Here is a 72,089-nt window from a genome sequence, read left to right as displayed (position 1 = left end):
CCGCAGTTAAAGATAAGACTTTTAACTACGGTTTTTATATACCACAGTTAAATGTAAGACTTTTAAAGGCGGTTTTATATACCGTAGTTAAATGTAAGACTTTTAAAGGCAGGTTTATATACCACAGTTAAAAACAAGGTATTAACTACGGTTTTAAATACCGTCGTAAAATTTCGCCGTTAAAAACACATTTTTTACTAGTGCGATCTGTTTGGTATTATAAAAGATTTTTTTTTTTTTTTCATTCCGCCTCTTTTCTTTTCTGTTTGTTTGGTAATTGGATTCCTCGCTCAATTATATTATTGGGTGTTATTTCATGATGATGTTAGTGTTATAGAGGGTGATCTAAATGATTAAAATTTGTGATAACACTAAATAAGTAAAGTATTTTTCCAATATATGACTAAAAATAAATACTTGGAAATTTTTAATGTAATAATGATAATAATGTGAACACTTATTAAACATAGAGTATGGATGAGATCTTCAATATCAACATATTTTTTAAGTCTATTTAAACATATATTTAAATAATGTGAATGATAAATTTATTAGATTTATATTTGTAAAAGATAAATAAGTAATCCTTTTTTACCAACAATTTTGTTGATGAAGATATGTGTCTCTGTTTTAAGAATTTATATTTAAATATTGAGCTACATTTTAAATAATTTTATTTTTTTAATTATAAGAAATTAATGAGTGAATAATTTTTATTTAAAAATTATATAATTTATTCTCCACATAGAGCTAATACAATTTGGTAGAAATTAAAATTTTCGCATTTAATTTATATGACACTGTTTTTTTTCCACTTAAACCACTCAAGTAATATAGATATTGATTTATTTGATTTAAATAAATTAAATCAAACAAGAAATAGGATTATATGTTGTACGGATTGATTACGTTTTGATAATATATATAATCCAAATTTGTAATAAATATCTTTTAATATATATATATATATATTTAACCTTTTCTAATTTATAATTAATATTTTTATTAGAGACTACTGGATAATAAAGTTTGACAGATTAAACTGATTATCTTACAATGCATATCCTTGCGCAATAATTAAGCAAAGTATAACACACATTATAATTAGGACTAGCGGGATCATCACAACATGCACAACTTTTTTTATTTGGATCATATTCGCATGGAAGCGTCACACGGCAACGGATGTGCAAATATTTACTTACTTCTATCTCCTTCTTTTCTTTGCCCATATCTGGTAAGAAAAATCTTTAGTTTTTGTTTAATTTTCATATTTTAGAATATAATTATTGAAATTTTGAATATTGATAATATGTACCTTTAACACTCGTCGTCTGATTATAAATTGTTGGTACTTCAATCGTAGTAGATGATATTACTGTGATATAATAACAATACTTAATTCAAAGATTTAATATAAATAATCAAATGCATGTTCATAATTTGATCATCTAAACATAATAATGAAAAAAAAAACTCACACATAACAAGGGAAAAAAGAGAGAGAAGAAAAATAATGCTCTTGGACTTCATTTTTTTTTTTTTGTTTGGTATTCACAATATACAAACTTGATTTTATAAACATTTAAATAGTTTGTTGGATAAGATTTCGATAATCACTGTGTCTTATGCCTTGTTTGATGTAGTGTTTTTTTAATTTATTTTTTTTAAATCAAAATCTCATTATTAATAAGTTTTTATCAAAATATTTTAAATCTGAGATTCACTAAATTATTTATATAATCTCATTTGAGATTCACTAAATTATTAAATAATAACTTTGGGTGATGTAATTTTTTTTCTAGATTTTTGTAATCACTTTGTCTTAAGAATATTGTTTATTTGAATTTAAATTTAAATTTAAATCAAATTAATTAATATCAAAGTTACTTGAATTAATGAAGTGAAAAGTTATGTCATAAAGATTAAACGTATTACTTTTTATTCTTACTAATAAAAATCATAATTGAATGTGAAATATTACTTTTCTCTAAAGTTGTGTTATATTAAACAAAAGTTATCATTTAAACCTACTAACAGCTAAATTTTTTTGTCAAAAAAATAGAAAATAAAATTATAATAGAACCTACTACTAAATTTAAAGTGCTCAAAGAATTAGACAAGACATAATTACATGTTAATGTTACTCGATCAATGGCTAGGAGATCAAAGTTGAAAAAACTTAAAAGGCTAATCGCAGTTATTAAACATGTTTTTCCAAAAGTTGAGTATGTTAACTGTTGCGAGAAATGTAAATGCATTGCAGTTTTGAACATGTGCAAAATCATCATATCAATAACAACTAGATTTTAATATTCTAAAGTTGTAGTATAATAACACTACTTAATTTAAGAATTTAATATTAATAATTATATTTATATTAATAATTCAATGTTTACCAAACAACCTTTATAAAATTGGAATTGACTTGATTTGTGGTTATTTATAAATAATTAAATTATTTAAATATAATAATAATAAAATATAAAAAAAAAACACAATACGATATTTTTTTGGGCAATGGGTTGGATAAATACGAACCGACAAGATCCAATACGAGATTTTTATGGAAAGACACAATACGATATTATCTCACTCGGGTCTTGTGTTGACATGATACAAGCACGAGACGACACGATCACGGCACGATTATGAGTTTATACGATCGTAACACGGTTAAGAGTCGACACAGACACAACACGAATATAGGCACGACACAAGTATAGACACGATACGAGCACAAGTATACACACGAAACGACATAAACACATTAACACTCTCTATACTTATTACATTTTTATTTAATTTCATAAATGTAATATATATATATATATATATATATATAATTAAAATTAAATTAATATAAATTAAAATAAATTATATGAATAGAAATATGATTCTATTAATAATTCTCTTGGATATTACTTTTATTAATTACTTATTAATTTTTTAATTATTTATAATTTTAATTATTGTTAATACAATAAATAATAATATATGATAATAATTTTAATTTTAATAAAATAATAATATATATTTATAATTTCTACTCACTTTTCTCACTTTCTTTCTCATTTTATTTCATGTTTTGTTACTCAAACTACCAACATTTACGTTAACATTATAAAATTACCAAGTCTCTCAAGATTCATAGTAATTGATCACATATTTAATTATTTATCATTAAATTATTTAAAAAAATCTTAAATCACTCAAAAAATTTTGAAGTTAATAAGAAACTTTATCTAAAAAAAATAATTTATAAAATAAAATATTAAATTACTTTTATTAATTAAATAAAAATATAAATTATAAAATTAATATTAATTAAAAAAATGCAGATAGTTATATAAATATACTTTAACCTAAAAAAATCTCAAACTACTATTAATTATATTAAATAAAAATATTAATAATATATCAATTCTTCTCATTTTTTCCTAAAATAAGTATCCAATACTTGAAGTAATAATTGATTAATATCTGTATTTCAATAAATCATTTAAAAAAACTCTTAAATTACTCAAAAATTTTAAAAAGTGAATACAACATTTTAAGAAAAAACTTTATTTTATTATAAAAAATCTCCACTACTTTTAATAAATATCATATACCTAGTTAAATAATTAAATAATTAGGTATAAATTCTTATTTAATATTTTAAAAATTATAAAATTTTACATTTATCATATTTAACTAACTTAATATATATATATATATATATATATATTAAATAAATTAATAACTTTATAACAACAAATTTAACTAATTTTATTTGAATAATGATTTATATGTTTTAAAATACATTTTAAATAATTGACATTTAAATTATTGTTTATGAAATTATATGTTATATAAAATTTATATTTACACATTTTACATATTAAATAAATTTAATAAATTTAATACATTTAATACATTTAACTTATTAAATTAATTTAAATTTTTTAAATTAATAATCATATTTTATAATTTTACTAATAATATAATTTAATATATATATATATATATATATAAATAAATAAATAAATAATTAATTAACATTGAGTGTGTCAAGCCATTATTGGGTTGACACGATGACAAAATCTAGTCGGAATAACACGAAACACGAATTTAAACAAGAGTTAGAACGACACGAATAAACTCGTAAACATGAATAACACGACATAAGTGAATCATAATATTTTGAGTGGGTCAAGACACGATACGACACAGATAAGATTGAGGCACGACACAACACGACACGATTAAGAGTCTAACACGACTTGCCCAAGTCGAATACGAACGTTTATGCACGATGTCTAGCTCTAGACTCAAAACTCTAAATTCGTTTAAATTTGATAGTTAAATTAATAACATTAATGTTTTATTTATTTATTTATTTATTTATAAATAACACGTAAATAATAAGTTAATCGTTTTTTAAATCGTTAAAATAAAACTTTTGTTTTGCAAATTATAAGCTTTAAATAAAATATTTAAAATCTCAACAAGTTGATAATTTGGCCGCACAATATTATTTGTACATTTTACTTTATATGCATCAAAGTATATAATAAAATGAAAGAAGTATAAAAATGTATATACATGTATTCAGTCACAATTCATTTCAATGCGTACATCCACAATATTAAAAAAAAAATCAAACATATTTAATTATTTATGTCACCCAAACTACATCTTTTTCTTAGGGGCCCTCTTTAAAAAAAAAAATTGTAATTATAACACTAAGAACAATCAACCAAATATAAATATTAAAGAAACTATAGCCACTCACTTTATATTATATTATATATAAATAAACTTTCTATTATATTATATATATATATATATTATCCTTTATTTGTCTTTATTCCTTCACCACCTTCTTTCTTCTTTATTTCAAATACTATATTAACTTTACTTATTAAATATTTATGTTACATACATTTATTTAATTTCAATTAAATTAAATTATAACACTAAGTATAAAAATAATTGGTAAAGTCTGATTTGTAAAATAAAACAGTTTGAATAACTTGCTTTAATGAACTTGTAATACGTTTGATTGGAGGGGTCATTTCTGATTTTTAATGAAGAATTTAAATATTGTAAGTAAAGTGTGCATTCAAATTGATCCAACTGTTTCAAATATTTTGTCAGAATATAAGGTTTTAATATAATAAAAACTAATATATTATGATATGATTAAAAATATATTCAAATAATCAAATTACTTCCATCTCTAATTAATATTTTAATATATATTTTTTTTTACAATTTGCTTTAACAGGTTCGAACATAAAAACTTACTGTTAGTATTCACCTCTTATTGCAGTCAGGCTAGAAGAAGATCAATATATCAACCTATACTTTTTGTTTATTAAATACTTATTTAAATTTGTTGTTTTATTTGTATTATTATAGTTAATTTTTCCTTAATAATAATAAATTTAATTAAATAAAATAGTTCAGGTGGCAAAAAGTAATTTTTAAAAGAATAAAAGTATATCAAAATTATCTAATAAAAAATCAAATATAAAATCTTAATAAAATATAACCCTAATATGACTAAATTTAATTTATAAAAAAAAAACTCATTAGAGTGATTCGGTGTAAATAGTTGACTTAAAAGACCAAATGTTACTGGTTAGTTTGATTTTCATCTAAAACGATGAAAGGTGGAATTTCAAATTAGTTTTTCAATTGAAAATAGAAATATTCAATAATTAGACCAATATATTAAAATAATTTTTATTATAAAATAATATTTTTAAATTAAAAATAATAATCACTTTTTTAAAATATCACATTTTCAAAAATGTTACCATTTTTATTTTTTTTATATAGAGAGGCTTCAAATAATAGATGGAAATGGTAAAAAATAATTTATAGAAAATAGGGAAGTAAAAAAAATAGAAAAGTGAAAGTTCATCAAGGCCTAGTTTGATTGCAAAAAAAACGCCATTGGAACAACCAAATGAAAGAAAACTAATCACTTTTTGATTGTTGTGGTTTTAATATTTTTTTTAATCATAATCAAACTAGACCTCCTTTAACTTTTTCTCCATTTCTTTTTCACTATAAACAACACTTCTAACTGCTTCATCTCTCCTTTTTCCCTTTCTCTCTCTTCATCTATCTTAGTAGCTAAGCAAGAACAATAAATATTCTATCGCCGGCGCCGGCAGAAATGGATCAGAAATCAGGTCAAATCGGAGATCCTCTGTTTCTCGGCGGAGAGATATTAAAACGCAGCGAATCGCAATTAGCTTTTGACGAGCTTTATCGTAAAGATGAGAAACAGAGAGCTAAAGTACTATTTCTCAGCCACGGTTTGGAAGATGATCCCGCCGCCGGCGTCTTTTCCGGCGATCTCGCTTTTCCCTTCGATAAATCGGTTTGTCTTTCTCTCTCACCCCGTTTATTCAATAATTGAACATTAAAGTCTTGTTTGTTTCTTTCTTTCTTTATTTGACTTCAAATTTATAAGATCCTCAACTAATTATTATTGTTTTTTCAATTCATGTATCAAACATTAAAATAAAAAAAATATTATGCCCAACCAATTATGTAGCTTTTATATGCTTGATAAGAGAGATCCTCGAATTTACTTTATTTTTTCTAAATTTTTCAATTTTTGTTCCATTCCTAAAAAAAAAATATGCTTTCTCTAATATGAAAATATTTGATAATAAGATCAACCCACTTTTTAATTTGATTTAATTAGTAAATTTGTTGGTAATAGATCACTGATTTATTTTAGAAAATATTTACAATAAATTTCTCTTTTTTTTCATTATTAAAGAAAGGATTTTACATCTAAATAAAACATTTTAATGTAAATGTGAAAATAAAAATACTATGCCCAACCAATAATTGAGCTTATATATTACTATTTTTTAAATAAATAAAAAAAGTATTTATATCTTCTCTAATATAAAAAAATATTTAATAATAAAACTAACCCACTTTTTAATTTGATAAAATTGATTTAATTAGTAAAGTTATTGGTAATAGATCACTGGTTTATTTTAGAAACATATACAATAATATCTTCTATTTTTTTTTACAATCATGTGATTAAAGAAATATTTTAATGTAAATTCACATTTATTTAATTGAAGGAGATGATAAATGGGTATATAAGGAGCAAAGATTTCACAGCTGCAGTTGATTCCCCCTTGTCTTCTGAATGTGGTATGATCAAGAAAAAACTCATTTGATAGTTTTGGATATAAAATTCATTAAAATTTATGTTTCTTAAAAGGAAATGGAAACAAAACAACAACAATAAAAGTTACTAGTGGTTCCTCAAGGGAACAATCAGAAGAAGACGAGGCTGAGCTCGACGGTTGGCAATACGATGAAACCGACCCAACTAACATGAGACGCCTCAAAAGGTGTTTTAATTCGATTCTATATAAGAAACCGTTAACAAAAAAAATTGTAACATTTTTTTCGTAAATTAAACTTATGTTTTCAGGAAGATGTCGAATCGAGAATCTGCAAGGCGCTCGAGGAGGAGAAAGCAAGCACAATTGTCCGAACTCGAACATCAGGTTTAATATCTTCTCTAAATTCCTAAATATGTGTTTTATTGATTAATTAATATATATTTGTTTTAGGTAGAAGAACTAAAAGAAGAAAACTCTACTCTTTATAAGCAACTTTCCAACGCTACTCAACAGTTTAAAGATGCAACCACGAATTACCGAATTCTTAAATCAGATGTAGAAGCCTTAAGAGCAAAGGTAAAATTGTACTTAAAATTAACCATATGTTGAATAGAAAATAACTATTTTTTCGTGAAGGTGGAGCTCGCGGACGCAGTTGCTAGAGGCTCGATGCCGACGTCTAACTTGAAAAATCTCCTTCAAAATCACTTGAGTTTACCTCCTTTTCACAATATTAACCATCAAAACTCATCGATTGGACTTGAGAATCTCCATGGGAATTCGAACAATAATATGATGATGAACAATAATCGTGTTAGCTCGGTATTAGAGAATTGCGTGTGGGAAATGCATCGCCCGACAAACTCGGATTAGCAGTCTGAAATTGGGGATTAATAATATGATGATGAACAATAATTGTGTTAGCTATATGTTGTTTGTTTAGTGTTGGTTTGCTACTATCAAGTATATCAATGTATAATAAGGTAATGTAAAATTGTACAAGTAGCTAATTGATGGTTGAACTAATAATATTATCATCACTTGCTATAATACGAAGAAATCAGTTAATCATTCTACTCCAATCGAATCAAGAACAATAGAAAGAGTCAATACCCCTCTTAGGCCAATCGATTCAAGAACAATGGGGGTCGTTTAAGTGTAATGAGTCGCAATTCCAACCATATAATAAGTGAGCCCTTTTAATTTTAGACTATAAAATATGTAATTGTATTTATTTTGTACTATCTAAAGCAACAACAAAATTGATTTTTATCACAACATCATAAGGTGGGAACCAACATTGGGTGGTTAAACTGGGGCCAAGAGAAATCACATTCATATGAGGAAATTCCATCACAATTTATAACAACCATGTGAGGGTTAAAAGTGTCCCTATTAAATTGACATTATCCCTTTCTTTTTAGATATGGTAACACATTTATGCAAACAAAGCAAGATTAAAGTCCAATGAAGGTAAAACAAAATTTACATTAATAAAGAAATTAATCAAAGATCAAATTCAGGAACATTATATATTGTGGAGATTGAGTTCAAACTAAATAATTCCCAAACTACACAACTACCAAGCTCGGACATCAATGCAACTTCATCGAGCAAATTAGATCGGGAGATAATAGCAAGCACTCAGTTGTAGTTAGGCGTGGCAAATATCCGGGTATTGAATAGCCGAACCGACCCAAACTCGATCCAAAAAACTGGTACCTCAAGCTACTCAAAATTTTCAATCTATAAAAAATGTCATTTCAAGAACAATTTTAAAAACAAGTAAAGGGAGATTTATACATGTCAACTTACACTTATGATGAGTATACTAACCGTCAAACCCGCTTAATCAGACTAACAGATCCTATTCTAAGCCTAAAAACGTTATTTGTCGGATATATAATTTTGGTATTTCTATGGGCTTTTTGGGTCTGGCTTTTGCTAAAGTTTATGTTTTTATGAGCTTATTTCAATGTGATTGAATGCTATTATTTGGTTTGATTGCATTGATATTGTGGATTTAAGTGTACTTTTGGGATAAAATTTAAATGACATTGCGTTGTAATTGGCATGATATTGGAACGGGGAATATGTTTATCATTCTCACACATTCTAAAGATTTTTTTATTACTATTATACCGTCCGTTTGTTTTCAGAAAATCTTCGCGGGCAACATTGTATCATATTTTATTTAAAAGTAAAAAAATGATAAAATTATAAACAAATTTTTTAATATTTTATATATTTTATATATTGTAATATATGAAAATTTATATTATTATATAAAAGTAAAATTAAAAATCTTATAAAATATAAGAAATAAACAAATATATATGAAATGTTATATATTTAATGTGTTTTTTTCGAGTGAAATCGGAACAGAATCAAACGAGAATACGGATATAATTTTTTAGCAGAGCACCTTTATGGAATTTGATTGTAAAATGATTTCATACTAATACTTTTTTTAATTCAATGGTCAAATGTAAGATCTGTTTGAATAACCGAAATAATTCAATCACAATTGAAATATATATTAATGATTCTAAAAGAAATAAATTTCTTAGATAAACCAATTTTGTGGAATGTGCAAATTTTGTTTTAATTAACTTTCCTATCATTTAACTTGTTTAATATATGTTAGAAGGTAAATGGCTAAATTATATGGTTAGATCGCGAAAACAATTGATTAAATTTACCGAGTATCTCATGCATTCAATTTGTCTGTATATGATATAATATTAACGAATTTAAATTTATTAAAAAAATCTATTAAAATCGATCTTACGATAATCATTAACCTACATATAACCACTCATTTCTAAAAACACATCAAACCATCGCCATACTTCATTCACTTTGTTTTCATTTAATCTTTTTTAAAACATTAATACATTATAAATGTGTCGTTTAAAACCAGCTAACTAAATATAAAAAAATGATAAATTTATAGAAAAATAACAAGAAAATAAGGAAGGGAAAGATGAGAATAAAGAATTCATTGAACACTTAAATTTTTGAATAGTTAAACCAGAGTTAGAACACAGACTTCCTATCTATATATTTTATTTTAGAAATAAGTTCTACAATACAATATAAATAATAGTTATTTAAATATTAGGATAAAAACACATTATTAACCTCATTTCTATAATCATATAATAAGGAAAACAAACAACTTAAACTAAATTTATTATAATACTTAATTTAGTTTATTATGTTATTATAAAAGATAATATATATAATAGTAATAAGGTTAATCATTGTTCTTTTTAAATAAATAAAAAAATTGATAAAATAAATTTAAAGGAAGAAGAATAGGGCGTGTCAATTCTCTCAATCCTCCAAATTGAGGAATAAAGTTTGAAATAACTTCCAAACTTGCCCTAGAGTTGTTGCAAATAATAAATTATCATCACATTGAATGAAGGTTCTTTATCAATAACATTTTCTAAATTGACTATAAAAAGAAAAAGAAATATGGTTGGTGAAAGATAATGGAAATCCCTCAAACAAGATAACATTTTTCTAATAAATTATTTTATCATATATATATATATATATATATATATATATATATATTACTCAATTTTTTTATTTTTTTTATAGTCCACAACATTAAATATCTATTTTTCTTTCAGTTTAGTTAATATTTATATATTTCAATTAAAATTTATTTTAAATTATATTCACCAAATCTTAACACCTCTATGTCATCATATTTAAATATGAAAATTGTGCATAATACACTTATGAGATTAATTAATGAACTATATTATAGTTTTATATTATAATAAATTATAATTTTGTCTTTTGATTATGGGAGGAGTCGTCATTTTTTTAATATACATTGCTGGGTTAATTAGTATGGTAATGTGATTACTTCATTTACACGTTATTTAAGTGGAGGAGGAACTTGTATTAATTATTTTTATTAGTTATATAGTGGATTTTTTTTTTTTTGTGTAAAATATGTCAAGAGTTTATATTCTCGAGAACTCTCCAACATTTGTTTTAGAAGACGTGAATATGTGAGTTACAATGTTAGAAAAATAAATAAATTTTTTCTTCTAATTTCACTTTAAATAGATTAATGTCACATATTGTAAATTAACAGTTTCCATATATGAATAATTACGTCATATTGAATTAATAAGAATTACCTAACTATTTGTTGTATTTTTTAGTAAAGTTAGAGATTTCTTAATTAGATAATTAATTGATAATCTACCAATAAAGTTAATTAAAATGTGGCTGAGAAACTCTTAAGCAAAAGCTTGGAAATGTAATGGTTGATGACATAATTCCAATTAATTGTAAGGAATTTATTGAACCATGTGATTTTTTTATTTATCTCTAATTCGGTTTGATCTATAATTTATCAAAATTTATATAAAGTTGTTTCGATTCATATAAGTGATAGTGGCACACATTTTTTTTTTCATTGATAAAAGAAAAAGAGTAGTTGATGTGAAGTTGAATTTTTGTGTTCACGGATAGTGGTGTTGTTTTGAATTTTGTTTTAGTAAAACTTTTTTATTAAATTTTAAATTTTGACATGATTATTGTTTTTCTTATACGATTTCACAATAAGGTTGAGATATTTGTGGTTAATGAATTAATTAAATAAGTTTGATTTTTTTTTCTTATCAAAATGGTTTGTATAAATCATTTTTTTCTGATAAATTAAATTATCTTGTAATTAAATACTTAAAGTTATGTACTTTTTCAAATGAAAAAAAATGTTATTTTAATAAAAATTTGAAAAAATATTATATGATATATTTGAACAAGTTCCAAAAACATTTAAGTTTTCAAAGTTTAGAAGGTCATTTGCCCCCACATTTAAGCCCAAGGGGCAGTTTAATATTTTTTTAGGAAAGAAAATTAACATTTCAAATTAAGAGGACTTTATTATTCAAAATTAGTCTTAATAGTCAGTCTCAATTAGTTTAATAATTATTTTTTTTTTACAAGAGGAGTTAGGACTCTGCACAGAAAAATCTACCTTAAAAAGAAATAATTTAATATATTAGGACAATCTTTAGGGGTGTTTAATATTTGGTCTGAACCGAATATTCGACCGAATTTGAATTCACCGAATTTAAATTTATTGAATTCAAATTACATTTTCGGTTTTCAAATCGAATTTTAAACCAATTCGAATTCAAATACGGTTTTCGGTTTGATTTTCGAGTTTAGGTTCCAACTCGAAAACAAAACCGAAAACCAAATTCATTTTTATTATATATTATATAACTTATTACATATTGTATATTAAATTATTCTGGCCCTCCTACTAGATCCCTAAATTAATCCATCATTCATTTTCCCCTTTCTCTAGCTGTTCACACCTCTCAATCGTCATATATTGTCGTCGTCGACACTGTTTTACTTTCGTCGTTCAATTGTCGAATATATATTGGTGTTAGTCACTAAGCTAAATTTGCGTGATTTATATTTTTTTTATAATTTAAGTAAATAAGATCTTTCTAACAACTTATTAATTTTTGTTAACTTTTTTTTTAAAAAAAATGATAGGTATGTGATGTTCTTTATTTGGTCTAAACCGAATATCCGACCGAATTCAAACCGAATTCGAATTCACCAAATTTGAATAAACCGAATTCGAATTTATTCAATTCGGTTCGGTTTTCGAATTTGCTTAAAAAAAATTAAAATTTTAAGAACCCGAACTGAAAACCAAACCGATGAACCCCTAACAATCTCATTTAAACTATTTTAAAAAACATTTATATTTTTTTTATTAATATATTTAAGAGTGGAAATGACAATTAAGAGATTCAAGATATCTTAAACTAGTTTAATATTAAAATAAATTCAATCATTTCTTAAAACATGTAAATTACCACTTACAGCTAGTTTGATGTTGATTTTTTGGAGATAAAAATTGGTTTAAAAAAAACTCAGCTTGATATGATTTGAAAAAAAAAGTTTTTTTTAAGTATATATTACTTAAATACCCTTATTTTATTTAATAATAAAATTATAAAATATAATTAAAAAATATATATTTTAATATTTTCAGGGTCTGAATGGCAGTAGAGGGCACCCGACTTACCTATAAACATATAAGACGGTCAGTTAATTATATATTATTTTTAATTAATTAATTTTTAATATTAATATATATATAAATTAATAAAAAAAATTCTTTACTTTTCACTTATTTTATTATTTATTTAAAGTAACTATTTACCTTCCATTTTATTTGTCTTCTTCATTTCTTCTTTTTTATCTAGATGTTTCTCATTCACCTCACTTGGTCATCAACATCTTTTTCTTTTTCAGGTCATTATTTCTTTTTCAGGTCATGTAACTAATAATATTAATATTTATTTATTAATTTTCTTATATTTTTGTTTTAATTTCAGCTTTTATTTATTTATATTATTTTATTTAATAATTAGTATTAAGTATTTTTTATCATAAATTATAGTTTTATTTTCCATTAACTATTATTATTATTATTATTTATAATTTAATGATTAATTAGATACATACTAAGAGGAAGAATAGACTTAAGACATCAATGTTGAATAATCTTAGTATATATCAAATTCAAAGTCAATCTTAGGAATAAGAATAGTAAAAGAGAAAGTGGAGATTTGTTTTTATGTTTTCAAGCTATTGAAGCTCAAGATTGACTTGTTGAGGATGGTGATAAAGATGAGGTCTTGTCAAGTTTTCAAGATCATGGCAGAAGTTCAGGGTAGATGAAGTACTAAAACTAAGGAGAGTGAAAAAAAAAACATCACCATTAAAGAACTTGACGAGAATTTAAATATATCATATGAGGAAATGTTAATTTTGAGTCCTATATTATGTAACTGATGGTGCATATATTTAGAAGATTAATTATGTTTATAGTTTTTTTTTTTTATTAAATGTTAACATGTTAGATAGATTATGAATATTATTGTAGAATTTTGATAAAATGGTAATTATAAAATATTTTTATTATATTTAAATTTATTTATATTTATATCGGGAAAATATTTTAAACGCTTAGACACCGCCTGGACACCTGAGGCAGTAGGCAGTCACTTACCGCCTCGCTACCGGAACATTGATATTTTGTTAAAGAAATATAGTGATTAGATTGATGAAAAGATAGAAGAGTTAATATATGATTGATATGAATTTTCGGGTAAAAAAAACAAAATGAGACAAGTTCTAGTTTACAAGGATACCTATGCGTCATGTCACTATACATAATTTGGGCACTTCCTTTAAATTCATATATATTCACCTAATTTTTAATAATTAGGCATAGTAATTTACACCAAAGTCTGAATCTGGTCACACTTTTACAGCTTAAGCTAAGTCTAGTTGCAATTTGTAGAATATGAAAATTTTGAAGTCATAATATATCTGTATAAGTTGGTGATAGAGATGTGATCAAATAAACTACAAAATGACATTTCCTTTATGATATTGCCAAAACATTTTAAAATTTAAGCTTTCCTTTTCTACTTACCAACCTAATTTGATAAATATTAGATTAACCATTCACACCCAATAAAGTGAAATTGTATAAAGGATAGTCAAGAAACATGTGACTCAAAAAGGTGCATTTCAACATCATATGTTGTTATCTATTTAAATGGATTTACTTAAAGAAATTATACGTTACAAATACATAACTTGTTAAAACAATTATACACCTTAGTCAAAAACGGCAAATAAGGATTCTTTCATAGTAGAAGTGATTGTTGTTGCCTCATCGTGCCTTTTTTTTCTTTCTTTTTTTCCTAAACCAAATTTTGGCTTCTCCCATTGAAATTATACCTTGGTTTCTTCATATTCACAATATTTTGAACAAACAGTTTAAATCCAACTAAATTAGATTCATCACATGTAATAATACATTTTAAATTGATCAAGAAGTTTCAAAGTACTTCCAATATAAGAGACTAAGGAGCTAGTACATCTTATTTAAGGTGAAAAGGATAGAACTCAGTTAGGGTTTTTTAAAGAATTTTACAAGTTTTTTTTTTTGCACAATTCATATGGTCGAGAAAATAATAATTAGATTTGGGTGTCACACCCTAGTCACAAGCAATCGAGGAGTCCTACAAATTGTGGACAAAGTGGCACCCTAGTCACAAGCAATCGAGGAGTCCCAAATTGTGGACAAAGTTTGACATAATCCATTAATGAGACAATAAATTAAGCAGGTTTCACTATAACTCTTACACATTAATTATTCTTTTATACACGATAAATTATGCTAACGATAATGATTATATTTCTCTTAAACATGTCGTCAACAAGGATGGCACAATGAATCGCGAGTTCACCTATTGAAATATTTTGGATGAAGTCTTACTGTTTCACTTTCTTTAAAATCGAGTTGGATATATAGTTAAAATACACCATCTTATAAAAATGGATTAGAATTACATTTCTTACAACACTCAATTTTAAGCCAAACATTAATCAAAATTAGGATTGCACATAGTTCATCACAATGTAAGAAATCATAATTATTCATAAATATGTTTGATTTGAAACCCTTATGTGTACAAAGTTACATATAGAAGGAAAATAGATTTTTACCAAAATTAAAACTCTAATACTAAATCATGATGGCCTTTCTCACAATCATCGTTATCTCCGACGACTTGCATATTCTTCTTCCCTTTTACGGCTTCGTTGGCTACATTTAAATCGAGGTTGTAGAGAACAGGTACCAACGTTAGAGAACACAATAACACGAGTACTGGCCCAAATATCCAAAGCAAAACAGGTAACGCCGTATAGAATATCCTATTCCCAACCGTGTTCAACGCAAACCCTCTCTCCAACAATTGTGACACGTACTCTGGACATATTATCGGGCTGTGACTATCAATGTCGGGTGGACAATTTATGAGGAAGTTGACCTGATTGATGAAGCGAATGGAGAGCGAATGACATAAGAATGAGAATAAGAATATGAGAAGTAGTGTTACATATTTCAATGCAACCATGAACTCTCCGTGAGCCCCATAAACAGAGTCATTTAGAGGCTTCTTTATACTATAAGTACTGCTAATGACGGCGGCTAAACCGGAACATAGTAGAATTGATGTCGTCGCCATTAATGTCGCTCCCATTATCGTGTTTCTTAAGGTTTGCACGGCTAATATGTTCTTCTTATCATTGTCCTACACTCAAAAAATGATAAATAAACCATTAACTTGTTAAATGACATCTACTAAGAATTCCACTTATAAGAAAATATATATAAAGATATTTTAAAGACAAAGATAAACAAAATATCAAATATAGCCACCCTAAACTGAAATTTGACAAATATATTTAGGAGATGCTTGATATTCTTTAAAAAAAATGCTATTTTTAGCCCAAACAAAAGCATCATCTTATCTTAGTGCCCCAATAACTGCCCTTTAGAGTGGGTAAAAGTATAAAATAAAATAAAACAGTTTTGTTTTTTATCTACTTTTTACTGTTACATAATGGTTGCCAATTGGTAGCAAACTAGAAATAATTGTCACATTTTTTTTCATGTGGTGCAAATGCATTATTTACATAATCTTTTAGTTTTCTTTTTCATGCTTTTGTGGTGGGTTGTTAGTACACCAATTATTATATGATGCTTTAACTGACACAAACCTTAATTTTAGTAACCCATTTAAATCAATAATAAAATTTCATGTATTAAGAAACAAATTTAATGTTTTAACTTATCAAAGCAACAAACCCTTAGCCATTCTAAGGTTTAGTGTCCTTTGTCTTTATTCAATTACGACGTAAATTTAACAAAAATATGAAATATTTAAAAAGTCGTTTCAAAACGATATGGTAGGGCTAAACTAGACCGTCATAGTTAAGAATCTCTTTGAAATTACATAAATTTAGAATGATAACAAGTTACGAAAAGAAGTTGAAAAGGAGATAAAATTGGATAAACGGATTAAATTAATTACCTTCATGATCGATGAAACCCACAAGCGACGACCGATAGCATTGGTTCCAATGATGGTGGAGAGCGGTTCGGTTCTAACCTTATACCATAACCAAAAATGATAAGAGAACATAACCAATAGCCCCAAAGGAACCAAAATGAGATCCAAATATCCTTTCTTCCATTCCATTTCTCTCTTTCTTTCTTTTTGTAGAGAGATTTCTTTCTTTTGGATTCTAAGTTCTAAAATGAGTTATAATAATGGTTATATTTATAGTGTGGTGGGAGAGAAAAAGAAAAAAATTAGGATGTTCTTGGACTTGTTTCAATGCAAAGTCCAAAGAGGGAAAAGGCAAAGGATAAAGTTGTAATTTCGTATAAATAATTAAGGACATCACATAAGCCTAATCATGTTCCCCAATTGGCTCTTTCTTGCTTCCCTTTGTTATATTATGCTTCTCCTTTTTTCTTTTATTTAATTAGAGTGACATCCCATCTTTGACCCTCATGGCAACACAATTTTACTTAAAAACTTACTTCTTAATTAATTAATCACAAATTTACTATATTTTTGTTGCAACAAAATATAAATAAATGTTGTTTTCATATAGACCTGGTTTAATTTGGTAACACCTGTATTCGAAACTGAAATTGATTTTTTTAAAGTTAATTTATTAAAATTATTTTTTAAAATATTTAATTTGATAGAATGTTAAATGCATATGAAATAATAATTTTAAATATACCTTAATTATATATATATATATATATAAATTTAATAACGTTTTTTTTTCACTACAATAATTTTAAGTGTTTTCAATTAAACTCACAATGCTATTATTATAAAAATAAGGCAGATCTATTCTGAAAAATATGTGGAGATGGTCGGTGAAATCATTGATCTTTTTGAAAATCTCTAAGCTCGTTTATGTTAGATTTTATATATATTATATTTGTTCGTTGGTAATATTTTTGGTTTATGTTTCATGGTTGGTCTAATTAGTTAATCTTGTGTTTTTATGTGTTTGATGAATAGGTAAATATTTTATTTTTGTGTATTGATTTTATGGTTATTTTTAAACGATTATCATTTATATCATATTACATTAACTTGTTCAAATTTAACTATATATTTAAGTTTATTAAAAATAAAATCAATATTTTTTACAAATAATTATTTAGTTTTAATTTAGTTAATAAATATAATCTTCTAGTAGAGGGGGTATTTGTGTAATTTCACATCCTAGTGGGCGCTTGCTGGAGCCTTTAAGTGGAGGCCGACGCGAACATCTGCACGCCATTTTCATTTTCCCATTCCTGACTCATGAATCACTTACCCCTCTTTCTCTCACACACATACTTTCTCTTTCACACACAAAAACCTAGTTCAGGTTAATTTTAAATTCTAATTTCCATAATTTAAATAAATAAAATAATTTCTTATTATAATATAAACTATAATTTTCTTTTACCTTCCATTTCTCTCTAATTTTTTATTTTATTATTCTAATTAAAGTTTATGGATTAGAAAAAATTAATACGATTCTCACCGTCTCACGTTATAAGTTATAACCCAATATATTTGAGTTATAACAAATAATTATATGTTGCTTTCCTCTTAGGTTGCTTTTAAAAACACATACAAAATGGGGGAAAAGATTGAATTAAGTAAAAATTAATTAATATAGCAGAATTTGTGCAACTTTGTTTAAGGAAATAATGGAGAAAAGGGGATAAGGTAATGTGTGAGATTAGTTAATAAAGCATTTGCATGGGTTAGTGAAGTCCCCATTGGATTGAATATATAATATTAATATTAATATTATATAAAATTAATAAATAAATATTATTCTTTACCTAACAAATTCATGGAATATAATAAGGAATATTATTTTTTAGAGTAAGGTGGCATAATATTGGAGATGCATATTCCACTTAGGGGTTATTATTTAATTTAAATATAATTTTTTTAAATTGACATGTGCTCATCAATCAAGTCAATTTATTTGCATTCCTTAAATATATTATTCTTAAATATTTTAACTTCAATGTGTAGAACGAGTTAAAGAGGATTAATGAGTACTTAGCTTAGTCAAATAAAAGGAATGATGAATGAATAATTATTTTAATTGATTTGATTTGAGATTTTAAAAAATGATATAAAATTAAAGAATATGTTGAATTTCAAGTGTATGGTTTGGGTGGTGTTGTTGCATTGGCTAGTTAATATAATAAAAATATATTATGATTTTAGCAGTCACAACGTCCATTATTTATATATGTTTGTTGTTTTTATATTCAAATAATTTAATTACCTTTCATATTTTATAAGAATTTTATTTTTTATAATAATATTAAACTATATGAAAAAGTAATAATTTTATCGTATATTGTTTTTTAAAATACAATATAAGTGTCCAGAATTCTCTAAAATTATGCTCAAATTAGAGCAGTTCAAAGAAATTAAACTGGAAAACTATATTGTTTTTTAAAATACAATATAAGTGTCCAGAATTCTCTAAAATTATGCTCAAATTAGAGCAGTTCAAAGAAAATAAACTGGAAAATTGATAATTTATCGGTTTCATTCTACCGTTTTATTCGTTAAACGGTTTGATTTTCAGTTGAACTAATTTTTGAACCGATAAATCATATATTTATATTTGTTATTTTGTAAATATTAGATATATTATAAATAATATTTAATAATATATATTAATTATTTTTAAATTTTAAATTATAATTTGTAAAGAATTATTTTTAAAAAAAAATTAATTTATATGACAATTAGTATAAAATAGAGACTAAATTAGTGTGAAATAGTAAATTTTAATATATTAATATTATAAATTAACCTAATTTCTTAATATCTGTAATGAAAACTATTCTACATTCTAATTTACTTATACTTATAAAATTTACTTTAGAAAATATTAGTTATATATTATTTTATACTTATAATTATAATAAAAAAATTTATATTTCAATCATTTTCTTTAAATATATATATATATATATATATATATATATATATAATTAAGAAATAATTATTATTAAATGATAAAATAACAATATTACATTTATAAAAAATTATTATATTATAATTTTTTTTTTAATTTACAAATATAAATTCATTTTTCACAAATTAAATTATAAAAGTTAAGAGGTAACAAAATATTATTACTTAAAAATTAAAAAGATTAAGTAAAATAAAATATATATATATATATATTTTAACTATAAATAATTAAATTTTATTATTATTATTATTATTATATATATATATATATATATATATAAATACATAAATTACTTATTTTATAAATAAATATAAAATAACATATCTAAAATTAAATTTTATGTTTATTTAAAATTATAAAATTTACATTAAAAAAATGTTAGATATATATTATTATTTATAATGTTTTTTTATACTTTATCATTTTCCTTAAAAAATATATATATAATTAAGAAGATAATATAAAAATGTTATATTTATAAAATTAATTATACTATAAATAATTTAAATAAATATTTTTTATATATTTAAATATAAATTCTTTTTTTTTAAATTATAAAATTAAAATTATTTATAAAATTTTAAAATATTAATATAATAAATTTAAAATCATAAATATAATAATAATATTAAATTAGTGTGAAATAGTAAATTTTAAGATATTAATATTATAAATTAACCTAATTTCTTAATATTTGTAATGAAAACTATTCTACATTCTAATTTACTTATACTTATAAAATTTACTTTATTTGTAATGAAAACTATTCTACATTCTAATTTACTTATACTTATAAAATTTACTTTAGAAAATATTAGTTATATATTATTTTATATTTATAATTATAATAATTTTTTTATATTTCAATCATTTTCTTTAAATATATATATATATATAATTAAGAAATAATTATTATTAAATGATAAAATAAAAATATTACATTTATAAAAATTAATTATATTATAAATATTTTTTTAATTATTAAATATAAATTCATTTTTCACAAATTAAATTATAAAAGTTAAGAGGTAATTAACAAAATATTATTACTTAAAAAGATTAACTAAAATAAATAAATAAATATATATATACATTTAACTATAAATAATTAAATTTTATTATTATTATTATTATTATTTTATATATAAATACATCAATTACTTATTTTATAAATAAATATAAAATAACATATCTAAAATAAAATTTTATTTTCATTATATAATAAAATATATTTTATTTTGCAAACATATTTATAATTTATATATATTAAATATAAATTTTGACTTTTTTTTATTATAATATTTTTTTATTTAAATAAATTTAAATTATTTCATATAATTATTTTTTTTATTTATATAAAATTTACTTTAAAAAATTGTTAGATATATATTAGTATTTATATTTTTTTTATACTTCATTATTTTTTATACAAATTCATTATTTTTCAAATAAATTTGTAAAATATTAATATAATAAGTTTAAAATCATAACTATAATAATAATAATATTAAATTATTGTGAAATAATAGAATTTTAAGATATGCATATTTCATTCTTTATTTTATTTATGTTAATTTAAGTTGACATATTTTATATATTATTTTTATTCTTTAATCATTTTTAAAATATATATATATAATTAAGAAATAATAATTATTAAATGATAAAATAATAATATTATATTTATAAAAATTAATTATATTAACTAATTTAAATAAATATTGTTTTTAATTGAAAAATAGAAATTCAATTTTTTCAAATTAAATTATAAAATTAAAATTATTTATAAATATATCGGTTAAAAAAATTACTTATTATATAAATAAATATAAAATAACATATCTAAAATCAAATTTTATTTTCAGTATATAATATATTTTATCTATATTAACAAAAAATAAATATTTTGTAATATTTATAATTTATACATATTAAATATAAAATTTGATTTTTTTATTAAAATATTTTTTATTTGAACAAAATTAAATTATATCATATATATAATTGTGTTTTATAGATAAATAAAATATAATGTAAATTTAAAATTATAAAATTTATTGCTATGTTATAATTTACTTAAAATTATAAAATTTATTTTTAGAAAATATTAGATATATATTATTTTATATTTATAATTATAATAATTTTTTTATACTTCAATCATTTTCTTTAAAAATAAATATATATTTAATTAAATAATAATTAGTAAATGATAATATAAAAATATTATATTTATAAAAATTAATTATATTAACTAATTTGAATAAATATGTATTTTTAATTTATATACATAAATTCATTTTTTCAAATATAATTGTAAAATACAAATTATTTAGAAATTTATAAAATCTTAATATAGTAAATTAAAAATATTTTAAAAAATAATTAATAATAAAATATCATTAAAATTAAAAAAATAATAATAATATTTTGTTAAGTAATATAATTCTAAAATTTACTAAAATTATAAATTAAAATCTAATTATAATTCTAATTAAAACAAAACAAAATATAAAAATCCATAAATAAATAAAATTAAACTATAAATAAAATAAATGTAAACTTATTTATTATATATATAAATACATCACACACAAATTACTTATTTTTATTAAATATAAAATAACATATCTAAAATAAATTTATAGTTTTACTATATACTATAATATATACTATATTTATATTAAAAAAACAAAAAATTATTTATTTATATTTTTAATTATTTTTATACATAGTAAATGAAATATTATATATAATTAAAAAATAATAATTAATAAATGAAAATATAAAAATATTATATTTATAAAATTAATTATATTAAATAATTTGAATAAATAATAAAAAAATATTATTTATAAATATAAATTTATTTTTTTCAAATAAAATTATAAAATCAAAATTATTTATTAATTTATAAAATCTTAATTTAACAAATTTAAAATTAATTAATCACACTATAGTGTGAAATAGTAAAATCTATATGACTAAAATACAAAATATAACAATAATATTTTTTAATAACTTAAATAAATATCAATTAAAACTGGTTGAATAATAATAACTAATTCCATAAGTATAGGGTCTTATATATCTTTCTCTTTTTGGATGGCTAAGTTAACCATCACTAAACCCGAGCCCTCTATTGTTCTTCTTTCATCTCATTCGCCTAGACAGTAACTAGGGAGGGATGGCAATTTGAAACCGTTCTGCGAAAACAGAATCGAATTGTCCCGTTTGAGATGGTTTTTTCTCGAAACTAAACAGGGATGGGGCGAAAATGATATTTGTGTCCCACGCCCTGACCCGCTCCGATTTCATCCCAGTTCTGCCCCGAACACCATAAACATAATTAAATATATTAAATCACTAATATATTTATTTATTTAATATAAGAGTAGTAAGATTATTTCTTTGTAATAATATAAAATTTTAATATATTACAATATATATTATATTAAAAAATTCGTTTATATAATTTTATTGTATAATTTTTATTTATTTTTAAAAACAAATTATTATTGGTGCCCCGCGGGATTTTCCGAAACCGAAAAAAACCGAACGGGGCGGGGATGGTATTAAAAAATTCCCGAAATTAAAATGGGGCGGGAATGATAAATGCATTCTCCGCCCTGAACCGCCCAATTGCCATCCCTAAGTGTAACCGTGATATGAAAGATATTATTACTTCCATAGTTGCTAGATAGTCTCGGCGTTGATTTAACTAAACTTGATATGGACAATGTATGCTTACCTTCAGATGAAGATTTTGGCATCATAAGGTGACTAATTAATACTAACAATGAATTTGTATCCGTGAATATCCTATCTTAAAGAGTTTCTTGTGAATAATAACCTATTTGTTGATAATATCACGGAAATTTACAAGATCAATCTGGATTTAAAGTATCAATTCCAACATTTGTTGGAGACGCGCGCTTGCGAAGCACGAGATCAACAAACAGACGCCTACAATGGTGTCGACCCAGACACGCGCGGATCACCCATCGCCAACAGAGCGCAAATGGAATGCTCGTGCTTAGGCTTAAAACAACGACAATTTAGTCCTTCCTCGCCGCTTAAACGCGGAAGGAGGAAAAACGTTGTTCTTGTCTGGTTTGTCTTCTTCCTCGCGACGATGAACTAAATAAGAACAACGCGGATCACCAATTGCCAACAGAGCGCTAATGGAATTCCCATGCTTAGGCTTAAAACAACGACATTTTAGTCCATCCTCACCGCTCAAACGCGGAAAGAGGAAAAACGTTGTTCTTGTCTGGTTTGTCTTCTTCCTCGTGACGACGAACTAGATAAGACTAGTTCCATCTTTGATTTTTCAAAGATAGAACTTTGTCGTTTCTCAACCTTTTGACTTCATTCAAAAGGTGAAATGATCACCCTACTCTAGTGATCATTTCCCCTACACTAGTGATCATTTCCCCTACACTAGTGATCATTTCCCCTACACCTTGAGACATCATCACTGCCTAAACCAGTAACAAACTGAAGATCAAACAAAAGACCATCGTCTTTTGACTTAGTTTGATCCACTCGATCGATGAACCGACATGGGAAGGCTATTGACTTAATTCGATCCACTCGATCGATGAACCAACATTGGAAGGCTATTGACTTAATTCGATCCACTCGATCGATGAACCGTCATTGGAAGGCTATTGACTTAATTCAATCCAATTGGTCGATGAAACGACATTGGAAGGCTATAAATAGCCTCCTTTAGGCAAACCGAAGGTAAGAGATATAGTCTCCTCCTCTCAATCATGCCCAATCATAAATCTGCCATTAAAGCTCTTCAAGCTTTTCTGAAAATTCGAAAATTTCGTGTAAGGCTATAAGGCTCTAAAGCTCTAATTTAGTCATTCAAGAAACTTTTATAAGAGTTAAGGAGTGTTCTCCAACTCCAAATAAGATTCCAATCACACTATAATTTGAATTACCAGTTTGAATTTTATTTTATTTTAGTTTTGTCAGTTTCATATACTACTTGATTGTCTGATTTTTTTTATAGGAAAACTATTTTAGGATCATTTATAAGCAATCTGTTGAAACAAAGACCAATCAACTTAAATCAGAAAATTCAAATTTGATTTTAAAATTTTTTAAAATCGGGTTTTTATTCTTGAGTTAGAAACCCAAAAAGCTTCTCAATACGTTTCTATGGATGTTGGGAACATATTTGAGCCAATTCCAGGTCATCCTGATCATGTTTGATCAAAAACTAATTTTTTATTAAAATAAATTTTCAGTTCTTGAATTGGTTAAAACAAGTAGCCAATATTCATGTTTTGATTTCATTAAACCATATGGAAGCTATTGGAAAACTCTTTGCACTTTTTTTTTGGGAGGGGGAGGGAACAACTTAGTGCCATTTCATTAAAAAAACCCAAAAGAGGGGAAAAAATACAAAAATTTAAGATCAGATCTAGACAATTTCTAGATTTGACAATGAAATAATAATTAAATTACAGACAACAACAACAATCAATTAGCGCCTATAGCGTTTTTAATTTTATTATACTTATGACATTCTCAAACGAAATATTTTATATATGGCAGAACTTTCTATTCTCTTCATTCCTTTCGATTCCTCTCCAGGATTGAATGAGTGCATTTTCATCTGAAGTTATATCTCTCCAAATATCTTCAGCGGTTCTACTTCTTCCACTGTGAGTTCTTGAATTTCTTTCTTTCAGATATTGTAGATTACTACTCCAAAGTCATTTCAACATACTTACATAGAAGGATCTTCCTTTTGCTTTATTTTTTATTCACTCTTGAATTTCTTCCCATATTCCTGGAAAGTTGATGATGTTCATGTTTGCAGCATACCTCCTCCAGATTTGTATTACAAAAAAACATTCCCCAAATAAATGGTTTATGCTTTCCACAACTCTCGAACAAAGGACATAGTTGATATCAGGAATGTTTATGTATTTTCGATTTCTGTCTTTTGTTGTCAACATTTTCCTGTATACCAGCTAGAGAATAAATTGGTGACGATGAATAATCTTTGGAGACCATACCACATTATGTCAATCTACCTCCTGTCCTCTTGTTCTAACAATTTCCCATGCCTTTACTGTAATAAACTTCTTATTACTTTATGTTTTCCAACATATTTCATCATTTATTTCATTGAGTTGCTTCTGTCTCATTAAGTTTAGGATTTTATCACCTTCTAGAATACGCCTCAAAAGTGAATCTCATTTACCTTCATAGACGTCTCTAAATGAGTATTTGATGTATTCTCTTCTAACTTTGTTTCCTTGTATTTCTTCTTTGAATATAATGAGAATATTATCAAGCCAATGATCATGCCAGAATAGCACCTCTCTTCCATTTCCAATTGTGGTTTTCACCATTTGAAAGACATCTTTTCTTGATTATAAGATTTTCTTCAATGACCATGTCATTCTTTCATTGATGCTTCATGTCCAGATAACTCGTTTTTTATATCAAAATTGTTCAAGTTGAGTAGAACATCATCCCAATCGAATGACACATCAGGATGATGTTATAAATGATCTTGTGAACTATACAAAACTTCACATGCCCTCAAATCAATGGATCAAGACTTTAAACAAAATTATCAAACATGTAGTTTAATGTTCTTGAAGACCGAGAAACCTAGCCCAAGTCTAACCCAGGACCGGTACAATTTAGCCCAAAGCTAACCTAGGACCGAGTGTTCTTTACACCAAGGACTGAAGAAAGTTAGCTAAAGGCTAACCTAGGACCGAGTGTTCTTCACATCAAAGACCAAATAAAGTTAGCCCAAGGATAACCTAGGACCGATGGCTCCCGCGCCCGACCAAGGATTCCCACACCCGACTAAGTATTTCCGCACCCCAACCGAGGACTTTTACACCCCATGACCGAGAACTCCCGTGACCTACCGAGGATTCCCACACTCTACCAAGGATTCTCGCACCCCGACTGAGGACTCCCACGCTCAACCAAGAGGCTCTAACACCTCGATCGAGGGTTCCCGCACCTCGATTTAGGGCTTTAGCCTATGACCAAAAGAAATCGCACATATGAGCGAGAGGACCGGTCTTAGGGCCTGTTTGGTCTGGATTTAAAAATTTTAAAATTATTTTTATATTTAAAAACCTAAATCATTTTATAAAAATAGAAAAAAAATAGAAAATGTTTTCAAATTATTTTAATTTTTTGACAAAGGCATGTTTGGGATTTATTTTTATATCTTAATATCCTAAAACTAATATTTTTTAGGTACCTTCCTCGCTAATCATTGACAAAAAAAATTCTGAACGCAAACCGAGATTGTATTTTTTTGAACCTCGAACCTTTTTCGGAATAAAAAATTTTTGGGTTACAAATATAAAACAAACTTTTTATTTATAAATTTAAACCACATAAAATAATATCATTTATCTTATTATATATTTATATATATATATATTTAATATTTTATTTTATTTTATCATATATGTATTTATCTTTTATCATTAATATATATATATATATATATCAACTATCAACTAACCTTATTATAATATTTACATTATAATAAATGTCATCATAATATTTACATTATTATAATAAGTGTTATCATAGAGAGAATAGTTATGGGGATTTTCGGCGGGGATTTTCCTTTTCGGCGTCGAATTCTTTAAATTTTTCTCCAAGAACGTGTACATCATTCTAATCATCAATAATAACAAATCAAAAATTCAATCGCATCATCGAAAAAGAAAGAAACATTGTTCTTCGATTGAAACACGATCGACACGGTCAACACAACACAATCGACGACACTAACGACGCGATTCACAAAATAAGTATCGCTAACCCTAAATATCTCATAATTGCGTCGGTAACTTTTCTTAACGTTTATTTCCTTGTCGAGCGTCGATTAGTTCTCTAATCTTGAGCATTCTCGGAAAGTTGCATTTCGAAGCAATATAGTCGCTAAATTTCCAGGGTTTCTGAATTGTCCTTTTTCTACATTCACTCTGCTTTATTACTGTGTTATGCTCTTCAACAATGGGAAAAAAGAAAGTAATAAAATCAAAAAGTCAAAGAGTTTGTTACGGAATGTCTCAAGAAGATTGTTGAAGAAGTCATTCAAGAAAAACAAGACAAAATTAAAGGAAAATCAAATATTGTGGAAAATTTGAAGAAAATAATGCATGAAAACAGGGGAATAAGGTTTTTAAAAAAAATAATGCAAGAAAACAGGGGAAGAAGGTTTTTGAAGAAAATAGTGTAAAAAAGCAAGGAAAGAAGAAAGGAGCCTAGAAGATTGGTTACAATGAAAGGACCAATCTATTTGACTTCAAAAACCAAATCACCAAACTCCTAATTCATTCTAAAAAATAAGAGATTGTTATTAATATGGAAAAAGTTCATCATATAACAGTTCAACTCAATATTCATTATATTTAGAATTGGAATTTGTTGAAGATTAAAGAATATGAAGAGATAATAAATTTGTCAGTTACAATAATGAGGGAGTTGATTAATGTCTATAAATCGAAGACCTATACTATCAGGAGTAACTCTACTTGGAAAGTAAATGAGGTATGGAATAAAAATGCAGGAAAGAAAGCTGAAGACCATGCTTATAAAGGAAAAATCTTCTTGGAGGATGTTAAAACAAAAGTGGAGGTACTTAATTCTCTTTTTGAATTTAAACTGCCTAATGAAGTAGAAGAAAAGTGCATAAAGGAATGGGAAAATGTGGTGGTAAGGAATTATATTGGGAAAAATAGAGTATCATTCCCAATCACCAAAAGTTTTAATGAAACAGTGGAAAGAAAAGGGCTGAAGAAGATCTATGCAAATATCTATGATCTCTACTATCTTCAATTCAAGGAAGGTCGAATCTGGATGAAATTCTGAAAAATGGGCATATATATATTATATCCAACTGCATGAAGTTGGAAAGATAGTCTGAAGATTTCAATTTGTTAAGTAAACCTAATAAGACAACACATGTATGCTTAAAGATTTGGAATATTCATGCACACATATACATGTACAAAGTAGAAGTCATTAGTCATTTGTGCAGGATTATTGGGAAAATCATTATACATTGACCCAATACAAGAAGGAGAATATAATCTATCATTTGCTAGACTTAGTATAGAGGTGAATCCTCATAACACACATTGCCGAATAATATGACGGTGGTCGACATGAAAAGAAAATATATTGTCATGAAATCACTTATGAGTGGAGACCAGACATGTGTGCATTCTACAATATTTTTCAACATGCTAACATGAAATGTGCTCAAACTATGGAAGAAGAGCAGAAGATACTAAAAGGTCAAGAAGCAAAAAAATCAAGAAAAATAAATAGAGGAGTCTGAAAGCAAATAGCAAAATGTGGAGGAAGAGCAGTAAGTAGAAACCAACGAGGACTCTAAAAAAGAAGAAAGCAATGAAATTGAAAGGAAATTGTTAAGGGGTTTGTGTTGAAGAAGAGAATAAATGTATCAATAAAACAAAGAATGAAGAGGATAAAGGAAGTTGATTCTCAAATAAGTCAAACAATAATAGAGGAAACCAGAGATGTGAAAACTTAGAATAATCAAGTTGAAGTAGAGGTTACCAAAGCTATTGTAAAAGATACCATAGTTGAAGATGAAAGAAGCAAAGACAAGAATTCTGAAACTCAAGTTGATAACAACACAAATAAAAATTCTGAAATCCTGAAAAAAAAATATTTTCTATCAAATTAACAAGGGTGAAAGATTACATAATGAAAATAAGCAAGCTTCATCGTCTTCTTTAATCTCTTTTCATCGCAAAAGAAAGGGGCAAGAGAAGGGGAAGAAGGCCACATGACACAATATGCTTATATAGAAATAAACACACTAATTGAAATAATTATGAGTTGTTATTAATTGTAATCTTTTATTGTAACATTTGTTATATGATTGTATGAAGGTTACTAATAAGATACTTTAATTGATTGTAATCCCTCACATTTCACTTTTGAGATTATTAATAAAATGGTATTAAATATTTTTTAAAAAATAAGTGTTTTATTTTTATTGTTAGTACTATTATTTTATTTATTAATGTACATTTATTTATTTCAAGATATATTTTATAGTATTATTTTAATTGTATAATATAATATAATTTATTTATATAAAAATTTAAAATAAGTATAAAATAAATTTTGTTTTATATAAAGTAAATTAAGAAAAATAAAGTATAAAAATGCATAAATAAATAATTTAAACTATACAAAAATTAAAATTTATTTATTATAAATAAATATAAAATAACATAAAATTTTATTTTCCTATATAATATATTATATTTTATTTATATTAACTAAAAAACAAAAAAATATATATTGCAAACATATTTATAATTATATATATATATATATATATATATTAAATCTAAAATTTACTTGTTTATTAAAATATTTTTTATTTAAACAAATTTAAATTATTTTATATAATTATATTTTTTTTAGATATATTTGTAATGTAATAAGACATTCTAGTTTACTTAATAATAAAATTTTCTTTAAAAAGATGTGTGATATATATTATTATTATTTATGTTTATAATTTGTTTTTATACTTAATCATTTTCTTTAAAATAATATGTATTTATAATTAATAAATAATAATTTGTAAATGATAATATAATATGTTATATTTATAAAAATAATATATATTTTTTAATTTATTAATCTAAATTCATTTTTTTAAATTAAAATTATAAAATCAAAATTATTTAAAAGTTTGTAATATTTTATATATTAAATTTAAAATGATTAAATAATCAATTTTAAAATTTTAAGATTTTAATATCAAGAAATCATTAAAATAAATAATATTAATAATAATAACATTTATATTTATTTAGGTTAACAATATAGAAACATATAATTTTAAAATGCATGTATAAAAAATTTTAAAACTATAAATAAATGTAAATTTATTTATTATAATATATATATATAAATTTAAACTATATATTTATAAATTTTAATTATATTAACTAATTTTAAATTTGAGTAAATATATATAAATTATTTTATAAATATAAATTATTTTTTAAAATATAAAAATTAAAATAAATATTATTTATAAAATTTTAAGATATAGACTAATTTAAGCTAAGTTCAAGAAAATGAAAGCAAGGTGTGTATTTTTGGCTTGAATAGATTATTATAAAGATATTTTTAAATTAAAATATAAAAATACATAATTAATTATTTATTATATATATATATATATAAATACAAAAATTACTTATTTTATAAATAAATATAAAATAATATAACTAAAGTAAATTTGTATTTTCATTATATAATATAATATATTTTATTTATATTAACAAAAACAAATATAAAATTTATTTTACAAATATATTTAAAATTTATACATATTAAATAAAAATTTAACTTTTTTATTAAAATAATTTTTTTTATTTAACAAATTTAAATTATTTCATATAATTGTATTTTTCAGATATATAAAATATATTTTTTTAATATTTTTAATGTAAACGTAAATAATTTTTTTAATATATAAATATAAATTCATATATTTAAATAAAATTGTAAAATTAAAATTATTTGTAAATTTATAAAATATTTATATAACAAATTTAAAATAGTAAATATTAAACTTTGTGAAATAGTAGAATTTTAAGATATCAATAAAATAAATAATAATAATAACATTTTTTTAAAAGACTATAATATACAAATATTTAAAATTATAAATTATTATTCAATTAGAATTATAATTAAAATATAATTCAATTATAATTCTAATTATATAATTCAATTAAATATAAAATTTGATTTTTTTTATTAAAATATTTTGGATTCAAACAAATTTAAATTATATCATTTAATTCTATATTTTCTTAAATAAATAAAATATATATTTTTATAATATTTCTATTATATTTATAAAAATTAGAAAATTTATTTTAGAAAATATTAGATATATATTTTTATTTTTATTTATTACTATAATTATTTTTTATAATTGAACTTTTTCTTTAAAAAGAAATAAATATATATATATATATATAATTAAAAAATAATAATTAGTAAATGATAATATAAAGTTTATATTTATAAAAACTAATTATATTAATTTGAATAAATAATATATTTTTATATATTTTAAATATAATTTCAAAATTTTCCAATTATAAAATACAAATTATTTATAAATTTGTGAAATTTTAATATGGTAAATTAAAAATCTTAAAAATTAATTAAACACATTTAAAATAAAATATCAATAAAATAAAAAATTATAAGATCTAATATCCTACATATTTACTAAAATTATAAATTAAAATCTAATTATAATAAAACAAAATAAAATTAAATATAAAAATACATAGAAAAAATTAAACTATAAATAAATGTAAACTTTTTTATTATATATATATATATATATATATATATATATATATATATATATATATATATATATATATAAATACATCACTACAACATTATTTATTTTATAAATAAATTTAAAATAACATATTTAAAATAATTTTTATTTTTACTATATATTATAATATATTTTATTAAATTAAAAAAAAATAAAAAATATTTATATTATTTTTTATATATATAATTATAATTATTTTTTATAAGTAATAATTATTTTTGAAAATAATATATATATATATATATAATTAAGAAATACTAATTAGTAAATGATAATATAAAATGTTATATTTATAAAAATTAATTATTAACTAATTTGAATAAATATATATATTTTTAATTTATAAATATAAATTTATTTTTTCCAAATAAAATTATAAAATTAAAACTATTTATCTATTTATAAGAATATCAATAAAATAAAAGGTATAAAAATAATATTTTTTAATCAATTAAAATTTATTGAATAATAATAATAAGATTTAAGTAATTCCATTAATAATAATAAGAGTTAAGGGGTCACTTCATATTTATCTCTATCATTTTGGATGGCTAGGTTAACAATCACTTAACCCTAGTTCTTCTTTCACCATTTCGCCAGGACGCCCGTGATAATATGGAAGATATTATCACTTCCAGAGCTGCCAGTCTCGGCGTTGATCTAACCAAACTTGATTTGGACAATATACTCTTACCTCCAAATGAAGATTTTGGCATCATAAGGTGACTGATTAATACTAACAATTGAATTTGTATTCGTGAATCTCCCAATTTAAAGAGTTTTCTTGTGAAATTTCTGATTTAGTGACGATGATGATATCAATAATCAAGACGCTTTGGAATTTGATGAAGAGCTTAATAATATAATTGTCGTCGACAACCTGCCTATTGTTCCAAGGGAGAAATTCGAGAAGCTAGAGGGTGTCATTCGTAAAATCTACGGTCAGATTGGAGTTATTAAGGATGATGGACTTTGTATGCCGATTGATTCAACTACACAGAAAACACTTGGATTCTGTTTCATTGAGTATAACCTTCCTCAGGTAGTAAATCTTTTTTGTTAGCTGGTATATGGGTTGTGTGTGTATTGATAATTAGGAAAACTACTTCTTTTGCTTGCCTTTGTTAATTCTTTCTGGAGTTTGATTTTCTGACTTGTGGGTATCAATATGCTTTCATTACAGGAAGCTGAAGTTGCCATGGAGAAGACAAATAACTATAAGTTGGATAGGTCACATATTTTTGCTGTCAATAAGTTTGATGACATTGAAAAGTTTATGAAGGTTCCAGATGAGTGGGCTCCTTCTGAACCCAAGCCATATGAACCAGGGGTGAGAATTTTTATTCTGCTTGGTTTAAAGCTAGCTCCAATTCTGGTTGTTCTGATATATGAATGTCTATATGCTTATTATTTTGATCACTATGAGCTATTTTTTTGAAAATGCATAACTATCACTGTCATTGATCTTTACAGGAAAATTTACAAGAGTGGCTTGCTGATGAGAAGGCAAGAGATCAATTTGTTATTCGAGCTGGCACAGACACTGAAGTTCTCTGGAATGATGCTAGGCATTTGAAGCCCGAACCTGTTTACAAACGATCGGTTAGTTTACAACTTTACATAAGGCTCTCTTTCATTTGTGTTAATAAAATTTGTCTTATCTTCTTAGTCTTTCCAGTACACCTAGAACTTGTCAGTTCTCCTACAATTTCGTATCTTGAAAAATGCATAAGAATTATGACTTTCTAGATGTTTACTTTCGTATGTGTTTCTGATTCATTTTTTCTAGCATAATAATATAGGATAAAGAACTCCTCTCTCACCAAGTTCTCCACCCTTGAAATTTGCCTCTGGATAATACCCAGACAAGTTCCAACTGTCCTTTTGGATCATATATGACTTTGCACAGGTATCTATTGTTAGTATAAAGTAGCTTCAAGTGGGTTCTATACTACAGCAGCTTATTGGTATCGTTTTTCTACATTGTCAGTACCTTGACACCTATGGCATCATCATGAGTTTTTCAAAATATATTTTGTTTTGATTCCTTGTTCTTTGAACATGTAATCTTTGGCCATGGTTTGCATTTGTTAATATGATTTAATTATTCTTTCTAATTAAATGGTCATATTATCTCTTTTATAATCATGTAAAGCATAATAATCATTTTTCAAGCCAACTCCATTTGCAGTTTTGGACTGAACGTTTCGTTCAGTGGTCTCCACTTGGAACATACCTAGCAACAGTCCATAGACAAGGTGCTGCTGTTTGGGGTGGTGCAAGCGCCTTCAATCGCCTAATGCGTTATGCTCATCCACAGGTACTTTCATTATCAGTAACTGTTGATAGCCTTTTCTATGTTAATTTTATTTGCTTCACCTGTAGCTTTTGTGATATTAACTGTAGGTTACACTAATTGACTTCTCCCCTGGTGAACGTTTTTTGGTGACTTACAGTAGCCAAGAGCCTAGCAATCCTCATGACACTCATGTGAGATTTTCTATCAAGCTTTTTTTTCTTTTTTCTTTTATGTTTTAAGTTCTTATGAATAATACATAATGCTCATTGTTCTTCAGCGGGTAACTATAAACATTTTTGATGTGAGGACTGGAAAAATTAGGAGAGCTTTCAAGGGTAGTGCTGACGAATTTGCTAACGGTGGGACTGGGGGTGTTACTGGAGTTTCATGGCCTGTTTTCAGGTGAGTTCTCCATCCTTTACAGAGGTTCCTCTCTTCCCCATTTGGAAACACTTATTTTTTTTTGTATGTGGATAGTTTATAGATACAAAAATGTTTTTGAAACTAAATTTGGTCAGTCATTTTTAAAAATTGTTTTGTTTCTGTATTTGGATCCGGATTAACAATAAGAGCTTGTTTGATCTTGGGTTATTTCAAAATATCCTTTTAACACATCACAACTCATTACAACCATTATATCACTTAATTCATCAACTAAAATCTCCTTACTTTATCTTTTATAAAATTTAAATACAAAATGACATTATTTTGAGTTTAACTCAAATAATTCCAAATAACACACTTTTTCATCAAGCAATATTATGATTTTATATCCTAGATTTTTTCCAAATAACCCCACATAAAAAAACAAGCTCTATGTGTTTCCAAATTGGGGCCATTGTTTACAATTCTATGATTAATTACACTATTGTGTTTCAGATGGGCTGGTGGAAAAGATGACAAGTATTTTGCTAGAATTGGTAAAAATGTTATCTCAGTTTATGAAACTGAGACCTTTTCCGTTATTGACAAGAAGTCAATAAAAGTGGACAATGTGGTTGACTTTTGTTGGTCACCAACCGATCCGATTCTTGCACTCTTCGTTCCAGAACTTGGCGGTGGAAACCAACCTGCAAGAGTATGTCCCTATATTTTCTGGGAATGCCTTTAATTACCATTTGGTTAGTAAATGTACATTGGTGAATTCATGGCAGGTGAGTCTCATTCAAATTCCTGGAAAAGAAGAGTTGAGGCAGAAAAATCTCTTTAGTGTTAGCGATTGCAAAATGTATTGGCAAAACAACGGTGAATACCTTGCTGTGAAGGTGGATCGATATACAAAAACCAAGAAGAGCACTTACACTGGCTTTGAGCTGTTCAGGATCAAAGAACGGGACATACCCATTGAAGTTTTGGAACTTGAGAATAAGAATGACAAGATTATTGCATTTGCTTGGGAACCAAATGGCCATAGATTTGCAGTTATCCATGGTGACGGCCCAAGGCCTGATGTGAGTTTCTACTCAATGCGCACAACCCATAATACAGGTCGGGTTTCAAAACTGACGACATTGAAGGGAAAGCAAGCTAATGCTTTGTACTGGTCACCAGCTGGACGATTTATCATACTTGCTGGTCTTAAGGGTTTAAATGGACAGTTGGAGTTCTTCAATGTTGACGATCTTGAAACCATGGCAACCACTGAACACTTCATGGCAACCGATATCGATTGGGATCCTACCGGAAGGTACCATTCTGACTAGAAATATAGTGGTTGCCATTAAAACTTCTTTCTTTTATATGTTATATTAATTTTGTGTTTCAATTCTAGAAGTTTTACATAGTCTTAGGCCTTGTTTGATGATGGGTTTAAAACCCCCCTTATCCCATCATCAATTACTTCATCATTCAGATCATTAACTAAGATATTAAAATACCCCTAATTCTTTTATAACATTGTCTAGGGTTAGTCCAAATAAGCCCTTATCCCATCATCAATCAAATCATTAACTAAAATACAAAAGATATATTGCTTTAAACCAACTAAATCCATTATTTTCCCCCCAAATCAGATTATTTAATAAACACATCAAACCAACACTTACTGTTCTTGTTGGATATACAAATCATATCTGGATCTGAATCCGGATCCATATGAGAAACAGTCAAATCCATTTCTGAATGTGTGTTTTGACTATGTTATGTTTACAAATGAGGGCAGTTTTCTTAAATTTTTAAGTGTTGTTGCAGATATGTAGCCACTACAGTGACATCAGTTCATGAGATGGAAAATGGTTTCAACATCTGGTCTTTTAATGGAAAACTTCTTTATCGAACACTAAAGGATCATTTCTTCCAATTCCTGTGGAGGCCTAGGCCTCCAACTTTGTTGAGTGCGGAGAAAGAAGAAGAGATTGCAAAGAACCTGAAGAAGTATAGCAAGAAATACGAAGCTGAAGACCAAGATGTGTCTACGCTATTGAGCGAACAGGATAGGGAGAAGAGAAAGATGCTGAAGGATGGATGGGAAAGATGGGTTAATGAGTGGAAGAGAATGCATGAAGAAGAGAGGTTAGAGAGGCTAGGGTTACGCGATGGAGAAGCTAGTGACGAAGAAGAAGAGTACGAGGCTAAGGAAGTTGAAGTCGAAGAACTATTGAATGTTAAGGAAGAGGTTATTCCTGAGTAGTAAGCCAGAAATTGATTTCTGAATCTTGAGTTTTTTGTTTATTCAATTTTGGTTTGGATCTAACTTAAGTAGTTTTTAGCATTGGTTTATTTTTGGATCTAATGTTTTCTCTGTATGGTGAGGTGAAGAAGAATGAAATAGTGGACATTTTTAACCCTTTGATGATATCTTTACATTATTTGATAAATTTTAATCATTTGATACAGTTTCTGAATTTATTTTTGTTGATATATTGAGTTTTGATTTAGAGACATGTTTTTTTCTTCAAATACTTTTTTTTAGAATGTGTAATGTAGATTTTAAGTGTATTTTTGTACTAAGGGCTTTGTACTCAAATTAGGTTTTTGTTTTGGGTTTAATTCTTCTTGAAAGTTGAAAGCAACATATTAGTTTTTTTTTTGTATTAGGGCTGAACAAATTAACCAATTATTTTTGGACATATATACCTTGATTTGTTATAATTAATATCTGCTATAAGCCTATAAATGTGGTTTGCAATTTACATAAAACTTATTTTAAGACATTTATTTTGTGTTTAGACATTTTGTTGTATTAATTTAAATTGCTTAAAAAAATAAATAATAATCCTATGTTAAATTAAATTTATACTAACCAACTAAATATTTATTTTTTAATTTTTATTTTATAAAATGAAAAAATAAGTATAATCAACTAATCTAATATTTAAACCTTTGAATAGTTGGTCCAATAATTTTTATTATTAGCTTTTATAAAAAAAAAAAACTTATGTATATTAAAATAAAAAAATATCGTTTAAACCCACAAAACATTGAATAAAAGAAAAAAATAAGAAAAAATGTTATTCAATAAATTATTGAGAGCTTGTAAATTCTCTAGACGAACTAGTTCAAAATAATTATTGTTACAATTTATTTCATATTTATTTTTGGGAATTTTTTTAAGATTTTATCTTTTTTTTTTATTTCTCTTCTAATTATAAATATAATTTTTAAATTTTTGTTCCACCTATCAAATATGATATATTATTACTCATATTAAAATACCTCTATTTTACTTTATTAAATTTAAATTTTAAATAAAATTGATATTTTAATAATTAAACTAAAATAATATATATATATATATATATATATATATATATATATATATATATATATATATATATATATTTAATAAAAAAGTCCCCCGCTCTTAAAGTTTATATTCTTTTAGTACTTTGTTCATTAGTCTGTAATCTATATATGTTTTGAGTTTATATTTGGGTTTTCAGTCAGTTAATAATCAAATATATTTTCAAAATCATATTATTAAAATTGTTTAAAATTATTATATATTATGTTTTTAAAGTTTTGACTTTTGAAGAGAAATATTCCCTTAAACCTTAACCAAATCAGTCACAATTTACAATATTAATAATTTTAACTAATTTATCAGTCTGGGCTCAATTATATTGTGGCCCATAATTATTATAGCCCATCTGTTCCAATCTGAAAAAAAAAACAAAAAAAAAACATCCCTTGATTTTGTGTGTATCTGAAATCCGAGGATTAGCTTTGCTCAGACGGTGGAGATTCTCGGCTGAGTTAGAAACGGTGCGGCGGCGATTATAGAAATGGCGTCGAAAGGAACCGTAGCAGGCGGAGGAAGAGGACAACAAGTTGAAGTAGATCAAATGAGTATAGAACAAATTAAGGCTATAAAAGAACAAGTTGATCTTGAAGTTAATCTTCTTCAAGACAGTCTCAACAACATCCGAACAGCTACCGGTCGCCTTGAGATTGCATCCATCGCCCTCAGTGATCTGTCTCTTCGTCCTCAGGGTTCTTCTCTCACTATTTTGTTTTGTGGGTGTTTGATTTTATCTGTAAATTTATGAAGGGTACTGATTAGATTTGTGTTTTCTTCATTTTCAGGAAAGAAAATGCTTGTACCTCTTACGGCATCTCTTTATGTTCAAGGTACACTTGATGATGCTGATAAAGTACTTGTTGATGTTGGTACGGGATATTTCATTGAGGTTGGTTTTTGTTCTTTAATTAAGTAGTGATTTTTAATATTTTGTATATGCTTAGATGGGATTGTTTAAGATGATTGATAAAGTATGAAGCAGTAATTTATCTGTCAAGGGTTCTTAAAACTTGTATGATTGATTGATGGATAAAGTAAAAAACTGAAATATTTGTTAAGAATTTAGTGCCTAGGGTTTGTTGATTTCTATGAATGAAGACTTCAATTTTCTGTTCATATTGGAAGAGAAGACTAGAACCTGAAAAAGGGTTCTCTTAGATATCTTATTTGGATGTTGATCCTAATGAGAAACCAAACTTAGTCACACATATTTAAAAATTTATTGGCGGTTTCTCTTCTGGATCTGGATTCAGATGCATGTCGTAAACAAAAAGTGTTTCCAAATAGGGTGTAAAGCTATTTTTTTTATCGTTTACTGGTTGGAATGACGTAAATTTACTGGTTTTGGTTGAATATATTGTAACAGAAAACCATGGTTGAAGGAAAAGATTATTGTGAGCGTAAAATCAGCTTGCTGAAATCGAACTATGATCAACTGGTTGAGGTATGTGTCGTTTACATCTATAGCATGGTTATATTAATTTTCAGCTTCCGTGGTTTCTCACATCTAAAGCATTTCTTTATTTTATTTATTGAAGTTTTGTTAATAACTTAATAATGATATTCCGCCATAATTACGTGATTAGAAAAATATATGATCACTAGTCAGGAAAAGGATTCTTCAGCTGTATTTTCATAAAACATACATAACTGAATAAAGGATTCTAACTCCAATGTATGATTTTGATCACTGTAATTTCTTTTTCTATTTTTGAATAAGATCAACTTTTGATAAAAAAGAAAGAACGCTATAGGTGTTCAAAATTTACGAAAAGGGAATGGGAAAAGAAAAAACAGACAAATTAGATGCCAATAAGATCAAAAGATTCTCATCTAGTGCAAATCTCTCTTTTCCTAATTGATGCAAACGTGTGAAGGGGTGAGCTAACAGGTAAACCCTACCGTTATTACGCAACCTAAATTAAATTTACCTAACCCAGACCCCAATCCATTCTACTCATTAGTATGGATTCTTTTCTATATCTACCTCTTAATCACACTTAATTAGATCACCATTAATTACTGAAAAACAATAAAATTGTCATTTTAATTCTTCAGTGGTTATTTTCCAATCAAAACTGAAGGTAAAAACACTGAAAAGTCTTGATCCATTATTTTCATAATAGTTACTGAGATCACTACTATTTAGAATGAACTAATTTTCTGAAAATCCAAACTGATTTTTCAGTTTCTTTTATATTTCATCTTCAAGACCAATTAGGCCCTTAAGATGTTTCTTCTTACTTCTTTATTCTGCACCAGCACGCAGCTGCCGCCTGAAGCCTTCTTCTTTCTCTTTTTTTCTAAATCAAACTTGACCTTAATTAAAATTTCATAGAAGAAATTGCTTTGTCTTCCTTAGTCTATTCTTCGGCTGAAAATAACAATACAGACAAAACCTAAATCTACACCATATGAAAATCCATATATATTTACATACACATACCCAAACATATATTGCTTGAATTCCATCCTCATGGTAGCAAATAACAAAATAATAATGTATTTGAATCCAAATCGATTATATGCTGTCTTAATCAAGACAAGGAAAACAAAAGCAAAAGGATGAGATTCAATTAGACATGGAGAGCCTAAAATTATTTTCTGAGATTTTGTTTCCTAAATATAAAATGGAAGAAAATAAGTTGCTCAAACACTGACCTACTAGGTAAGATATCTATTGGGGAGAGGGTTATCGTCTTTGCTGTAGGTCTCCGTCAAAATCAAAATCAAAATCTGAAACCTCAATAGTTAGAAGATCATCAAAATCAGCTTTGGTCTTTGCTGTTGGTCGTCGTTTGTTTGCGTCACTGACTCACCATTGAGCTGAAGAGGGGGAGAGGAAGCGTCTGAATCTTCGTAACAATTAGAACGTGTTTTGAGCAGAAGAGGGGAAGGGACAAGAGGTAAGAAGCTGGTACAAGAACAAACGGGATAGGTTGCCATATATTTTTGTTTAGGTAACCCTAACCCCAGTTCAACCCGAATTCAACCCAAACCGAAATAACTTATCCAAATTAATAATTCGGGTTCGGGCTAACCCATGATATGCACAGCCCTAAACGTGTGGGGTATGAAGCCTTTGATTCTTTTTATGTCGTAGTTTTTCCCTGGGAATATTCTTCTATTCCTTTTTGGAAATATTCTTCTATTCCATTCTTTCCAAATCGTCTATAGTCAGAAATTTCTAATTCTCACAATGCAATTATCCCTTTCTTATTGAGAAAATTCTCATAATTCTAATTTGTTTTGTGGTTGCAATATCCAATTAACTATTTATGAGATTAAGACAGTGATTTTGCTATTGAACTGAAATCTTGGACAAATACCTTGATGATTCACTCACCTAGGGTTAGCTCAAATGGTAAGTCTTATGACTAAGAGGCTGACGACAGGTTGAGGTCTTAGGTTCGATTCCCACTAGAAATGCGATACAACTCATATTAAAATTTGACACAACACATAATGCATATGAAGTAACTGTATTTTTCTTTTGAAAAAATAAATGATAATTTCACAAACCATATTCAAAACGAGAGTCACATTGGCTATGGTAGAAAAAGGATAAGGTTAAGCACAAGTCACTATACATCTAGTTATTACGAGTTCAAGGAATCAACAAGGATGGTGAAACAGAACATAACTTCATCCCCAAAACAACATAAAAACTCAATGGTCTAAATGCCAAATATAATTCTTCCTTAGACTACTGGGACGAACAATAATTCCATAAAAACTTAGTTTCTATTTCTTGTTCTTCCTTGATATGGTTTTCTCCTCTCTGATCCGTTCTTTCATGGCATGCTCTGCACTTTTCCATCATCTTTCCAGATGGATTAATAACTGTTGCATCCATTTTCTCTGTTTGATGAAATTATATTTCTACATCAAAACTTGTGTTTTGTGTCCATTGAATATTAAAAACTAATGTTCAAAACAATGCAGGTGGCAAGCAAAAAGAAAGCCTTGGCAGATGAAGCTGGAGCAATACTGCAAGCTAAGCTAAGGCAACATGCTTCTGCACAATGAAACTGTGTGTTTTTCTATTCACTTCCCTTCTTTTCTATTTGTTTTTTTTTTCGGAGTTGAGGGGTTGTTTGGGCACTCTTCAACGTCGTCCAAATTCCGAAAATTTGAATTTTAATGGTGTTTGTTGAAACAGTCATATTTGGCCTTGTCTTTGTGAAAGTAAAATTGTGGGCATATTTTGACTCTGTAAAACATAAATTAAAGGCTCATTAGTGTTTAGGCTAAATGTTAGAGATATATGTATGGTTTTGTTTATTTTGTTAAAGAGAATTATAATACAATCTTAATTTCTTGTTTAATTATTAGGAGTTAAACAGAATGGAATTATGCATATAAATATAATTTGAAGAAAGTTGCATTACATAGAAAAGTAAATAATTTTAATCATTGAAATTTGAACATTATTTGACTAAATATCAATTTGTTCATACTAAATTGTTTTATATTATCTCAAAACTCTTTATGACTCTATTATCCAACAAATAGATAATAATTTTGAAAAACAAATACTAATTGATTTTATAATTATATAAATATAGTAATATATAAACAAAGATAAATATAATATTTCAATTTGTTGTTGGAAGTTTTAAATAATTGAAATAATTTGTATCAATTCAAATTCAAAGCAAACAAAAAATTAATATTATAATAAATATTAGTTAAATAATTTTATTTTCTTTAATGATCATTTTTTTTTATTTCAATATTAATAAATTTTAAAACACAATTGTTGTTTAGGATTTAAATTTGTGGCCGTGCTACCTAGGAATAGCTTGACTCGATTAGTATTATACAGAGTCGATTCAGTATCAAAATATCTCAAATTCAAAATATTACGGTTATGCAAACACCAAGACAAAATGAAGATCGAGCATGTAAAAATTAATTTACTCATTTGCTCCCAATGTAAAAGATTGATTTGCTGAAATGGAGAAAAAAGAAAGGACATTTGCTCCCAATGTAAAAGATTGATTTGCTGAAATGGAGAAAAAAGAAAGGATGGGAAATATTTAGAGTTACTATAAATATTAATATTAATAATATTTATAGAGTGATCTCTTCAAACTGAAAATATAAAAATCGATTACAAAATCGAGCTACTCAAACTCGATCTTAGTTAAACTGAGTTCTAGTCGAGCTTTAACAAACAATTTGACCCATGTATATCCCAATTTCTACCTAACTTTTTTTTAATTGAGCTATATCTTGTGAGAATACATATACTTCCACCAAATTATTTAGAAAATGAGAAATAATTTCTTTTGGTACAAATAAAATAAGATTCCAATATAAAATAAATATATAATTTAAGTATTAGACTATGAAGTTAGGTCACCTGCTAACTTTTCTTGTATGAAATAATTTTTCTTGATAAAACAAATTATTTCGTACCTAAAAACTTTTTTAAATGAGAGTTAATTGTTTATTAATTTATTTAAGGAATTCTGTTAAAGGAAATAAACAATCCAATAGCTGACTTTTTGAATACTCCGGCGAAGTGCATGTTCGAAGAATATTCCGGCGATTCTGACGGGAAACATTACGAAGTATATTCCGGCGATTCCGACGGGAAACATTCCGGTGCCGATCAATCTGGAAACTTACTGGATTTTGTGCTGTTAATCTTCGTTCATACATTACTTACTAGGGTTAAGGATGGATGCTTCTTTCACAGCCTAAAGACACCAATCCGAGCTTCAGCTTCATCTTCATCATCAGCTTCAATGTCAACGCCATTACAGGTCAGCCTTTTTGAATTTCATTTTAAACTAAACTGTCTTCCTGAAATTGATTAGGATATGCAAGTTTGCATCTAATTTTCAATACTTTAAGTATATGCTGTGTTGATATTAGGATATACAAGTTTAATAATCTGTTGATCCACCGACTACCCATCAATTGAGGGTCAACTATTAAGCTGGTTTTAGCCCGATCTTGATGATCTATAGATAATGTGTTGACTTCATTCAAAGAACCAACCACATCTCTCTCTTTTTCACTTCTCCATCCCAAAAGAAGAATGAATCAATTGTTTGTACCTCTCCAAATCCAAATCCGTTTCTGCATCTTGTTTTCCCTTCTATTCAACATATCTATTGTCATGTCAAGTTTATCACTTCCTTCTTACTATACATCAGATAACATTGCCATCAACTGTGGTTTCTCTGGCAACTATACTGCCCTTGATGGCCGACACTGGATTGGAGATAGTAGATCAATGTACTTCATTTCTCGAGGAGCAAATAAAAAATCCATAAGCTTGGCACCAGTCAAACAATCATATTCTTCTCATTCTCATCACAATGATGTCCCCTACACATATGCCAGGTTTTCTCAATCACCCTTTACTTATATCTTCCCAGTTAGTCCAGGCCCGAAGTTTGTTCGCCTTCATTTCTACCCTGCTTCGTATCGTGCTAATTTCCAGAGAAACAATGGTTTCTTTACTGTTAAAGCTGGTCCCTTCACTCTACTCCACAACTTCAGTGCCTCATTGACTGCAGATTCTTTGGGCATAACAACTGTCTCTAAAGAGTTCTGTATCAATGTTAAAGCAAATAAACCATTGAGAATAACATTCTCTCCTTCAAGAACTAGCCATACTGATAAAGTGTATGCTTTTATTAATGGTATCGAGGTTGTTTCCATGCCGAATGGACTATACTATTACAAAGGGGAAAATAATGGCTTCACTACCCTTTCGAGGCGGACTGCACTTGAGACACTATATCGGCTAAATATTGGTGGAAGCTCTATTTCATTTGCAAACGATACAGGTATGTTTCGTGAGTGGTCTGATGACTCTAGATTTTTCCTTCACTCGAGAGTTCTACCTCTTAAAACCACGATTCCAATAAAATACAAAAGAATACCTAACTTTGTTGCTCCTCAAAACGTCTACCAAACGTCATGGTCTTTGGATCTAAACAAGAATGCAAATGAAAACCCTAATTTTGCGTGGAGGTTGCCTGTTGATCAGGGATTTCGATACCTGATTAGGTTCCATTTCTGCGAGCTTGATTACGAGATAAAAGAGATTGGTCAAAGGGCGTTCCGCATCTATATTAATAACCATATGGTTGAGCCTGATGGAGATGTAATCAAATGGAGTGGAGAAATTGGCGCTGCAACATACAAGGACTACAATTATGTGATAGAAGGAGAGCGAATGGCTGGCAAAACTAACATCCTCTTATCTATATGTTCTTTTTCCAGTCACTATGACGATTCGACTTTCGAAACTATAGATGTTATTTTGAAAGGCCTAGAAATCTTCAAGCTAAGCAACCCTGATAATAACCTCGCAGCACCTAATCCACTTGTTTCTTCGTCACTTGCTATCAAAGGATGCAAGTCCTTGTACATGTCAGCTGGTGGTAACAAAATTGCAACGATTATTGTCATAATACTAACAATGTTGAATGTTGTTTTTCACAAGTTATGCGCACTGTTTCATACAAAAGACTTTCTCGAGAGAACAAATATTCTGTCTAAATATAAGGAAAAGTCCGTTAAAGTCCATGAGACTTTCATGGGCCCATTTTCGTTTAGTAAAGTCTGGTATGCGACAAATAATTTTGATGTAATGATTGGGAAAGGAGCGTTTGGAAATGTTTATAAAGGGTGTATTAAGGGAATTGATGTTGCCATGAAACGATTAGATCCTCTTTCTGAGCAAGGTACTAATCAGTTTTTGAATGAGATTGAGATACTTGGTAATCTTCAAAACACCAATATTATTAAGCTAATTGGATATTGCAATGATATATGGGAAAGGATCCTCGTGTACGAGTACATGGCACGTGGAACACTTGCGGATCATCTCTACAATTTCAAAAACGACAGTGCACTGACACTGTCTTGGGAGGAAAGGCTCAAGATATGCATTGGTGTTGCTAAAGGTCTAGAGTTTCTTCATAATCACAAGGACGGTTACATCATCCATCGTGACATTAAGAGCACTAATATCTTAATAGATGAGAATTGGGTAGCAAAGGTTGCAGATTTTGGTTTGTCCAAAATGGTTGGGGCTGGCCAATCTCAAACCCATATTAGCACAGAAGTCAGAGGAAGTCCTGGTTATTTAAACAACCAATATTGGTTTACGAAACAACTAACCAAGAATTCTGACGTGTTTGCCTTTGGTGTAGTCTTATGGGAAGTCCTGTGTGGGAGAGCTGCTATAGACACAAAATTTAAGGGATCGAAGGAAGAAGTTTTGGCTAAATGGGCTCCACAATGTTTCAATGAAGGGAATGAAAAGATCAATGAAATCATCGATCGAAGATTGATGGGACAAATTTCACCAGCATGTTTGAAGATATTCACAGAAGTTGCCAACAGTTGCTTATTTGATAATGAGCAAAGTCCTTCAATGACAGATGTGGTGACACAACTTGAACTTGCATATAAACAACAGGTGGATGAAGGCACGAATCCAACTAGTGTTGTTGACTCATAGGAAAAATGATGTAACATGATTTACTAGTTCCCTTATATATGTATTAGGGTATAAGTCATAAGGCTAGAATTGTTTAGCCTTTTAGAAGAGGATCAAGCTACTTATGGCTTTTGTATATTTCTAGACAACTCTTTGCATTATGCCTTTGAGAATTGTTTGATTATTCGTCACGTCTTTTCGTCGCAATAAACAACCCTAAACCCAAACAATTATTTTTTTGTTGAAGTAAATTTGCTTTTACTGCCTATAGGGTATTCTCTTAATTAAAATAAACAGTAATGATAAAAAGCTAAGAATTTGGTATAATAGTCTAGCAACACGTGAGTGGACTTAAAAAATGAAATTTCTATGACCTATTAGATTTCAAGATCAAATGTTATTCCCAATTGAACAATTATTCAATCGAGGCTAATGGGTGTCTTTAAATAAAAACAAGAGCTTCTCCCCCAAAAAAATCCAACTATGTTAAAAAAATCCACACTTACAAAACTATAAACTGCTTGCTTGTCAACATTGATTATCATTTTGATAAATAGAATTCCTGAAAACATTATTTTCAGCACAAGCAGGACTAATAAAGAATAGCCAACAAATTGTAGTAGCTTTACACATCCCCCAATCTTATTTGATATGTAAACAGTTATAACTAAAACCCAAGCTCAATCTTCATAACCCTTTTCCGCCATTCTGTTGGAAGAACGTTTCATAGGTTTCAACTCTTGGCTTAGATTCAGGAAGCTCCAATTCTTCCATGAAACCCGAACTCATCTTCATGAAATCATCTTTATGTACTTTCGTCCATTCCTTCACCAAGAAATTTAACAAACAAATCGTGCAAATATAAACTGAGATGTTAAAATTGCACTTGAGAGAAATATAACAAAACCATGTTTAGGAAATTCTTTCCTTGAAACCATATAAGCACGAATGAATCCCTACTTCAACTTAAAACATTCTTAGTGTGAATCAAAACTTAGACATTTAGTCTCTTAAATAAGATTTTTTTCACTTAAGCTGACCCAACAAACGAGACAAAGCCATCTTATTTACATATTTTAGAGCAAAGAAGAAAACTTGCACAAGGTTACCTCAAAATCCCAGGATCCATATAAGTAAGGGTCTTCTCTGTTTGCCCAAACATATGCATAAGTCTGTAATTTCTCAAACTTGTCCTGAAACATTTATTCAGGTTAAATGACTAAAATAATCATGTCTAAACAGAGTAATTTGGTATTATGTCTAATGTTTCGAATGATATGATAGATAGGAAACACATACCGCTAATGAAACCTCAACTGTATGTCTCTCGTATTCGAAATCTTCAAACGCATCCAAGATGTCTAATTCACGATTTGTTAAATCCAAGAGAACCTGTTGGAAATCAAAGATGAATCAAATCATATAATTTGTTCATATGAAACAACTGAAAACATGACTGACCCATCATCACATAATCCTTTAACATGCTATAGGAATGATTAATAAGGTGTCTAAAACAAAAGTATGAACAAACCTTTCCTGCAACTTGCTTATTCTCTACAGGTATGATTGCAGGATAAACACGTCCTTTGATACTAAATCTGTGGCTAATAACCAAAAACAAAAGTAGACAGATGAATAATAATCTGGAGAATGGAGCCTTAAACAACATATTAAGGAAATCCGATCCAGAATTAGATAGAGAGAAAGAGAGAGACTGACTAGCCATTGAGGATGGCAGGAGATGAATGGGGAATGCGATGGAGCAAAACACGAACGACATCATCGGCCAATAGGCTGCCATAGACGAAGACGCGATGAAGCCCTTGGTGAGTTGCAGAGGCTGCTGTTGCTGCTGCGATGATTGAAGAAGAAGACTCCATTGCTGAATTTGTCTGGTTCTTTCTCATCACTCATAAATAAATACAAATTTATATCAGCAAAATATTAATTTCTTTATTTATTCATTCATTCTAACAGCCTGTTTGATGTGTTTTTTAATTGGAGATTGTACAAGTTGATTTAAATAATTATTTCATTGATTACTTGTCACACTAACAAATAAAGATAAAGGTATACAAGTTTTAATAATACAACTAGGGCGCGGTAGATGAGTCAAGTCAGCTCAAACTCGAACGAGTTTATAAATTTGAGCTCTAATTCGTCTCGACTACTTATCTACAAACTAAACTCGAAAAACTTGAATTAAAATTAAATTTTCAAATATGGGTAAAAAAAATATTTATTTTAAATTTTAAGTTTTAATATTAAAATAAATTAAAGAAATATATTATTTATTTTCTTGTTCGAAAAAACTCGACAAACCATCAATTAAGTATTATATGAGTTCGAGTTCGAGCTCAACTTAAATATTAAACGAGTTGGTTCGAATTTGACTCGAAATTGGTCAAAGTCTCGAGTCAAATTTTGACCGAGCGACTCACGATCACACTCGACTCATTTGCAATCTTACTCGAAATGAACAAGGTCTTATATTTAATTGTTATTTTAATCATGTACATCGATAAAGTTTAGGGGTTTTAAATAAATAAAAACACATTAAGAACTTATATAAAACTATATATATTATTGAGGAGGTTATTTATGAAATTTAAATAGGATTTGGAATAAAAGAAAGACCAGGTCGTCTTCTTCATCGATTTTCTTAGCTAGGGCATCGTTTTGTCCTCTGTATTCTGATCGATCGGCATAGGCGTAACTGAGAACTATGTCGTACTTGCTTCCTCATCTTCACTCTGGATGGGCCGTGGATCAGGCAATTCTCGCTGAAGAAGAACGTCTCGTCGTCATTCGGTTCGGTCACGATTGGGATGAAACTTGCATGCAGGTCTGTATATCTTCTTATACTCCTTTTCATTCTTCGTTTGAAAAATCGTTTATATTCTTCTCCATACGCCGATTCAATTTTGTTGTGTATTTGTATTCTCCGCTGATTTAGGTTTTCAGGTTTCATTGTGGATCTAGTCAATTATTCATCTTTCAAGAATGAATTGACAAATCCTTCATGTTTTGATAGTATAGTTAAGTGGGTGATACTGTATTTTTGTTTTTGTTTTGGTTTTCTATGATGATTTTCTAATGCTTTTGTTATCTAATTAATTTATCTAGATGGATGAGGTTTTGGCCTCTGTTGCAGAGACAATAAAGAACTTTGCTGTAATATACCTTGTGGACATAACTGAGGTGCCTGATTTCAATACTATGTACGAGTTGTATGATCCTTCAACGATAATGTTCTTCTTTAGGAACAAACACATTATGATAGATCTCGGAACTGGAAACAACAACAAGATCAATTGGGCTATGAAGGATAAGCAGGAATTCATTGACATTGTTGAAACAATTTATCGTGGGGCAAGAAAGGGTCGCGGTCTGGTTATTGCTCCCAAGGATTACTCCACTAAGTACCGATATTAAGCTGCTGCTGCTGCTGCTGCTGCTGCTGCGCAGTTACTACTATGTGGTGAAGAACTTATCTGGTAATTTCTTTCATGTAATGTTTCATATCATATTGTAAAACTATTTGGAGATAAGAATAAGTCATTTGAGCCTATTTGGTAACTGTTATTTTGTCACAATCTTTGTTTATATATGAAACTTTTTTTTATCATGTGTTTTAGATTATGTTTTGAATCATTGTCTGGATTATTATAGTCTGATTCTTATTTGATATAAAGATTATAGGGTTTTCTTTTGGATCATTTAGATTCATTGTGATTTGGATACAAACATTGGGATGGTTCGAATGGTTTTATTCTCACTAGTGACTTGATTAGGGGTGTAAACATGTCGAGACGAATACCATATTACTTGAAAGTGAATTTAGCTAGTTGACAATTTGAATTCAAAAATTAAAATTTATCAAATTTAATGTACTATACATCTAACAAACTCCATATAGGACATGAAATATATAAAAGATATATCTTCCTTCTAGTTAACAACAAATTACTTCCCTTTTTATTCACAATAAATGAACATATATATCATCTTATTCAAAGGAAAGGGAATGATACAATTTAATAAATGATTGAAAAAATATATTGAGATGAAAATAGTTCCAATCAAATATATATTTCTTTTGACCGAGGGATGTTTACAAAATAATGATACTTTAGAGAAATCGAATACCCATATGATTTATTGTTACATGCATATATATGTGACTTATTTGTAATGTCATTGAAATTCAATATTACTTAAAATTAACCTAATATTATTTTAGTTTATTGATTGAGTTACTATTGGAAATTCAAAAATCATTGACATAATTTTTTTTCAAATGGCTAAAATAAGAAATTTTAAGAGAAAGTAATATAAATTAATTTATAATCATATGCCCACCTATTTTATTATCAAAAATTAAGAATATTCAACATGAAATCAACGGTGCAGATGAATTGAAAATCTAAAAGGATATATGATTTTAATTTTTTTATTCTACTCGTATATCAGATGTATTGAAGGGAAATTGGACTAAATGACCCTAAAGATAGGGTTATTTGCGTCCGTGGTCACTGATAATTAAATTTGATCTGGTGACCACTTTATTTTTTTTGGACGAAATTATCCTTTTCGTGTAACGCGAAGTGGCTTCGCGAAACGCGAAGTGAATTAGGTTAATATAAATACTTAAAATTTTCATTTCCTTCATTTTGCTTCTCTCTCTTCTCTCTCTTCTCTCTCTGTTCTTGTTCGTCGGCCGGCGACGGCGACGGCGAAAACTTTGGCGACGAGGACTACGATTATGCCCCATGAATCTACAAAGATAAGAAAACCTTAACCTGAATCGATGTTTATAATACAGATTTATGTTCTTATTTCAATACCTTCATTTCAAACCCTAACTCTAACCCAAATCGATTTATGTTAATGTTTCCAGCATCTCCATCTGAAAACCTTAAATCAATTAAATCTGTTCATATTGGTTCATACTGGTTCATATTGATTCATTTTTTTGTTCATCTTATTGTTCTTATGTCGATGATGATATTTGCAGATCATATGGGTTCTGTTTCGCGAAGGGCTTCTCGTTACGCGAAGGGCTTCTTGTTACGCGAAGGGCTTCTCGTTACGCGAAGGGCTTCTTGTTACGCGAAGGGCTTCTCATTTCGCGAAGTGCTTCTCGTTTCGCGAAGGGCATACTACATAAGCACTACAAATACTAAAGGGCTGATCGTCATGCAAACCGGTAATACTACATACACCCTTGGTGCTTTCATTTGAATTCTTAGTTTTAAATTGTTAAACAAACAAAAGAATTGGAATTGTACCTCTCCCAAACACAGTTAGTGTTTTTTAATCTGAATTTCAGTTTGTGCATTTTGATATGAATGCTTCTGATGTTCACCACATCATGTGTAGGGAAAAATCCCGTGAAAAGGGAAGAAATAGAGAGGGTGATAGGGAGAAATCTCGTGAGCGATCTTATGAGAAGCCAAAAGATCGTGAGGAACCGGAGGATGAAGTGGAGGGATTGTATGAACATGAATGTCGTCGACGAGGACAAAGAAAATCAGACAATCATAATAATGGGCGTGGTGGTGCGCAATATGAACAACTAGAACAAATTGACGAGGACAAAGAAAATATTAGGTGAATGATTAGGTGAATGAGAACAATTTTTCATTTCCATAATAGACTACCACCAATATCCAAAGAAAAGATATATCTTATTTGTTCAAATAATAACTAGACTGGTCCTCCATTTTTTGTTTTTTTATAGCTTTATATATGATAACTCTCTAGTCTAGTTTGAAACTTCTTGGTGAGTATGAATGATAAAAACATTACATTTTGGTGAGTTTTGTCTTAAATTTCTATCCCAAATTGTAAATAACAAAAATATGTTTAACATTTGATTTCTTTAGGTGACAGGATGAAAGTACAATATTACATTAATAATTAGAAAAACTTTATATATATCTGATTAAAAAAATAAAACAGACAAAAGAAATGAAGCTTCATTTTAATTAGAGAACTTGAGTAAATGAAGCTTATTTTAATGTCCATTAGGATTAAGTTTAATAATGCAAATTGGATTAAAGTTCCTTAATATGAAGGGAAGTTTATCCAAGTCCAATCTCAATTTCTCTATGTCTCCCCCTTTTCAAAATGCAATTCTATAAATAAACCCTTTAACATATAATTATAGAACACCTAAACGAAAACAACTCAATTGTATTGACTATTGAGAAAATCTTTCATCTATAACGTCGACACTTAGCCGGTTTCCGTCTTGCTGTAAGTATTTCTTCACTGAATCTAGACCCATATGACGAAACATAAAGCCCTTCGCGAAACGAGAAACCCTTCGCGAAACGAGAAGCTCTTCGCGTAACGAGAAGCCCTTCGCGAAACGAGAAGCACTTCGCGAAACGAGAAGCCCTTCGCGTAACGAGAAGCCCTTCGCGTAACGAGAAGTCCTTCGCGTAACGAGAAGTCCTTCGCGTAACGAGAAGCCCTTCGCGAAACAGAACCCATATGATCTGCAAATATCATCATCGACATAAGAACAATAAGATGAACAAAAAAATGAACCAATATGAATCAATATGAACCAGTATGAACCAATATGAACAGATTTAATTGATTTAAGGTTTTCAGCTGGAGATGCTGGAAACATGAACATAAATCGATTTGGGTTAGAGTTAGGGTTTGAAATGAAGGTATTGAAATAAGAACATAAATCTGTATTATAAACATCGATTCAGGTTAAGGTTTTTTTATCTTTGTAGATTCATGGGGCATAATCGTAGTCCTCGTCGCCAAAGTTTTCGCCGTCGCCGTCGCCGGCCGACGAACAAGAACAGAGAGAGAAGAGAGAGAAGAGAGAGAAGCAAAATGAAGGAAATGAAAATTTTAAGTATTTATATTAACTTAATTCACTTCGCGTTTCGCGAAGCCACTTCACGTTACGCGAAAAAGGTAATTTCGTCCAAAAAAAATAAAGTAGTCACCAGATCAAATTTAATTATCAGTGACCACGGACGCAAATACCCCTATCTTTAGGGTCATTTAGTCCAATTTCCCTGTATTGAAAATTTAATAGAAAATATAATTTCAAAATTTTATTCTACTCATGGAAAGACTTCTGATTTTTTATAAAATTTTCCTATAATAATTCTCTACATCATCTATAGTTACTCTTAAAAATATTTTCACCACTTATATTTATTTTAAAATGTTTGGAAGCCCATAAAATGAGTCTGTTTATAAATATTTTCTAAAATTATTATTTGTTGGCTTGAAATTATTTAAAATTATAAATTAGAGTGTAGAAAATAAGTGTATAAATATTTTAATTATTTAAACATTTTGATAATAAAAAATGATTCATACAAGATTAATTTAAATAAATTATATCAAACCGGTCATAGGACAAAGTGATTATAAAATGTAGCAATATCATAAGTAATGTTTGCAATTATTTTATTTTAAAAGCACAGTTTAGTGAATCTTATAAAAGATTATATAAATATGTATAAGAAAATATCAACTTAGAAATTTTATTTAAAATGTATTTGATGTTTTAATTATTTAAATATTTTGATAAAAAAAAAAGAGGCTAGTAATAAGATTAATTTAAATAAACTATATCAAACGGATTATAGAAAAAGTGATTATAAAAAATGTAAAAAAGCAATCTCATTATTAATTATTGCAATTATTTATTTTAAAAGCAGAAATTTAGTGAATCTTATAGAAGATTATATAAATACAATGTTTGATTATTAAGGGCTTGTTTGATTAGAAGTTAATCAACCAAGTAAATATAGTAAATATCATATCAAAATTATTATGTAAATGTAATTGATATTTTAATTATCTAAGTATTTTGATAAATAAAAAATGGGTAATAACCAGATGAATTTAAATAAACTATATCAAACAAGTTATGGAATAAAGTGATTATAAAAATTTAGAAAAACAATCTCATTAGTAATTACTGCAATTATTTTGTTTTAAAAACATAAATTTAGTGAATATTATAGAAGATTGTATAAAAATATAATGTTAGATTTAGAAGATAAACATAGTAATACTCATATAATGAAATATCATCTAAGAAATGAATCTAAATGTATTTGATATTTTAATTATTTAAATACTTTTATAAAAAATGGTAATAATGAGATTTTAATATTTTAAAAATTACATTTAGATATCTAGTCAAATAAGCTATAAAAATGAAGGTTGTATAATCTCAATACCATCTTAAAAAAAATGGAGTTTAAAAGCATTGTTTTATTTCTCTCACTCCTCTCTCTTTTTATGTGTGAGTTTTCTTTTCATTATTATATTTGAATATTTATAAATAATCACAAATAAAATATTTATTAAATTATGTTACAGTGATCTCGTGTCAGATTGAAATACCATCGTATAATCAGAAAAGGGTTTCAGGTAAGAATTTTTTAATTATTATTATTTGATATTTTATAGATATAATTCAAATTTTAATATTTATCTCCCTATACAAGCTAAATATATTCCAAAAATCAAACAAATTAGAACTTTTAATTTTTTTTTCAGATTTGAACAAAGGATTATATATATGGCCATGCGTTTCGATGAACCAATGCACTCCAAATATTGACATTTGTTATTGTTGTAAAAGACCAAGTAGTCAATTTTATGATAAATGTTATACTCTCGGGCTTTTGTGCTTATATTCATGTGCATTATAAACCTTAAATATTGTTTGGATGATCAAGATTGTCTAATAATAAATTACTAGATTCAATTTTTTTATTAATCTCTTATATATAATTTAATCATTTAATTATCATCAGAAAAAAAAAACACATATATAATTATATATGCAGTCGTATTTTTCAATGTTATAATTATTAGTTTCTCATTTGGAATATTCTGCCTAAATTTAGTATCGCTTAATTTTAACGGCCTTGTGAGGTGTTCTAGACACTTATTTTTTATACCCAAATTTATAATTTTTTAAATAATTATATTAGTTTAAATTTTATAATATTATTTTACCTTAAAAATATATGAATTATCAATTTTAAAATATTTGTTTTGGGATGAATTTTGACAGAATATTCGAAAAGTTTAGAAAATAGTTAGTGAAGGCTCTTATTAACATATTGATTGATAAATTTCCTAAATCTTAAGAAAATTTTGCATAAACAATAGTTACTCTTGATATTTCATTTTTCATATTAAGAAATTTTAAAAATAATTACTTTTTTAATGAATAAAAGCACAAATATAATTTTTTAAAAATAGATGGACAAGACCCGAGTTTAGTAGTGAATAATGTTGTAATAAAAAAATCAATATAAAAAGCATCGGAATTGGTTAAAAAATGAACTGAAAGATTATCAGGTAGATTTACGACTTAAATAAAACAAAATGAGTTTTTTTTAACTGATTAACTAAATATTTATTATATTATATTTTACATGCCAAAAAAATTGTCCGTACATGATACTGGATGAACAAGTTATCTTGTAACATTTGATGAATGCGTTATCTTATTCATCGGTCTCGTGCTAAAATCACTCAGTCTTGGGTCAAGACTTTTCGGTTGGGTGTGAGAAGTTTTCGGTCGAGATGTAAGAGGTCGATTACATAATCGAGTTACTCGAGCTCGATCAAATCGAGTAAGCTATTCACTTACAACGTAACTTATTTACAACCCTGCCAGTGACAATGAGATTTGGGTGTGGTTCGAATCAACTAGACATGCTTCATACACCTGGATGACTCTCCTAGTGTGGAAAGTCTAATTTTTCTTCTATTAATAATTAATTTTTCTTTATTTAAAATGAACCTTTAGAAAAACAATTGATTACTCTATTTTATTTCTTCAAATTGAACATAAGTTATTGTCTTATTGTATTTTATAACTAACCCATTGCTAATATTAAATAGATAGTGTAAATCTACTTCATCTTCTAGTTAAAATTTTCATATTTCAACAATATTACTATTCCCAATAAATGAACATATACATTATCTTATTCAAAGGAAGGTAATGATACAATTTAATAAATTATTGAAAAAATATATTGTGATGAAATTAAAATAGTTCCAATCATATATATATATATATAATTTCTTTTGACCGAGTGGATGTTTACAAAATAATGAATACTTTAGAGAAATTGAATACACATATGATGGTTTATTGTGACATGCATATATATATATATATATATGACTTATTTGTAATGTTATTGAATTTTATTTATCGATTATTTGTGGGTTCTAAAATTCGGGTCATTTAAATTCGATGGTTTAATCATTTAAATAATAAATATGGTCCACAATTGTTATACATTGAATCAATCTTATTTAAAATTTACCTAATATTATTTTAGTTTATTGATTGAGTTGCTAATTTAATTTTAAATATCGTTAACATGATATTTTTATTTTCTTCGAGAAATGACTTATATCCTTTCATTAAATATGTTTCACTATGAATGATTTTCGTTGAAAAAAAAAATTATGTTAAGAGATAGATAATTATGTTTTTGTTTTTAATTTTTTTACTTTATTTTATTATTTATCTGTTTTCCATTTTAATTTGATGTTATTTAATGACCATGACACTAGATAGTTGAAATTTGTAATGACAGTAATATATTACTAGATAGAAATTGTGTATCTTTTGAAATACTTAATTGGGAAATCTTTTTTCAATTTTTTTTATTGGATGGATATTGTGTATATTTTGAAATACTTAATTGGGAGATTTTCCTTTGAATTACTTTTTTTTATGAAAAAAATATTTTTTATTAAATTAAATTACAAAACAATATTAACATAATCAAAAAAACCAAATAAAAATATAAACGTTAAATAAAATGACATATTTATAATAATTAAAATTATAATAAAGAATATCGAAACATTGTAAAAAATTTTAGTATAACTTCAAATATCTTTTACAACAAGATGAAATAAAATAAGCCGAAAAATGTTATGCCAATTGATCCCTATTATATCTCAACATCTATCATTACTCTTAAAAATACTTGTACCAAAATTTATTTTATAATGTTCATAATTTAATTGTTTTGGTGACCGATTGATACGACACAGGTTCTAATACAATTATTTGTCTCAATCTAGTGTCATGAGTCCGTTTAAAAATATTTTCTAAAATCATTTTATTGACTCAAAATTATTTAAAATTATAAATTAGAGAGTGAAAATGAGTGTTTATAAATATTTAATTATTTAACTATTTTGATAATAAAAAATGATTAATAACCGGATTATTTTAAATAAACTATATCAAACACATCATCTATAAATATATAGTTTGATTATTAAGGACTTGTTTAATTAAAAGTTAATCAACCAAGTTAATATATATATATATATAAGAAAATATCAACTTAGAAATTTTATTTAATTAAATGTATTTGATATTTTAATTATTTAAATATTTTGATTAAATAAAAATGGCTAATAACAAGAAGATTAATTTAAATAAACTATATCAAACCAATTATAGGAAAAAGTGGTTATAAAAATGTAAAAAAGCAATCTCATTATTAATTATTGCAATTATTTATTTTAAAAGCAGAAATTTAGTGAATCTTATAGAAGATTATATAAATATAATGTTTGATTATTAAGGGCTTGTTTGATTAGAAGTAAATCAACCTAGTTAATATAGTAAATATCATATCCATTTTTTTATTTAAATGTAATTGATATTTTAATTATCTAAGTACGTATTTTGATAAATAAAAAATGGTTAATAACCAGATGAATTTAAATAAACTATATCAAACAAGTTATTGAACAAGGTGATTATAAAAATGTACAAAAACAAACTCATTAGTAATTAATGCAATTATTTTGTTTCAAAAGCATAAACTTAGTGAATTTTATAGAAGATTGAATAAATATAATGTTTGATTAGAAGCTAAACTTAGTAATATGCATATAATGAAATATCATCTAAGAAATTTATCTAAATGTATTTGATATCTTAATTATTTATTATTTAACTACTTTTATAAAAAAATGGTTAATGATGAGATTTTGATATTTTAAAAATTAAATTTAGATATCTTGTCAAATAAGCTATAAAAATGCAAGTTGTATAATCTCAAATCATCATTAAAAAAATGGAATCTAAAAGCATTGTTTTGTTTTTCTCCCTTCTCTCTCTTTTTGTGTGTAAGTTTTCTTTTTCATTATTATGTTTAAATAATTGAAATATTTATAAATAATCACAAATAAAATAAGTTTTTTTCAAAATTTCATCTTCATTGTTTGGTAAACAATTAATTATAAAGTACCAATATGATTGTTTATATTAAATTTTGATATATATTAAATAGTGTTAATTATGTTACAGTAATCTTATGTAACATTGAAATACCAACAACGTATAATCAGAAAAGTGTTTCAGGTAAGAATTATTTAATTATTATTAGTTCATATTGTATAGATATAATTCAAATTTTAATATGTATCTCCTTCTAATCTAATGATCCAAAAATCAAACAAATTAAAACTTTATAATTTTTGTTTTTCAGATTTGAACAAAGCATTACATCAATGGCCATGCATTACGAAGAGCCTATGCACTCCATCTATTAACGTTTGTTATTGTTGTAAAAATTCAACTAGTCAATTTTATGATAAGTGTTATGTTGCCGAAGTTATGTGCTTGTATGCATGTAAAATATAAACCTTAAATATTGTTTGGATGATCAAGAATATTGTCTAATAATAAAATACTAATTTCAACTTTTTACTAACCTCTCAAATTAATAAATCATTTCATTACCATTAGAAAAAATCACATATATATGCAGTTGAAATTTTCAATGTAATAATTTTTAGTTTCTCATTTGGAAGATTTTTATCTTAACTTTTTAGGGTGTTGTAGACACTTATTTTTTATACACAAATTTATAAATTTTAAAATAATTATATTAACTTAGATATTACAATGGCAATTAGTTATTATTTATTTAGATATTTTAAATATATATATATATATATATATATATTAAACAATTTATTAATTAGTTAAATTTATTATAAACATTATTTGTAAAATATAATACAAAAACTAAAATATAACCTAGATATATTAATATTAATACATTATATATTAGTTAATAGATTTATTATAAATATTTAAATTAAAATGTTTAACATAAAATTTTATCTTTAATAAATTATTTATTTAAAAAAATTATTCTTTTAATTGCTTAACATTATTATAAACACTAAAATTTTATCCACCCAATTTATAAATTTTAGAATAATTATTTTAAATAAATAATTAAGATTGAGGCCAAAGACACCATTAAATAATTAATCTAATAATTAAATCTCAATTAATTAAGATAATAGCTAAGAAAATAAATAAAATAATTTGATGAAACGTTTGCCGCCTATTTCAATAACAACGAGTCCAGTGGAGAAACGTTTGCCGCCTATTTCAAGCATCGAGTGAGTAAATTATAAACAATATATTCTAACTCTTTTTATTTATTTTAACAACTTCATTTCGGGTATATATATAGGTCGCCCATTTAGCAGAATTTAACGACATATCAAGAGACCTCAAGATCTTAGGAGAAGGTCCAAGTATGTACTCGTCTATATATGTTTGGTGTAAAGTAAACGGATTCAAATTCTGTACAGAAAAATACGACGAAGGTTTGACCACTCAAAATAGTGGGGTGGTTGTTGAGGGGTACAACGAGTCTGAAACTATGTCATACTACGGAGTTTTAACGGATATAATCGAAGTACAATACTTTTCTCACAAACGAGTTGTTTTATTCAAGTGTAAGTGGTTTGATACACACTCGGGGAACTAGGAGTGAAAGTGGATAAATATGGCTTCGTAAGTGTAAATGTAAACCGAATTTTGAAAACCCAAAGTCAAGACCAGTATATATTGGCGAGTCAAGCAAAACAAGTATTCTACGCCCCTGATATGTCAGTCCGACCCGGTTGGAAAATTGTGACAAAAATAAAACCGCGGTTTACAAACATATAGTTCAGATTAATTAATTAGGTAGATTTAGGTTTTTTACTTTATATTTGTTCTTATTACTACTTTATTTCAATTATTCGCTCATTTATTAATGGTATGCATTAAGAATGTCTAAAGGTCGTAAAGAAACTTGGAAGAGTATGAGGAAAACACCCAGCAAATTGTTAAAGCCATACCAGAACTTACTTGCCCAATCAGAGAACTTAAGGCTCCGAGGATCGTCTTCTAGAGACGAACCACCTATTGTTGTGGTCCCGATAGTTACTGCTCCCCCAACAGACGAGGATGTTGAGGCTACTAAGGCCGAAGAGTTTATAGAGAGCACGTTTGCTGATATGGTGGATGTTAGATAAAATTGACCGGTCAAATAAAGAACTTAGCTTAAATAAATTTATTGTTCAAGAACGGTCAAGAGCTACAACCGGTCAGAATATCAAACCGGCCAGAAGAAGCAAATGAACAAACCTGAAGTTATCAGGTTGAATATCAAACCGACCAGAAGAAGCAAATGAACAAACCTGAAGTTATCAGGTTGAATATCAAACCGGCCAGAAAAAGCAAATGAACAAACCTGAAGTTATCAGGTTGAATATCAAACCGGCCAGAAGAAGCAAATAAACAAACCTGAAGTTATCAGGTTGAATATCAAACCGGCCAGAAGAAGCAAATGAACAAACCTGAAGTTATCAGGTTGAATATCAAACCGACCAGAAGAAACAAATGAACAAACCTGAAGTTATTAGGTTGAATATCAAACTGGCCAGAAGAAGCAAATAAACAAATCTGAAGTTATCAGGTTGAATATCAAACCGGTAGACTTAATGAACCGAAATGAAGAGAAGACTACTTAGAGAAAGAAGTCAAGAATATCAAACTAAGTACAGCTTACAAATCGGTGTAAACAGATACTTTGTGTATTTGCATAAGATAACATCAAATGATCAGACTATGACATTTCCATATTCATACAAGTCTGATGATACTCTCCAGGCTGCAGAAGATTGCCTGAAGAGATCTTTCTACTCTGGGATAAGTCAGAGGCGCAACCTTCCAGGTGCAGGCAACTGTCCAACCGAAAGTTGCTATATTAAGTAAAAGACAAACCTAGCCGGTTTGACCTATGCCTTGGAAACCAGAACCACATTTAATGCAAGGCTGAACCTCTGCTCAACCAATCAGACTCAAGGATGACCCTGAAGGTATCCGTTGAAGAAATGTGACCGTTGACACATTTCATCTATAAAAGGAGCTGAAGAGGCAAAGCATACAAGATACGAAAAAGAAAGATACAAGACAAGATAAATTAAGTGTGTTTATCTCTCTACAAGATTGAGAGATTAAGTGTGATTACAATTTCTGTGAGAATTGTAAGAGTGTTTATCGAGCAGAAAATAAAACTCGATCGTGTATTGTGTTTGTGTATTCCTTAGTGAATATCCTTCTCGTGGTTTCGAGAAGAAGGGGTGACGTAGGAGTTTTATCTCCGAACATCCATAAAAACCTGATCTTGTGTTCCTTTTTTTCTGTTAGGTCTATTTTCCAGCCGACTCAATATTATAACCGACTCACACTATCATAACCGAATTACATCATTCTAACTGATTCATTAAATCTCAAACCGACCTCCTAATCTCCAAACCGATATTCTCCAAAACTTATCTCTATTCATCCTGTGTGTGTTGCTTCAGTCTGAAACAAACCACTTCCGCACTTGAACTCGGTTTAAGGGTTTGTGACAGTTTGTGTAGTATTGAAACTCGGTGTTAATCTCTAACCGGATTAAGCACCAACCGTTGAGTGTTGTCAGAACGTACTAACCGGCCAAACTCCGGTCCGCCAGCCTCGAGCTAAATCCTAACAGTGGATGACGATGAGGCTGAAGACGAGGGTCTCGAGGAGCCTAACGAGGAGGATGATGAGGAGGAGCACGGTTCCACTCCCAAACCATCATCGACAGGTAACTTGTTTACAAATTAGTTATTGTTTGAATTGATTCACATATCTAATTATGAATTTGATAATTTTGAAGAATCTTCTGTCCGCAAGAGACGGGGGAAGAACAAGAATATTGCGTTGTCTAAGAAGGTAGCGGTGACAAGGATTCCTCTTACTTTTAGAGAGGTAGATGGGAGGCCAGGCGGTGCTGACGTGGGAAGAACACGGTGGTATAGAGATGTGGGGTCGATTATCCGGGACCCCGCAACCGTCTCACACTGTCTTCTAAAGTGGAAGGCATTAAGTGCGGACCAATTGGATTCACTTTGGATTGCTATCAAGGTAATTCTTATTACTTAATTATACATTAGTCATTAAATAATTATTTTTTAACATTTGAATTATTTTTTTTTAGGATTCGTTCGAAGCTACTAATGGTTCTATTGATTCATTTCGAAAGACCGGATTGGGACACGCCAAGAAGATATGGGATAGATGGCGGTCGGATTTGAACAAGTCATATATCCACGTCCACAAAGGAGACGAGGCGGAGGTACTGGCTAATCCTCCACTAGACTACGATCAAGATGATTGAGAGTTTGTGTGTCGCAACCATTTTTTCACGGAAAAATTTAAGGTACGGTTTCATAATTCAAATAAAAGTTGATATTAATTAATCTAACTTCATTTTTTATTTCAAATACAGCAAAACAGTCGTACAAATATAATTAACAAGAAGAAACTAAAATTCCCACATCATACGGGAAGTAGACCATTTGCACAAATTGAAGAAGAGTTGGTAAGTACATTATTTGTAATAACTTAATCTAAAGATTTTTATTAATTATATAAATCATTTATTTCAACAGGCGATTGAAATGGGACGGGCACCGTCTATCATTAAAGTATTCAAGAGGACCCGTACCCCAAAACCAACAAAAGAAAACCCAACACCCATCCCGGACAAACACGTGCAAGAGAAAATTGTAAGTGAATTGAATATGCCTAGTTTTTTTATTATAGAAATGATACTTTATTTCAATTGTGCAGGTTGAGATGGAGGAGGTTCTTAGTAACGAACCTGGAATATCTGATTTTGAATTGACGGAGAGGGTGTCCGGACAACAAAAACACGGGGGAGTGTTCGGAATGGGATCATGCATCCAGCCCACACACTTTCGTGAGGATCGTCGCAATGGAAACAATTCACAACAAAACAATGAGCGATTGTATTAAGAGAATCAAAGAATGGCGCTCAAGCTGGAGGAACTGGAGAAGAGGGATGAAGAAAGAATGCGCACAATTCAAGAAATGCAAGCGGAAAAAGAAGAAATTGTGACAAGAATGGAGAGGGAGAAGTTAGAAATGAATGCAAGAATGAAGATAATCGAATTGTTTATGAGGCAACAATCACCACCTCCTCCACCCCCACAAGCTAATTCTAGTACGTTTTCATTGGTTGTTTCGATTCAAAACATGTTTTCATTAGTAGTTGTTTCGATTTGAATTTATAACAGATTGTTCGGATGATTAGTTTGGTTGCGAATTTTGTAATGATAATGATCATTTAATGTATGTGTCATTTCTTTTATTATTGATATATTGGTTTGGCTGAACAGATTTTAGTTGCGAGCAAAATAATCAGCATATTTTTAAAATTTTACAGGAAAAAACCGAAAGTAATATTGAAATCTTTCGGTTTTTCTTCAAATGGAAAAACCGAGAGTTATATGAAAACTTTCGGTTTTTCCATTAGAAGAAAACCGATAGTTAATTAGAAAACTCTCGCTTTTTCCCGTAGGAGTATAACCGAAAGTTTTCTAATTAACTCTCGGTTTTTCCATTTGAGGAAAACCGAGAGTTAATTAGAAAACTTTCGGTTTTTCCCTCATGAGTAAAACCGAAAGTTTTCTAATTCACTTTCGGTTTTACAATTAAAGAAAACCGAGAGTTAATTAGAAAACTCTCGGTTTTACTCCTACAGGAAAACCCGAAAGTTTTCTAATTAACTCTCGGTTTTCCATTTCAAGAAACCCGAGAGTTAATTGAAAAACCTTCGATTTTTTCCTAAGGAGTAAAACCGAGAGTTATTTGTAAAACTTTCGGTTTTTCTCTCTGTGGAAAAACCGAAAACTCTACGATATCTCTCGGTAAACGCTCAATTGTTTCTAACGAAAGAGTCAATACCGAGAGATGGAGAGAGTTATCAAAACTTTCGGTAATGTGTCTATACCGAAAGTTATAGGATCAAAACCGAGAGTTTTTACTCTCGTTTTTTACCCCTTTTTCACGAGAAAGTGATGAAATAAAATAAGCCGAAAAATATTATGCCAATTGATTTCTATTATATCTCAACATCTATCATTACTCTAAAAAAATACTTGTACCATTTAGATTTATTTTAAAATGTTCATAATTTAATTGGTTTGGAGACCGGTTGATACGACATAGATTCTATTACAATTATTTCTCAATTTCGTGTCAATAGTCCGTTTAAAAATATTTTCTAAAATTATTTTATTGACTCAAAATTATTTAAAATTATAAATTAGAGGGTGGAAATGAGTGTTTTAAATATTTTAATTATTGAAATATTTTGATAATAAAAAATGGTTAATAACCGGAATAATTTAAATAAACTATATCAAACACATGATCATCTATAAATATATAGTTTGATTATTAAGGACTTGTTTGATTAATAATATATATATAAAAGAAAATATCAACTTGGAAATTTTATTTAATTAAATGTATTTGATATTTTAATTATTTAAATATTTTGATAAAAAAAAATGGCTAATAACAAGAAGATTAATTTAAATAAACTATATCAAACCGATTATAGGAAAAAGTGATTATAAAAATGTAAAAAAGCAATCTCATTATTAATTATTGCAATTATTTTTTTAAAGCAGAAATTTAGTGAATCTTATAGAAGATTATATAAATATAATGTTTGATTATTAAGGAATTGTTTGATTAGAAGTTAATCAACCAAGTTAATATAGTAAATATCATATCAAAATTTTTATTTAAATGTAATTGATATTTAGATTATTTAAGTATTTTGATAAATAAAAAATGGTTAATAATCAGATGAATTTAAATAAACTATATCAAACAAGTTATTGAACAAGGTGATTATAAAAATGTACAAAAACAAACTCATTAGTAATTAATGCAATTATTTTGTTTCAAAAGCATAAATTTAGTGAATTTTATAGAAGATTGTATAAATATAATGTTTGATTAGAAGTTAAACTTAGTAATATGCATATAATGAAATATCATCTAAGAAATTTATCTAAATGTATTTATTTGATATTTTAAATATTATTAATTAACTACTTTTATAAAAAAAAAAATGGTTAATGATGAGATTTTGATATTTTAAACATTAAATTTAGATATCTTGTCAAATAAGCTATAAAAATACAAGTTGTATAATCTCAATACCATCATTAACAAAAATGGAGTCTAAAAGCATTGTTTTGTTTGTTTCTCTTCTCTCTCTTTTTGCGTGTAAGTTTTTTTTTTCATTATGTTTAAATAATTGAAATATTTATAAATAATCACAAATAAAATAAGCTTTTTCAAAATTTCATCTTCATTGTTCGGTAAACAATTAATTATAAAGTACTCATATGATTATTTATATTAATTTTTGATATTAAATAGTGTTAATTATGTTACAGTAATCTTATGTAACATTGAAATACCAACCACGTATGATCAGAAAAGTGTTGCAGGTAAGAATTATTTAATTATTATTATTTCATATTGTATAGATATAATTTAAATTTTAATATTTATCTCCTTGTAATCTAATGATCCAAAAATCAAACAAATTAAAAGTTTATAATTTTTGTTTTCAGATTTGAACAAAGCATTACATCAATGGCCATGCATTACGAAGAGCCTATGCACTCCATCTATTAACGTTTGTTATTGTTGTAAAAATTCAACTAGTCAATTTTATGATAAGTGTTATGTTGCCGAAGTTATGTGCTTGTATGCATGTAAAATATAAACCTTAAATATTGTTTGAATTATCAAGATTGTCTAATAATTAAATACTAGTTTCAGTTTTTTACTAACCTCTCAAATTAATTAATCTCTTATAAATTAATTATTTCATTACCATCAGAAAAAAAAAACACATATATATATATATGCTGTTCTATTTCTCGATGTTATAATTATTAGTTTTTCATTTGGAACATTTATGTTAAGTAAATCTAAACATTTGACGACTTTTGGGGAGTTGTAAACACTTCTTTTTTATACTTAAATTTATAATTTTAAAAATAACTATATTATAGCTTAGATATTATAATATTATTTTACCTTAAAATATATGAATTGTCAATTTTAAATATATTTGTGCTGGGATGGATTTTGACAGACTATTCGAAATGTTTAAAAAATAATTTGTTGAACAATCCATTAGTTAGACCTGGCCACGAATAGAATTTTATTCGAGATTCGATTCGATTCGTTAAAAATTCGATTCGATTCGTCAAGAATTCGATTCGTCAAGAATTCGAATTCGAATTCGTTAGAGTAAGAATTGAATACGGTTTTCAATATTTAAAATTCGAATTCGAATTCAAATTCGATTCGGATTCGAATTCTAATTCGACACAAATTATTATTAAATTTAATATTATAATAATAATAGATTATACGGTGTGACTTGTGAGTGTGAATGTAACTTGAGACTTGAGAGTGTTAATTACATATGTCAGATTTGGAACAAAAAATAATAAAGGACCGTGACTATGACGGCTGTGAATGTGACTTGAGACTTGAAAGTATTAATTACATATGTCCAATTTTTAATTTATTTTATTTTTTTAAATATATTAAACATTAACTTTATTTATTAAATAATTGAACTTGGTTGAAACATTAAAATAATATTCTTAAATAAATTAGAAGTTTTAGAATTTTTTAATTAAGTATTAAAATTATAAAATTAATTCGAATTCGATTATAATTCGATTCGATTATAATTCGATAATAATTCGATTCGAATTCAAAATTTTTATAATTCGTATTCGATTCGACTTATGAAAAATTGAATATGGTTTAATGTTTTGATAAATTCGAATTCGAATAAGTTCGAATTCGAACCGTGGTCAGGTCTACCATTAGTTGACTTGATTAAGGATTTCTGAACGTTCACATAGGTTAGGTTTAGGAGTTTGTTGTACGGTGAATTACAATGAACAGTTTCCCAAACTAACCTTGTTTGACGTTCACTTTTCCAAACTAACCTAGTTTGTTCATTTATTCCCAAACTAACCTAGTTTACTATTCAAACTCAGTTTTTTAATTTTATTTTTTTTATTATTTTTTTACATTTCAAATTTATTATATATATATATATTTAAATTATTATTTATATAAACTAAATTATTTATATTTTGATATATATTTTAAATTATTATTTTTATAAATTTGATTATTTATATTTTGATATATAATTTAAATTATTTTTTTATAAATTTAATTATTTATATTTTAATGTATATATATATATATTTACATTTCAAATTTATTATATATATATATATGGCAGTATGATTTTCATCCCCATAAATTTATTTATTTTACTATTGAAATTATTATTTATATTTATTGGGTTGTCTTTTATTAAAATAATTTTGACAACTTTTCGTTCAAATTATTATTTATATTTATTGGGTTGTCTTTTATTAAAATAATTTTGAAAACTTTTCATTCAAATTATTATTTATATTTGTTGGGTTGTCTTTTGTTAAAATAATTTTGACAACTTTTCATTCAAATTATTATTTATATTTGTTGGGTTGTCTTTTATTTAAATAATTTTGACTTTTTATTGTGATATAATTTCACAATAAATTTTTTATCAATTTTTAATGTGTTGTATTCCTAACTTAAGGGTTGTAAAAAAATATGTCTTAAGTTAATGAAACATTAAATATTTATATTAAAATATAAATAATTAAGTTTATAAAAAAATAATTAAAATTATATATCAAAATATAAATAATTAAATTTATAAAAATAATAATTTAAAATATATATCAAAATATAAATAATTTAGTTTATATAAATAATAATTTAAATATATATATATCTATAATAAATTTGAAATGTAAAAATATAAAAAATAAAAAAATAAATGAGTTTGAATAGTAAACTTGGTTAGTTTGGGAATAAATGAACAAACTAGGTTAGTTTGGGAATAAATGAACAAACTAGGTTAGTTTGGGAAAGTGAACGTCAAACAAGGTTAGTTTGGGAAACTGTTCGAATTACAATGGCAATAAGTTATTATTTATTTAGATATTTTAAATATATATATATATATACACACATATTAAATAATTTATTTATTTAAATTTATTATAAACATTATTTGTAAAATATAATACAAAAACTAAAATATAACCTAGGTATATTAATATTAATATTAATATTAATACATTATATATTAGTTAATAGATTTATTATAAATATTTAAATTAAAATGTTTAACATAAAATTTTATCTTTAATAAATTATTTATTTAAAAAAATTATTCTTTTAATTTCTTAACATTATTATAAACACTAAAATTTTGTATACCCAATTTATAAATTTTAAAATAATTATTTCAAATAAATAAAATCAAAATAATTAAGATTAAGGTCAAAAATATAATTATATGATTAATCTAATAATTAAATCCCAATTATTTAAGATAATGGCAAAAAAAACTAATTTGAGATAAATATTGTATTCATTTTATCTCAAATTAATTTTAAGGGGTCAAAATGAATTAAAATAAATAATATAGGATAAATAAATTTTGTCTCAAATAAATTATTTATTAAACCTCAAAAATATAAAAATAATAATAAAAATAAAAATAAATAGACAAAATAAATATCATATTTATTTATTACTAATATTTGATAAGTCAAAAATAAAGTCAACCGATTAAAAAAATTAATTTCAAACAAGCCAGGCTAAAAATGGAGTGTGATCTATTGCATCTGAAATCGGGAAAATTTAGTGCAACAAAATCTACATCCATCGGATGAGCGCTCCAACTTCATCCAATAAACAACAGAGGACCGCGTACCCCACTACAACGAACGATATGATGAACAACCGAAATGTTTAATTTCTCAAAGATGAAAACGTTAGTCCACCAAATTGACTGATTCGAAAGTTGAATGATCACCCTACCACTGTGATTATTTCACCTACGATCATAGGCCTCATCATGGCTTGAACGATCAAGTTGGATGAAGATCAGATAAAACGTCATTGATAACTTTTGACTGAAATTCGATACACTTGATCGATCAACCGACCTTGGGAGTTTATAAATAGCCTCCTTTAGACAAACATAAGGCAGAGAATCCAATTACAAGCCCTCAATCAATCCCAAACAAAATTCGCGATTAAAATTTTTAAGTTTTCTTGAAAATTTTGAATCTTTATGTAAAGTTGTAAAACTCAAAGCTAGGAATTCATAAATCTTCTAAAATAGTTTAGGAGTGTTCTTCAACTCACAGTAAACTTCCAATCATACTATAATTCAATTTACAAGTTCAAATTGAAATTTTTATAATTTTAATTCGACCAATTTTGTATATTGCTTGATTGTTCAATTTTTTGATTGGAAACAATATAAGATCATTTACAAGTTTTATGTTGAAACTAAACTAAATCAATTTATCTAAATCAAAAGTACTCATATTTGATTTTGAAAATTTTCAAATTCGGGTTTATGTTCTTGAGTTATAGCTCAAGAATAACGACCCAATACCTTTCTAACACATTTCTAAGGATGTTAGTAGCATATTCAAACCAATTCTAAGCGATCCCGATCATGTTTGATCAAAAGCTAATTTTTGTATGAAAATAAAAAATTATAGTTCTTGAATTGATTAAAACGAACATGTAGTGTTCATATTTTGGTTTCATTCGATCTTATAAAGTATAAGGAAGCTATTGGCAAACTCCTTACACTTCTTCAAACCTTAAAAATCAAATCTAGATTTTTACCTCAAAACTTTTTGAGTTTAATGGAACATCATCCTGATCATGATGCATTGAGATGACCGGTTTGATATAATTTAGGCAAAGCTCCCCATGCCCTTTGATCAAAGCCCCAATCAAAACCATCAAACATGTAGTTTTATGTTCCTAACGACCAACTGAGGTCTTGACATGAGTTCGATTTCCAACCGAGAAAATCGAACCCTCCCCTACATCCGACCAAAAAATCTCGCACCTGACCGAGAAAACTTAGCCCAGTATCGAGAGCTCCCCTACGTTCAACCGAGGAATCTTGCACCCGACCCCAAGACTAAGAGCTCCTCGCACCTTGATTGAGAATTTCTAGCCCCGACCGAGGATTCCTAGCCTAGGATCGAGAACTCCACACACTTCGACCGAAGACTCTCCGCACCCGACCGAGGATGCTTAGCCTAGGATCGAGAGCCTCCCGCATCTCGACTAAGGGTTTCCCACACTCGATCGAGAGGTCTCAACCTAGGACCAAGGGTTTTAGCCCAAGACTGAGGGATCGAAACCCTAGACCAAAATGATTTGTCCTATGGTCTATTTGATTAAGATTTTAAATTTCAAAATTTATTTTTTAATTTAAAGCCCCAAATCATTTTCTAAAAATCTGAAAAAATAAAAAACAGTTTTAAAATATTTTTTGAATATTTTCACAAAATATATTTTGATAAGGGTTTGTTTGAGATTTATTTTTAGATCAGAATACATTAAACTAATATTTTTTAGGTATTTTCCTCATCAATCATCGACATCAATCGTAAGTACTAGCATTTTAATATTGTTCTACAATTTTAAACGTAAGAAAAAGATGTGTGCATGTCTAGCACCAATAATTGGTTAAATAAAATGTATTAAAACTAATTTTTCAAAAATTAAAATTTTATAGAATAAAGACAATTCTTTACCGGTTACAGAGAATATAGTGCGAAAACTTTTTCTCAAGTATCACCAAACATATAAAAAATTAATTGACGATTCTTTTATCAAA

At 27.0% G+C, this 72,089-nt stretch overlaps 7 protein-coding genes across 7 annotated transcripts; 5 read left to right on the top strand and 2 right to left on the bottom strand.

Annotated features, from left to right (window-relative positions):
* Window positions 1–6,172: 6,172 nt before the first annotated feature.
* LOC124943012 (basic leucine zipper 9-like) lies at window positions 6,173–8,204 on the top strand. The gene is made up of 6 exons (XM_047483580.1): window positions 6,173–6,379; window positions 7,107–7,179; window positions 7,250–7,382; window positions 7,466–7,541; window positions 7,608–7,733; window positions 7,794–8,204. Exons 1-6 carry the CDS (start codon window positions 6,173–6,175, stop codon window positions 8,028–8,030), a joined length of 852 nt encoding a protein of 283 aa, XP_047339536.1. The 3' UTR covers window positions 8,031–8,204.
* A 7,445-nt stretch (window positions 8,205–15,649) lies between these two features.
* Window positions 15,650–17,318, bottom strand: LOC124942787. The gene is made up of 2 exons (XM_047483342.1): window positions 17,117–17,318; window positions 15,650–16,333 (listed from the first exon to the last, which is right to left on the bottom strand). Exons 1-2 carry the CDS (start codon window positions 17,282–17,284, stop codon window positions 15,749–15,751), a joined length of 753 nt encoding a protein of 250 aa, XP_047339298.1. The 5' UTR covers window positions 17,285–17,318; the 3' UTR covers window positions 15,650–15,748.
* A 15,802-nt stretch (window positions 17,319–33,120) lies between these two features.
* LOC124944099 (eukaryotic translation initiation factor 3 subunit B-like) lies at window positions 33,121–37,695 on the top strand. The gene is made up of 10 exons (XM_047484567.1): window positions 33,121–33,275; window positions 33,358–33,595; window positions 33,737–33,883; window positions 34,027–34,155; window positions 34,745–34,873; window positions 34,960–35,043; window positions 35,130–35,254; window positions 35,732–35,930; window positions 36,007–36,539; window positions 37,043–37,695. Exons 1-10 carry the CDS (start codon window positions 33,169–33,171, stop codon window positions 37,479–37,481), a joined length of 2,130 nt encoding a protein of 709 aa, XP_047340523.1. The 5' UTR covers window positions 33,121–33,168; the 3' UTR covers window positions 37,482–37,695.
* Window positions 37,696–38,984: 1,289 nt separating this feature from the next.
* Window positions 38,985–42,919, top strand: LOC124942323 (probable prefoldin subunit 5). Its single transcript, XM_047482801.1, has 4 exons — window positions 38,985–39,283; window positions 39,377–39,480; window positions 39,958–40,035; window positions 42,537–42,919. Exons 1-4 carry the CDS (start codon window positions 39,076–39,078, stop codon window positions 42,618–42,620), a joined length of 474 nt encoding a protein of 157 aa, XP_047338757.1. The 5' UTR covers window positions 38,985–39,075; the 3' UTR covers window positions 42,621–42,919.
* A 1,805-nt stretch (window positions 42,920–44,724) lies between these two features.
* On the top strand, window positions 44,725–47,085 carry LOC124943011 (receptor-like protein kinase FERONIA). The gene has a single exon (XM_047483579.1). The coding sequence runs from the start codon at window positions 44,725–44,727 to the stop codon at window positions 47,083–47,085; it is 2,361 nt and encodes a 786-aa protein (XP_047339535.1).
* A 495-nt stretch (window positions 47,086–47,580) lies between these two features.
* On the bottom strand, window positions 47,581–48,975 carry LOC124942126 (AIG2-like protein D). Its single transcript, XM_047482551.1, has 5 exons — window positions 48,787–48,975; window positions 48,599–48,671; window positions 48,364–48,456; window positions 48,174–48,257; window positions 47,581–47,889 (listed from the first exon to the last, which is right to left on the bottom strand). Exons 1-5 carry the CDS (start codon window positions 48,972–48,974, stop codon window positions 47,752–47,754), a joined length of 576 nt encoding a protein of 191 aa, XP_047338507.1. The 5' UTR covers window position 48,975; the 3' UTR covers window positions 47,581–47,751.
* Window positions 48,976–49,705: 730 nt separating this feature from the next.
* LOC124942281 (thioredoxin-like protein YLS8) lies at window positions 49,706–50,581 on the top strand. Its single transcript, XM_047482751.1, has 2 exons — window positions 49,706–49,912; window positions 50,194–50,581. Exons 1-2 carry the CDS (start codon window positions 49,793–49,795, stop codon window positions 50,500–50,502), a joined length of 429 nt encoding a protein of 142 aa, XP_047338707.1. The 5' UTR covers window positions 49,706–49,792; the 3' UTR covers window positions 50,503–50,581.
* Window positions 50,582–72,089: the final 21,508 nt, after the last annotated feature.

The sequence above is a fragment of the Impatiens glandulifera genome, chromosome 6, assembly GCF_907164915.1.
Source record: "Impatiens glandulifera chromosome 6, dImpGla2.1, whole genome shotgun sequence".
In the NCBI taxonomy this organism is placed as follows: domain Eukaryota; kingdom Viridiplantae; phylum Streptophyta; class Magnoliopsida; order Ericales; family Balsaminaceae; genus Impatiens; species Impatiens glandulifera.
This window is presented reverse-complemented; position numbering and strand designations above follow the sequence as displayed.

Excerpts from the sequence above, each read along its gene's own strand:
- LOC124943012 (XM_047483580.1), top strand. The coding sequence starts at position 6,173 with ATGGATCAGAAATCAGGTCAAATCGGAGATCCTCTGTTTCTCGGCGGA. Across the intron at positions 7,180-7,249 it reads CCCCTTGTCTTCTGAATGTG|GAAATGGAAACAAAACAACA; the intron begins GTATGATCAAGA and ends GTTTCTTAAAAG. Across the intron at positions 7,734-7,793 it reads TAGAAGCCTTAAGAGCAAAG|GTGGAGCTCGCGGACGCAGT; the intron begins GTAAAATTGTAC and ends TTTTTCGTGAAG.
- LOC124942787 (XM_047483342.1), bottom strand. The coding sequence starts at position 17,284 with ATGGAATGGAAGAAAGGATATTTGGATCTCATTTTGGTTCCTTTGGGG. Across the intron at positions 16,334-17,116 it reads GGGTTTCATCGATCATGAAG|GACAATGATAAGAAGAACAT; the intron begins GTAATTAATTTA and ends TTTTGAGTGTAG.
- LOC124944099 (XM_047484567.1), top strand. The coding sequence starts at position 33,169 with ATGGAAGATATTATCACTTCCAGAGCTGCCAGTCTCGGCGTTGATCTA. Across the intron at positions 33,596-33,736 it reads TTGAGTATAACCTTCCTCAG|GAAGCTGAAGTTGCCATGGA; the intron begins GTAGTAAATCTT and ends CTTTCATTACAG. Across the intron at positions 34,874-34,959 it reads TGCGTTATGCTCATCCACAG|GTTACACTAATTGACTTCTC; the intron begins GTACTTTCATTA and ends TATTAACTGTAG.
- LOC124942323 (XM_047482801.1), top strand. The coding sequence starts at position 39,076 with ATGGCGTCGAAAGGAACCGTAGCAGGCGGAGGAAGAGGACAACAAGTT. Across the intron at positions 39,284-39,376 it reads TCTGTCTCTTCGTCCTCAGG|GAAAGAAAATGCTTGTACCT; the intron begins GTTCTTCTCTCA and ends CTTCATTTTCAG. Across the intron at positions 39,481-39,957 it reads GTACGGGATATTTCATTGAG|AAAACCATGGTTGAAGGAAA; the intron begins GTTGGTTTTTGT and ends ATATTGTAACAG.
- LOC124943011 (XM_047483579.1), top strand. The coding sequence starts at position 44,725 with ATGTCAAGTTTATCACTTCCTTCTTACTATACATCAGATAACATTGCC.
- LOC124942126 (XM_047482551.1), bottom strand. The coding sequence starts at position 48,974 with ATGAGAAAGAACCAGACAAATTCAGCAATGGAGTCTTCTTCTTCAATC. Across the intron at positions 48,672-48,786 it reads CCTGCCATCCTCAATGGCTA|CCACAGATTTAGTATCAAAG; the intron begins GTCAGTCTCTCT and ends TTTGGTTATTAG. Across the intron at positions 48,258-48,363 it reads CAGTTGAGGTTTCATTAGCG|GACAAGTTTGAGAAATTACA; the intron begins GTATGTGTTTCC and ends TAAATGTTTCAG.
- LOC124942281 (XM_047482751.1), top strand. The coding sequence starts at position 49,793 with ATGTCGTACTTGCTTCCTCATCTTCACTCTGGATGGGCCGTGGATCAG. Across the intron at positions 49,913-50,193 it reads GGGATGAAACTTGCATGCAG|ATGGATGAGGTTTTGGCCTC; the intron begins GTCTGTATATCT and ends TAATTTATCTAG.